The sequence below is a fragment of the Rutidosis leptorrhynchoides genome, chromosome 11 (genome assembly GCF_046630445.1).
Source record: "Rutidosis leptorrhynchoides isolate AG116_Rl617_1_P2 chromosome 11, CSIRO_AGI_Rlap_v1, whole genome shotgun sequence".
Classification (NCBI taxonomy): Eukaryota; Viridiplantae; Streptophyta; class Magnoliopsida; order Asterales; family Asteraceae; genus Rutidosis; species Rutidosis leptorrhynchoides.
In genome coordinates, this window is record NC_092343.1 from 48,198,700 (window position 1) to 48,270,788 (window position 72,089).

The 72,089-nt window shown below is 33.5% G+C and overlaps 2 protein-coding genes across 2 annotated transcripts; one reads left to right on the forward strand and one right to left on the reverse strand.

Moving 5' to 3' along the window:
* Positions 1–26,572: 26,572 nt before the first annotated feature.
* LOC139877145 (E3 ubiquitin-protein ligase CHIP-like) lies at positions 26,573–31,800 on the forward strand. Its single transcript, XM_071864562.1, has 8 exons — positions 26,573–26,841; positions 26,948–27,015; positions 27,220–27,283; positions 28,754–28,825; positions 29,507–29,640; positions 30,542–30,695; positions 30,782–30,892; positions 31,355–31,800. Exons 1-8 carry the CDS (start codon positions 26,731–26,733, stop codon positions 31,478–31,480), a joined length of 840 nt encoding a protein of 279 aa, XP_071720663.1. The 5' UTR covers positions 26,573–26,730; the 3' UTR covers positions 31,481–31,800.
* Positions 31,801–35,085: 3,285 nt separating this feature from the next.
* LOC139877207 (U-box domain-containing protein 9-like) lies at positions 35,086–37,286 on the reverse strand. Its single transcript, XM_071864618.1, has 2 exons — positions 36,822–37,286; positions 35,086–36,394 (listed from the first exon to the last, which is right to left on the reverse strand). Exons 1-2 carry the CDS (start codon positions 37,089–37,091, stop codon positions 35,312–35,314), a joined length of 1,353 nt encoding a protein of 450 aa, XP_071720719.1. The 5' UTR covers positions 37,092–37,286; the 3' UTR covers positions 35,086–35,311.
* Between the last annotated feature and the right edge of the window lie 34,803 nt (positions 37,287–72,089).

Sequence of the window (72,089 nt, forward strand, 5' to 3'; positions counted from 1 at the left end):
TTCCGGGTTGTCACAAGGATCCTTTCACTATATATATATATATATATATATAGGCAGGATCTGAAATGTCCCGTTCTTATTGATTAAAAACGTTCCATATTAATTGATTTCGTTGCGAGGTTTTGACCTCTATATGAGACGTTTTTCAAAGACTGCATTCATTTTTAAAACAAACCATAACCTTTATTTCATAGATAAAGGTTTTAAAAAGCTTTACGTAGATTATCAAATAATGATAATCTAAAATATCCTGTTTACACACGACCATTACATAATGGTTTACAATACAAATATGTTACAACAAAATAAGTTTCTTGAATGCAGTTTTTACACAATATCATACAAGCATGGACTCCAAATCTTGTCCTTATTTAAGTATGCGACAGCGGAAGCTCTTAATAATCACCTGAGAATAAACATGCTTAAAACGTCAACAAAAATGTTGGTGAGTTATAGGTTTAACCTATATATATAAAATCGTAACAATAGACCACAAGATTTCATATTTCAATACACATCCCATACATAGAGATAAAAATCATTCATATGGTGAACACCTGGTAACCGACATTAACAAGATGCATATATAAGAATATCCCCATCATTCCGGGACACCCTTCGGATATGATATAAATTTCGAAGTACTAAAGCATCTGGTACTTTGGATGGGGTTTGTTAAGCCCAATAGATCTATCTTTAGGATTCGCGTCAATTAGGGTGTCTGTTCCCTAATTCTTAGATTACCAGACTTAATAAAAAGGGGCATATTCGATTTCGATAATTCAACCATAGAATGTAGTTTCACGTACTTGTGTCTATTTTGTAAATCATTTATAAAACCTGCATGTATTCTCATCCCAAAAATATTAGATTTTAAAAGTGGGACTATAACTCACTTTCACAGATTTTTACTTCGTCGGGAAGTAAGACTTGGCCACTGGTTGATTCACGAACCTATAACAATATATACATGTATATCAAAGTATGTTCAAAATATATTTACAACACTTTTAATATATTTTGATGTTTTAAGTTTATTAAGTCAGCTGTCCTCGTTAGTAACCTACAACTAGTTGTCCACAGTTAGATGTACAGAAATAAATCGATAAATATTATCTTGAATCAATCCACGACCCAGTGTATACGTATCTCAGTATTGATCACAACTCAAACTATATATATTTTGGAATCAACCTCAACCCTGTATAGCTAACTCCAACATTCACATATAGAGTGTCTATGGTTGTTCCGAAATATATATAGATGTGTCGACATGATAGTTCGAAACATTGTATACGTGTCTATGGTATCTCAAGATTACATAATATACAATACAAGTTGATTAAGTTATGGTTGGAATAGATTTGTTAACAATTTTCACGTAGCTAAAATGAGAAAAATTATCCAATCTTGTTTTACCCATAACTTCTTCATTTTAAATCCGTTTTGAGTGAATCAAATTGCTATGGTTTCATATTGAACTCTATTTTATGAATCTAAACAGAAAAAGTATAGGTTTATAGTCGGAAAAATAAGTTACAAGTCATTTTTGTAAAGGTAGTCATTTCAGTCGAAATAACGACGTCTAGATGACCATTTTAGAAAACATACTTCCACTTTGAGTTTAATCATAATTTTTGGATATAGTTTCATGTTCATAATAAAAATCATTTTCTCAGAATAACAACTTTTAAATCAAAGTTTATCATAGTTTTTAATTAACTAACCCAAAACAGCCCGCGGTGTTACTACGACGGCGTAAATCCGGTTTTACGGTGTTTTTCGTGTTTCCAGGTTTTAAATCATTAAGTTAGGATATCATATAGATATAGAACATGTGTTTAGTTGATTTTAAAAGTCAAGTTAGAAGGATTAACTTTTGTTTGCGAACAAGTTTAGAATTAACTAAACTATGTTCTAGTGATTACAAGTTTAAACCTTCGAATAAGATAGCTTTATATGTATGAATCGAATGATGTTATGAACATCATTACTACCTTAAGTTCCTTGGATAAACCTACTGGAAAAGAGAAAAATGGATCTAGCTTCAATGGATCCTTGGATGGCTCGAAGTTCTTGAAGTAGAATCATGACACGAAAACAAGTTCAAGTAAGATCATCACTTGAAATAAGATTGTTATAGTTATAGAAATTGAACCAAAGTTTGAATATGATTATTACCTTGTATTAGAATGATAACCTACTGTAAGAAACAAAGATTTCTTGAGGTTGGATGATCACCTTACAAGATTGGAAGTGAGCTAGCAAACTTGAAAGTATTCTTGATTTTATGAAACTAGAACTTTTGGAATTTATGAAGAACACTTAGAACTTGAAGATAGAACTTGAGAGAGATCAATTAGATGAAGAAAATTGAAGAATGAAAGTGTTTGTAGGTGTTTTTGGTCGTTGGTGTATGGATTAGATATAAAGGATATGTAATTTTGTTTTCATGTAAATAAGTCATGAATGATTACTCATATTTTTGTAATTTTATGAGATATTTCATGCTAGTTGCCAAATGATGGTTCCCACATGTGTTAGGTGACTCACATGGGCTGCTAAGAGCTGATCATTGGAGTGTATATACCAATAGTACATACATTTAAAAGCTGTGTATTGTACGAGTACGAATACGGGTGCATACGAGTAGAATTGTTGATGAAACTGAATGAGGATGTAATTGTAAGCATTTTTGTTAAGTAGAAGTATTTTGATAAGTGTATTGAAGTCTTTCAAAAGTGTATAAATACATATTAAAACACTACATGTATATACACTTTAACTGAGTCGTTAAGTCATCGTTAGTCGTTACATGTAAGTGTTGTTTTGAAACCTTTAGGTTAACGATCTTGTTAAATGTTGTTAACCCAATGTTTATAATATCAAATGAGATTTTAAATTATTATATTATCATGATATTATCATGTATGAATATCTCTTAATATGATATATATATATACATTAAATGTCTTTACAACGATAATCGTTACATATATGTCTCGTTTAAAAATCATTAAGTTAGTAGTCTTGTTTTTACATATGTAGTTCATTGTTAATATACTTAATGATATGTTTACTTATCATAGTATCATGTTAACTATATATATATCCATATATATGTCATCATATAGTTTTTACAAGTTTTAACGTTCGTGAATCACCGGTCAACTTGGGTGGTCAATTGTCTATATGAAACATATTTCAATTAATCAAGTCTTAACAAGTTTGATTGCTTAACATGTTGGAAACATTTAATCATGTAAATATCAATCTCAATTAATATATATAAACATGGAAAAGTTCGGGTCACTACAGTACCTACCCGTTAAATAAATTTCGTCCCGAAATTTTAAGCTGTTGAAGGTGTTGACGAATCTTCTGGAAATAGATGCGGGTATTTCTTCTTCATCTGATCTTCACGCTCCCAGGTGAACTCGGGTCCTCTACGAGCATTCCATCGAACCTTAACAATTGGTATCTTGTTTTGCTTAAGTCTTTTAACCTCACGATCCATTATTTCGACGGGTTCTTCGATGAATTGAAGTTTTTCGTTGATTTGGATTTCATCTAACAGAATAGTGAGATCTTCTTTAGCAAAACATTTCTTCAAATTCGAGACGTGGAAAGTGTTATGTACAGCTGCGAGTTGTTGAGGTAACTCTAGTCGGTAAGCTACTGGTCCGACACGATCAATAATCTTGAATGGTCCAATATACCTTGGATTTAATTTCCCTCGCTTACCAAATCGAACAACGCCTTTCCAAGGTGCAACTTTAAGCATGACCATCTCTCCAATTTCAAATTCTATATCTTTTCTTTTAATGTCAGCGTAGCTCTTTTGTCGACTTTGGGCGGTTTTCAACCGTTGTTGAATTTGGATGATCTTCTCGGTAGTTTCTTGTATAATCTCCGGACCCGTAATCTGTCAATCCCCCACTTCACTCCAACAAATCGGAGACCTGCACTTTCTATCATAAAGTGCTTCAAACGGCGCCATCTCAATGCTTGAATGGTAGCTGTTGTTGTAGGAAAATTCTGCTAACGGTAGATGTCGATCCCAACTGTTTTCGAAATCAATAACACATGCTCGTAGCATGTCTTCAAGTGTTTGTATCGTCCTTTCGCTCTGCCCATCAGTTTGTGGATGATAGGCAGTACTCATGTCTAGACGAGTTCCTAATGCTTGCTGTAATGTCTGCCAGAATCTTGAAATAAATCTGCCATCCCTATCAGAGATAATAGAGATTGGTATTCCATGTCTGGAGACGACTTCCTTCAAATACAGTCGTGCTAACTTCTCCATCTTGTCATCTTCTCTTATTGGCAGGAAGTGTGCTGATTTGGTGAGACGATCAACTATTACCCAAATAGTATCAAAACCACTTGCAGTCCTTGGCAATTTAGTGATGAAATCCATGGTAATGTTTTCCCATTTCCATTCCGGGATTTCGGGTTGTTGAAGTAGACCTGATGGTTTCTGATGCTCAGCTTTGACCTTAGAACACGTCAAACATTCTCCTACGTATTTAGCAACATCGGCTTTCATACCCGGCCACCAAAAATGTTTCTTGAGATCCTTGTACATCTTCCCCGTTCCAGGATGTATTGAGTATCTGGTTTTATGAGCTTCTCTAAGTACCATTTCTCTCATATCTCCAAATTTTGGTACCCAAATCCTTTCAGCCCTATACCGGGTTCCGTCTTCCCGAATATTAAGATGCTTCTCCGATCCTTTGGGTATTTCATCCTTTAAATTTCCCTCTTTTAAAACTCCTTGTTGCGCCTCCTTTATTTGAGTAGTAATGTTATTATGAATCATTATATTCATAGATTTTACTTGAATGGGTTCTCTGTCCTTCCTGCTCAAGGCATCGGCTACCATATTTGCCTTCCCCGGGTGATAACGAATCTCAAAGTCGTAATCATTCAATAATTCAATCCACCTACGCTGCCTCATATTCAGTTGTTTCTGATTAAATATGTGTTGAAGACTTTTGTGGTCGGTATATATAATACTTTTGACCCCATATAAGTAGTGCCTCCAAGTCTTTAATGCAAAAACAACCGCGCCTAATTCCAAATCATGCGTCGTATAATTTTGTTCGTGAATCTTCAATTGTCTAGACGCATAAGCAATCACCTTCGTTCGTTGCATTAATACACAACCGAGACCTTGCTTTGATGCATCACAATAAATCACAAAATCATCATTCCCTTCAGGCAATGACAATATAGGTGCCGTAGTTAGCTTTTTCTTCAATAACTGAAACGCTTTCTCTTGTTCATCATTCCATTCAAATTTCTTCCCTTTATGCGTTAATGCAGTCAAGGGTTTTGCTATTCTGGAAAAGTCTTGGATGAACCTTCTGTAGTAACCAGCTAGTCCTAAAAACTGGCGTATGTGTTTTGGAGTTTTTGGGGTTTCCCACTTTTCAACAGTTTCTATCTTTGCCGGATCCACCTTAATACCTTCTTTGTTCACTATGTGACCGAGGAATTGAACTTCTTCCAACCAAAATGCACACTTTGAAAACTTAGCGTACAATTCTTCCTTCCTCAATACTTCTAACACCTTTCTCAAATGTTCACCGTGTTCTTGGTCATTCTTTGAGTAAATAAGTATGTCATCAATGAAAACAATGACAAACTTGTCAAGGTATGGTCCACACACTCGGTTCATAAGGTCCATGAACACAGCTGGTGCATTAGTTAAACCAAACGGCATGACCATAAACTCGTAATGACCGTAACGTGTTCTGAAAGCAGTCTTTGGAATATCATCTTCTTTCACCCGCATTTGATGATACCCGGAACGTAAGTCAATCTTTGAATAAACAGACGAGCCTTGTAGTTGATCAAATAAGTCATCGATTCTCGGTAGTGGGTAGCGGTTCTTGATGGTAAGTTTGTTCAACTCTCGGTAGTCGATACACAACCTGAATGTACCATCTTTCTTCTTGACAAACAAAACAGGAGCTCCCCACGGTGATGTGCTTGGTCGAATGAAACCACGCTCTAAAAGTTCTTGTAATTGGATTTGTAGTTCTTTCATCTCGCTGGGTGCGAGTCTGTAAGGAGCACGAGCTATTGGTGCAGCTCCTGGTACAAGATCTATTTTAAATTCAACGGATCGATGTGGGGGTAATCCCGGTAATTCTTTCGGAAATACATCAGGAAATTCTTTTGCGACGGGAACATCATTGATGCTCTTTTCTTCAGTTTGTACTTTCTCGACGTGTGCTAGAACAGCATAGCAACCTTTTCTTATTAGTTTTTGTGCCTTCAAATTACTAATAAGATGTAGCTTCGTGTTGCCCTTTTCTCCGTACACCATTAAGGGTTTTCCTTTTTCTCGTATAATGCGAATTGCATTTTTGTAACAAACGATCTCCGCTTTCACTTCTTTCAACCAGTCCATACCAATTATCACATCAAAACTCCCTAACTCTACTGGTATCAAATCAATCTTAAATGTTTCGCTAACCAGTTTAATTTCTTGATTCCGACATATATTATCTGCTGAAATTAATTTACCATTTGCTAATTCGAGTAAAAATTTACTATCCAAAGGCGTCAATGGACAACTTAATTTAGCACAAAAATCTCTACTCATATAGCTTCTATCCGCACCCGAATCAAATAAAACGTAAGCAGATTTATTGTCAATAAGAAACGTACCCGTAACAAGCTCCGGGTCTTCCTGTGCCTCTGCCGCATTAATATTGAAAACTCTTCCACGGCCTTGTCCATTCGTGTTCTCCTGGTTCGGGCAATTTCTAATAATGTGGCCCGGTTTTCCACATTTATAACAAACTACATTGGCATAACTTGCTCCGACACTACTTGCTCCGCCATTACTCATTCCGACACCATTTGTTCCTTTCGTTCTATTAACCCCTGGTCCGTAGACCTCACACTTCACCGCGCTATGACCATTTCTTTTACACTTGTTGCAAAATTTGGTGCAGAACCCCGAGTGATTCTTTTCACACCTTTGGCATAGCTGCTTCTGATTGTTGTTGTTGTTGCGGTTATTATTGTTGTTGGGATGATTGTTGTAGTTGCTGTTGTTGTTGTTGTTGTTGTTGTTATTGTTGGGCCGTTTGTTGTAGTTGCGATTGATGTTGCGATTGTTGGGATAATTGTTGCGATTATTGTTGTAATTGCTGTTGTTGTTGTATTGGTGATTCTTATCACCGTTTTCCTCCCACTTTCTTTTGACTTGCTTCACATTGGCCTCTTCAGCAGTCTGTTCTTTAATTCTTTCTTCAATCTGGTTCACGAGTTTGTGAGCCATTCTACATGCCTGTTGTATGGAGGCGGGCTCGTGTGAACTTATATCTTCTTGGATTCTTTCCGGTAATCCTTTCACAAACGCGTCGATCTTCTCTTCCTCATCTTCGAATGCTCCCGAACACAATAGGCACAATTCTGTGAATCGTCTTTCGTACGTGGTAATATCAAATCCTTGGGTTCGTAACCCTCTAAGTTCTGTCTTGAGCTTATTGACCTCGGTTCTGGGACGGTACTTCTCGTTCATCAAGTGCTTGAATGCTGACCACGGTAGTGCGTACGCATCGTCTTGTCCCACTTGCTCTAGATAGGTATTCCACCATGTTAACGCAGAACCTGTGAAGGTATGCGTAGCGTACTTTACTTTGTCCTCTTCAGTACACTTACTTATGGCAAACACCGATTCGACCTTCTCGGTCCACCGTTTCAATCCGATCGGTCCTTCGGTTCCATCAAATTCCAAAGGTTTGCAGGTAGTGAATTCTTTGTAGGTGCATCCTACACGATTTCCTGTACTGCTAGATCCAAGGTTATTATTGGTATGTAGCGCAGCCTGTACTGCGGCTATGTTTGAAGCTAGAAAAGTACGGAATTCCTCTTCATTCATATTCACGGTGTGTCGAGTAGTCGGTGCCATTTCCTTCAAAATAGTTAAATGGAACAAGTTAATCATACAGAATATTAAGAGTAGTTAATAGTATTCCGTAGCATAATATGAACTCATTTATAAAAGCTTTTTCTTCATATTAGCGTTTTATAAGTTTAAATTCGGGTAGTACCTACCCGTTAAGTTCATACTTAGTAGCTAATATACAATTCAACTACTACAATTCTATATGAAAAACTGATTATAATAATATTTCGCGTTCAAACTTTTACACAATATTTTACAAACTTACAATATCGCTTATTTTACATATAGCATGAAATATAGCACACAATAAATTTGATACAAGATGGTTGTGAAGATAATTCTAGCTAGTACACAAGTCGTTCAGCAAAGGCAATAAAGACACGTAATTCATACGTCCAGAAACAAGTCATGCATTCTGGTTTTACTAGGATTACTTCCCATCCTTGGTCTTGTGGAACATAACCGTTATGGCCGTCGATAAGACAGCGTGTTGTAACGTCGTCAAAGGGACGAGGGTTACGTAATGTCCAACAGTCCCGTAACAATCTAAAAACCTCATTTCTTACCCCAATTACCGACTCCGTCACTTGTGGGAACGTTTTGTTTAATAGTTGTAGCCCGATGTTCTTGTTCTCACTTTGGTGAGAAGCGAACATTACTAATCCGTAAGCATAACATGCTTCTTTATGTTTCATGTTAGCCGCTTTTTCTAAATCACGAAGTCCAATATTCGGATATATTGAGTCAAAATAATTTCTTAACCCATTGCGTAAAATAGCATTTGGGTTCCCTGCAATATATGCGTCAAAGTAAACACATCGTAACTTATGGATTTCCCAATGTGATATCCCCCATCTTTCGAACGAAAGCCTTTTATAAACCAAGGCATTCTTGGAACGTTCTTCGAATGTCTTACAAACTGATCTCGCCTTAAGTAGTTGTGCCGAAGAATTCTGACCGACTCTAGACAAGATTTCATCAATCATGTCTCCGGGTAGGTCTCTTAAAATATTGGGTTGTCTATCCATTTTGTGTTTTTATACTGTAAAATAGACAAGAGTTAGATTCAAAAAAAAAAAAAAAATACTTATTAATACAAGCAATTTTTACATATATCATAAAGCATAAGCACACTATATTACATATATTACACCACACGAATACAACTATCTTATTCCGACTCGCTTGTTTCTTCTTCTTCGGTTTTGGTTCGTTTTGCCAAGTTTCTAGGGATATATGATGTTCCCCTAATACGAGCCGTAATTTTCCACATTGGTTTAGAAAAACCTGGTGGTTTAGAGGTTCCCGGGTCATTGTTACAACTTAAGGACTTCGGGGGTTGACGATACATATAAAGTTCATCGGGGTTGGAATTAGATTTCTCTATTTTCATGCCCTTTCCCTTATTATTTTCTTTTGCCTTTTTAAATTCAGTTGGGGTAATTTCTATAACATCATCGGAATTCTCGTCGGAATCCGATTCATCGGAGAATTGGTAATCCTCCCAATATTTTGCTTCCTTGGCGGAAACACCATTGACCATAATTAACCTTGGTCGGTTGGTTGAGGATTTTCTTTTACTTAACCGTTTTAATATTTCCCCCACCGGTTCTATTTCTTCATCCGGTTCCGATTCTTCTTCCGGTTCCGATTCTTCTTCCGGTTCCGACTCTTCTTCCGGTTCCTCTTCGGGAACTTGTGAATCAGTCCACGAATCATTCCAATTTACATTTGACTCTTCATTATTATTAGGTGAGTCAATGGGACTTGTTCTAGAGGTAGACATCTATCACATAATATCAAACGCGTTAAGAGATTAATATATCACATAATATTCACATGTTAAAAATATATAGTTTCCAACAAAATTTGTTAAGCAATCATTTTTCAAGTAAACACGGTCGAAGTCCAGACTCACTAATGCATCCTAACAAACTCGATAAGACACACTAATGCAAAATTCTGGTTCTCTAAGACCAACGCTCGGATACCAACTGAAATGTCCCGTTCTTATTGATTAAAAACGTTCCATATTAATTGATTTCGTTGCGAGGTTTTGACCTCTATATGAGACGTTTTTCAAAGACTGCATTCATTTTTAAAACAAACCATAACCTTTATTTCATAGATAAAGGTTTTAAAAAGCTTTACGTAGATTATCAAATAATGATAATCTAAAATATCCTGTTTACACACGACCATTACATAATGGTTTACAATACAAATATGTTACAACAAAATAAGTTTCTTGAATGCAGTTTTTACACAATATCATACAAGCATGGACTCCAAATCTTGTCCTTATTTAAGTATGCGACAGCGGAAGCTCTTAATAATCACCTGAGAATAAACATGCTTAAAACGTCAACAAAAATGTTGGTGAGTTATAGGTTTAACCTATATATATAAAATCGTAACAATAGACCACAAGATTTCATATTTCAATACACATCCCATACATAGAGATAAAAATCATTCATATGGTGAACACCTGGTAACCGACATTAACAAGATGCATATATAAGAATATCCCCATCATTCCGGGACACCCTTCGGATATGATATAAATTTCGAAGTACTAAAGCATCTGGTACTTTGGATGGGGTTTGTTAAGCCCAATAGATCTATCTTTAGGATTCGCGTCAATTAGGGTGTCTGTTCCCTAATTCTTAGATTACCAGACTTAATAAAAAGGGGCATATTCGATTTCGATAATTCAACCATAGAATGTAGTTTCACGTACTTGTGTCTATTTTGTAAATCATTTATAAAACCTGCATGTATTCTCATCCCAAAAATATTAGATTTTAAAAGTGGGACTATAACTCACTTTCACAGATTTTTACTTCGTCGGGAAGTAAGACTTGGCCACTGGTTGATTCACGAACCTATAACAATATATACATGTATATCAAAGTATGTTCAAAATATATTTACAACACTTTTAATATATTTTGATGTTTTAAGTTTATTAAGTCAGCTGTCCTCGTTAGTAACCTACAACTAGTTGTCCACAGTTAGATGTACAGAAATAAATCGATAAATATTATCTTGAATCAATCCACGACCCAGTGTATACGTATCTCAGTATTGATCACAACTCAAACTATATATATTTTGGAATCAACCTCAACCCTGTATAGCTAACTCCAACATTCACATATAGAGTGTCTATGGTTGTTCCGAAATATATATAGATGTGTCGACATGATAGGTCGAAACATTGTATACGTGTCTATGGTATCTCAAGATTACATAATATACAATACAAGTTGATTAAGTTATGGTTGGAATAGATTTGTTACCAATTTTCACGTAGCTAAAATGAGAAAAATTATCCAATCTTGTTTTACCCATAACTTCTTCATTTTAAATCCGTTTTGAGTGAATCAAATTGCTATGGTTTCATATTGAACTCTATTTTATGAATCTAAACATAAAAAGTATAGGTTTATAGTCGGAAAAATAAGTTACAAGTCGTTTTTGTAAAGGTAGTCATTTCAGTCGAAAGAACGACGTCTAGATGACCATTTTAGAAAACATACTTCCACTTTGAGTTTAACCATAATTTTTGGATATAGTTTCATGTTCATAATAAAAATCATTTTCTCAGAATAACAACTTTTAAATCAAAGTTTATCATAGTTTTTAATTAACTAACCCAAAACAGCCCGCGGTGTTACTACGACGGCGTAAATCCGGTTTTACGGCGTTTTTCGTGTTTCCAGGTTTTAAATTATTAATTTAGGATATCATATAGATATAGAACATGTGTTTAGTTGATTTTAAAAGTCAAGTTAGAAGGATTAACTTTTGTTTGCGAACAAGTTTAGAATTAACTAAACTATGTTCTAGTGATTACAAGTTTAAACCTTCGAATAAGATAGCTTTATATGTATGAATCGAATGATGTTATGAACATCATTACTACCTTAAGTTCCTTGGATAAACCTACTGGAAAAGAGAAAAATGGATCTAGCTTCAATGGATCCTTGGATGGCTCGAAGTTCTTGAAGTAGAATCATGACACGAAAACAAGTTCAAGTAAGATCATCACTTGAAATAAGATTGTTATAGTTATAGAAATTGAACCAAAGTTTGAATATGATTATTACCTTGTATTAGAATGATAACCTACTGTAAGAAACAAAGATTTCTTGAGGTTGGATGATCACCTTACAAGATTGGAAGTGAGCTAGCAAACTTGAAAGTATTCTTGATTTTATGAAACTAGAACTTTTGGAATTTATGAAGAACACTTAGAACTTGAAGATAGAACTTGAGAGAGATCAATTAGATGAAGAAAATTGAAGAATGAAAGTGTTTGTAGGTGTTTTTGGTCGTTGGTGTATGGATTAGATATAAAGGATATGTAATTTTGTTTTCATGTAAATAAGTCATGAATGATTACTCATATTTTTGTAATTTTATGAGATATTTCATGCTAGTTGCCAAATGATGGTTCCCACATGTGTTAGGTGACTCACATGGGCTGCTAAGAGCTGATCATTGGAGTGTATATACCAATAGTACATACATTTAAAAGCTGTGTATTGTACGAGTACGAATACGGGTGCATACGAGTAGAATTGTTGATGAAACTGAATGAGGATGTAATTGTAAGCATTTTTGTTAAGTAGAAGTATTTTGATAAGTGTATTGAAGTCTTTAAAAAGTGTATAAATACATATTAAAACACTACATGTATATACATTTTAACTGAGTCGTTAAGTCATCGTTAGTCGTTACATGTAAGTGTTGTTTTGAAACCTTTAGGTTAACGATCTTGTTAAATGTTGTTAACCCAATGTTTATAATATCAAATGAGATTTTAAATTATTATATTATCATGATATTATCAGGTATGAATATCTCTTATGTAACATCCCGCATTTTTCCGTTAAATTATTTTAACGCCCGTCTTTTTCTTTTTAAATAATACACTTCGTATCTAGATTCGTATCCTTTGTTATGTAATGTTTTAAATATTCTCGTTATCGGATTTCAATATCTCCCGTACTCCCGTGTAACTTAAAATAAATCGTTTGGTTATATCCCGCACCCGATTTGAACTCGAAGGACTAAAGTCGCCAAAGGGTCAAACTAGTGACTAGGTCAACTAGTCAACCCTTCTCCTCCATCCATTCATTTCACCTCCTTCTTCCTTTTTGATACTTTCAAACTCTCTCAACATTCAAACCTTAAATCATCATCCAAATCCGTTCAAGCGAGCTTCAATCCAAACAAACTACATATTCTTGATCCTCTCATCATCCTCTTCGATTTGATGCTAACCACTTCGATTTTGGGTAACATTTCTTAAACACTAGATTTCTTTAAATTCGTGTTCTTGACTTAAAAGTATGTTAATTGGTGTCTATGGCTCATTGTGATGTCGTGTATGTAATTTGTATGCTCGATTTGTTGTTTTTGGGAGTAACTAGTTCATTATGAAAATTGCTTGCTAAATCCTTGATTTTAGATGATCAAATGTTGTTAGATTGTTAAAGTGCATGTTTTAAAAGTGTTACTAGTATCTTTAGCTTCGTTTTGATGTATAGGTTGATTAAGGAAACATCAAACTCTTGACTATTGATTTTTGTGAATTTTCGTTAGAGTTTGATAGACTTTAAATGAACTTTTGATGATTTGAATGCCATGAAATGTTGTTAGTAAGTGTTTAGTTGTATTACATGTTTCATTACCTTCAAAACGGCATATCATATGTATAAATTGGATTCCCGAAACTTGAATTGCAATTGATGAACTTGAAACCTTGTTTTGGAACGTTTAACGAACTTTCGACGAGATTTTTGTTGTCTAAAATGATAAATTTGATTTAGGAAATGTATCTAGTTGTGTTCCTTGTCGAAAGAGCTTTCCGGTGATATAAAATACATGTCTTGATTGTTTGCGGATCATAAACTAGGATTGATTGAAGTTTGGCTCGTGCCTTGTGTTTTCTGCAAACAGGACCTGTAAGCCTTTTGGGACGCCGTCCCAACCACCTAGACGCCGTCCCACCCTTCATATTGGGACGCCATCCTGACAATTGGGACGCCGTCCCACTCTTCATATCAGGACCCCGTCCTGATTTTCGGGACACCGTCCTGATACACTAAAATGGGCTGTTTGCTTTGATCTTTTGACGTAAAATGTTTGCTATGCTACGGACCTCCGATTAACATGAAACTTGGCCAACATGCTCATATATGATTATATAACTTAGAAAAATTGTCGGATACCCAACCCGACCCCGTTGACTTTTCCGTTGACTTTGACCCGACCAAGTTTGACTTTTTGTCAAACTTAACCAAATACTTATGCAACCTTTCTAACATGATTATTTACTTGTAACTTGCATGAAACTTGACTAGTTGATTCACATGTTAATATAATCGAGTCGTAACGAGCCATAGGACTAATTGAACATCTTTGACCGTTTGTGCTTACCGATATTGATATAACCTATATGTTTAGGTCAAGACTAGCTTTGTCTTTGCACGCGTTTACTTGTTGAAGTACTTTATTAACTCTCGCGCTCAAGGTGAGATCATAGTCCCACCTTTTCAACAACTTTTATACTTTTAAATCGTGGGCTGAGAAAACATATACTTTGTTACATCTTGTACTACTTACTTTTATGTTTTGAACACAAGTGTGAAAACAAACATTCCACGTGCGAGTTAGAACAAAAATGCCTCAATTCGATTATCATTAGTTACACTTGCAGGGTGTAAGCGAGAACTTATATTGTGTGGCCATACGGGTTTAACAAACCCTCATTCGGACGGTTCGCTACCGTTATGCGGATGAAATATATTTTTGTGTTTTAGTGTGGGTTCTAGCACTGTGTGATGGGGTAACGTTGGTTAAGTTTTGATAATTGAGTGCTCGCGTATAACAACACTTTTGGAATGCAAATGATTTGGATAATCTACGTTATGGAAATACAAAATCTTGTGGTTCAAAAACAACGTTTAATACTGTAAAGACCCGTCCAAGTCCTCCTGGACGAAGTCATCAACATTTGGTTCCATTGCGATGATCGACTCCAAGTAATGTCCTTCACATGAGCAGACGCACAGCGGAAGTCTTAATTCATACCTGAGAATAACATGCTTTAAAACGTCAACATAAAGTTGGTGAGATATATAGGTTTGATGCTAGCAACGATATAACGATGGACCACAAGATTTCATATATAAACATTTTAATAAAAATATTCTAAGTGGTTGAGCACTTGGTAACCATACTTAACAATTAATCACGTCGCATATTCCCTTTAATATGAAATCTTACTACACTGTACCAAGTGTAGTCACGAAACGAAGTACTGTGCAACCGTTGAATACTGGTCGTCCAGTCCGGTTGGGGTTGTCAGGCCCGATAGATCTATCAACAGGATTCGCGTTTACAATACCGCTGTAAATATTAGTTACCAAGCTACAGGGAAGTATGCCAGTGGTACAACTCAACGTAGAATATATTTTTCAGTTACTTGTGTCCATAATGTAAAACATAAAATACATGTATTCTCATCCCGAAATATTTAGAGTTTAAAAGTGGGACTATATACTCACCATACTGTATTTTGTAGTAAAAATACATATAACACCATTGGTAACATATAAGGTTGGCCTTCGATTCACAAACCTATATCATTTGTATATTTATTAATACACATAATCGTAATCAAACAAATTTATTTACTATATCCAAATTTTATATTTTTGTGTATATATATTCAGGATAATTGATATCTATATAGTTATAATAATATATCCATAGTTATTTATATATGTTCTTATTATCTTAAAGATAATTTCTTTAAAGAAAACTTTTATTGTCGTAAACATAATACTTCTAATAATAATGGTATGAATATTACTAATAATATTACTGATAATTTTAATGATAATATTGATAAAATTGATAATAATACGTAATATTTAAAAAAAATCTATTTTGTTAATTATAAATTTAGTTATAACCATATCAAAAATCATATTATTAATAATATTGATTTTAATTCTAATATTAAGGAAAGATACTAATTTTGTATTATTTTCATATTGATAATAACAATAATTATATTAATCTTAGTAATATTATTAATACATCTACTAATAACATTGATCATTCTAACCTTTTAGTAATAATAATTTTAATACAACTAAATCTAAACATGATAATAATAATAATAACATATAATAAATAATAACAATATTATTAAAGGAAACTACCTCATAAAAACAAAATCAGGCCATAAACATATAATTTGACTCCGCCATAGCTCGAACCCGAGTCCCCTAGCTTAATCCCAACACCTCAACCATTCGTCTATCAATCTATATCTGATTTACATTCGTTTTTAATTTATAAAACCCGTTCTCCCTTTAACTATCTCATCTTCTTCCCCTTGAACATTCAGTCGACCCAGAGTTTGAAATCAAACATAACATCGTGTCCTTAATAGGCTTTAAGATTCATAAACTCAACAGATCGATTCGTTGGATTCTAAACTCTATCAACAGAATCGAAAATTAATTTAAAACGCTGTAACAATAATTTTTTTTTTTAATCGTTTACAAACTCAAATCCAAATCTTAAGTTCTAATTTGTTTTAAATAAAATTTATAACACGAAAGAAGTGGAAACCGACTCATTGAAGCTATCTGGATCGTTAATTATACTTAAAACATAACAGGGATTTCGAATTTGAGAAATGTTCATAAGTTGGGCTTCGTATATCACGAACTTTGACTCAAAATTTCTAACTCGATATTAACAATTGAAACTTGAAATTTGGCAAACAGTTGGAACGAATTAATCCTAACAACATGGCAATTATACTTTTTGCAAATCCATTAAGAATTGTGGTTTGAGCAAAAGAAGTTCACAACAGAGACCGACGGTTTTGCTGGGTTCCCTTTGTTTCTGTTTTTGATTTTCTGTTTACAATCTATAATTTATAGCCGAAGATCGAATATTGAAGCAGTGCATTCGATTGTTGTGTTGTGGAATTTCATCGACAATAAACTCACGGGAGAACAGAAACATAGAAAAAAGACAAGGATAAAAAAAAAACAGATGTGATATATATATATATCTGCGTATGAATCTGATTTTATATAAATAAATCATTAATATCTATATCCATATGTATATTTGTATTTATCTGAGTTTATATTATTTGTTTATAACTATAACTATATAATATCTAATCTTATTAATTATTACATATAACAATAATAATAACTCTATTAATATTAATAATAATAATTGATAATAATAATGATAATAATTATAAATAATAGTAATAATAATAATAATAATAATAATAAATCACAATAATAATATTATTAATAAGGATGATAAGAGTAATATTATTATAATAATAATACTAATCATATTAATGATAATAATAATATTAATAATTGTATTTGTATATGTATTACCTTTTATATCTATATGTTTATTATATTAAAGACACTAATGTTGTTATTAATATTAAAATTAATAATATTATTACTTTAGTAACTATATTTTAATCAATTTAACATCTTAATGTAATATATTATTTTACATATTTAGTTCCACTGATTAATATATATTTTATTATTCCACATTATTATTTATACACATATATTTATATTTATATGTATATATTTATTAATAACAATTATTCGTGAATCGTTGGAACATAGTCAAAAAGGGTAACTAATTAACCGAATAAAGATTTCAAACTTTCTAGACTCAACATTAAAGATTTTGCTTATCGTGTCGGAAACATATAAAGGTTAAGGTTTAAATTTGGTCGGAAATTTCCGGGTCGTTACAAATACTTACTAAACCTATGATTTCACCAACGTTTTCGTTGACAGATTCTTCTATGTTTTCTCAGGTTTTGAATGCTTAGTGATACATGCTTCCGCACTCTTTTGATACTTGCTTGGATGTCGAGTATACATGCATTTTGGAGCATCTTTTGAACTTATTTAAACTGGGTCGCATAGTTTTCATTTGTACTTAACGTTGTAACTTAACTTGTGGTCAATTATCTTTGTAAACTTTGAAATAATCTTTACACTTGAATGGATGCGACATATTTTGGGTCAAACGTCTATTTTAAAGACTTATGACCAGGTAATGGGACCTACGTAGTCGACGCCGTCACTTGACGATTTGTCGGGGTCGCTACAAGTGGTATCAGAGCCTTGGTTGTAGGGATTTAGAGTTCATTTGTGTCCACCCCGAGTCATAGGGTACATAGGTGAATCTAGACTACAACTGGCATATAGACTGAAGTAGGAATTACTTGACTATTTGTGCATCTATACTCGAACTCTTCTATCATATCTAACTCGTATTCGATCTTGATCTTACGTTGATAAATTTTGTTGACGCGCCACCTTGACTTTATGAGGTAATGTTAAATGCACATGAGAATCAGGGTAATATAATTTCCGGGATTATATTACGGTGATTCATATGGACATTCTGACATTATGACATAAAGAATTTAAGGCGAGTCAAGGAAAATTTTCTCTACATCATCATTCCCTATCATGATTAGTATTATTGAGAATACTAATCAACGATATTCTTGTGTCTTGAAGGAACAATGCCTCCCCGTCGCGGGCCACGTAATGAAACTTCCGAACAAGCTTTTCAACGCATGATAGCCACCGCCATAGGTGCGGCTATGGCTAGTATCTCCTCCGACATCAATAACAACCACAACCACAACAACCATGGAGTCGGTAATTCAAACGAGGGTTGCTCCTACAAAACTTTCATGGGGTGCAAACCTCACACCTTCGATGGGACCGGAGGACCGGTTGTGCTCACCCGATGGTTTGAGCAAACAGAAGCCGTTTTTAGCATAAGCGGTTGTCGGGACCAAGACAAAGTCAAATATTCCACCCACACTTTCACCGGTATCGCCCTCACATGGTGGAATACGTATGTGCTGTCGGTGGGTATCGATGAAGCTCACACTCTCTCATGGGCCGACTTAAAGAAAAAGATGATCACCGAATACTTCCCGCGCGAAGAGACCCGTAAGCTCGAACACGAACTAAGAACTTTAAAAGCGGTCGGGAATGACCTAAAGGCATATAATCAACGATTTTCTGAGCTATCCTTAATGTGCCCAAACCTCGTGACCCCCGAACCTCTAAGGGTTGAACTTTACATGGATGGTCTTCCCAAGAGCATCAAACAAGGAGTAATGTCATCCAAACCCAGTAATCACCAAGAGGCCCTGAATATGGCCCGTCAATTGATCGAAACGGTAGACGAGATTGAAGTGCCGGCACCTAAAGCCGAGGATGAGTCGGGTGACAACAAAAGAAAATGGGAAGCCCCCCAATCGAGCAACTACAACAACAACTTTGCCAAGGAACCTCTCACCCCCGTCGGCAAGAAAAGTTATGCCGGGACACGACCTTTTTGCAACAAATGCCACAAGCATCATTTTGGTGAATGTGGCAAGCTAATTTGCCATCGGTGCCAAGGTAGTGGTCATATTGCCAAGTATTGTGGAAGTACCACCCCCGTCACTCAAAAGGGGCCCGACGCACCAAAGCCGAGTATTTGCTACAAATGTGGCCAATCGGGTCATTTTAAGAATGAATGCCCAAAGAATAAAGCAAAAACCAACGCGCGCCGTTGAACTTACAACATCGACACCTAGGATGCCCGAGACGATGATGGACTAGTCACGGGTACGTTTCTTCACAACAAACCGTATATTTCATACTTATTCGATTCGAGTACCGTTAGACGTTTTATAACCAAGGATTTGACTCGTGCTCTTTATATTCCACCTCTTTCCCCCAGATACTACTTAGACGATTTAAGTGACCGACGGAAAATATGGTGTGCCTATAAATTTTATCGGAGGATATGCGTTAAGAAATGGGACTCGACACCTATAGAACTAAGGAACTCAAAACCTATTCATTAAGGAGAAATTGTTGCCCTACATTTATGTATAGATTATTGTGAACTAAGTAACTTTCGGTTGGAAACCAATACTCTCTTCCTCGTATCCATTACCTCATGATTATTTGCGTGGATCCCGTGTATTCCAAATCGACCTCCGTTCTGGTTATCATCAATTGGGGGTTAAGGGAGACGATGTCTCCTAAGCCATTTTCCGAGCTCGCAACGTTAGTTGTAAATCCCTCTTAGTACCGTTTGATTTATTTAGGACTCCGTCCGTATTCATGAACCTCCTAAACCACGTATGCAACTTATCTAGACAAATCTGTTATCATATTTATAGATGACATCTTAACTTATTCAAGTAAAGAAGGCAAACGAACAACATCATCATCTTACGCTCGAACTTTGAGAAAAGGGCAACTCTATACCAAATTCTCCGAGTGAGAATTTCTGTTAAACGAAGTCAAATTTTCTAGACCATGATGTTAATGGTCAAGGCATTACAATCAATCTCGAAATCAAGCCACACGTAATCATGAAACTCTCTCAACTCAGACTTGTATTCGTAAAATCTTAGATCTCGCATGTTATCACCGAAGATTCATTTCTGACTTTTCTCGTGTTACCCGACTTTTAAACTCGTTAACTCACTAAGGGAAAACTTTAAACCTCTCCGTGTTCGAACCTTGAGCGTGATTCTTCACACCAACATTTCTAGTTAAAATCGTATAGCAACAGATGGAACTCAAACATGGAAATATTTCTACATGAACGCCGAAAGGCATACTCTCTCGACTCAAAATTAACGTAACTAAAATTCGTTATTTTGCATGAAGAATTCGAATACTAAACTGTAGATCCGATCAACTTTCTCGTCATCACGTACCACACACATACCTCTGTTATTTCACCGTTACTGTCTGATATTACTGGAATTTAAGATAACACACAATCCAACGATACTTCACTCTTCTTTGACTTAACGTCCTTGTGTTTCTGATAATCGGCCAACTATTATTCAACCCCGAACTATACAATTACGTGTACTATCTTGTTTCTCTTCCAGACTTTAATTTTCGACAACTAGAGGCACGTTATGGCAACCTCGAGATGTAAGCTCATCCTATTCTCAGTCCTCATTTCACTCCTATCTTTATCGCTCGCATTTCCGTTTAAGGAAACTCCTTGTAACATTTCTCCATGGATAGAGAAACTCCTCACATTACATTAGTATTCGCCACGAGGGTGAATAGTCTTAACGAACATTTTTTTTTTTTTGAACCCTAACTAACTTGTTCAAACATATCTTAAGAGATTCTATTCCAACACGGTGTATCCTTGTCGATTATCCCGTATCGAAATACTCGTTTCACTTCTAGTTTTACAAGAAACCCTGGAGACCCGCTTAGACATGAGTACCACGTACCACCCACAAACCGATGAACCGAGCAAACGAACGATTTACGTCTTGGAAAGACATGTCACAAACTCATATTGTCACCTTTAGTAGATCACTCGTACAACAGTAGTTACCACTCGTGTGTTCACCCGCACTTTCCGAAATCCTATATGACCGCTAATGTCGTACCCCTGTTCATTTAACCAACGCATGTGGCAAACAAAACACAGAATCTGAACTCAATCAAGAAACAACAATTGAGATCATTCAAGTCCGAGAAGGGCTCGAGACAACCCATAGTCACCAAAAGAGTTATACCAAACTTAGATGAAAACCTCACAAAATCCCTGTAACAGTGTAATATTGAGAACCCGCACCTTGGAAAGGTGTAATCCGTTTCGGGAATCAGGGAAAGTTAAACTCGCGACACGTTAACCCTTTTGAAACCTTGGGGCGTATTGGAACCGCTTCCTACCGTTTGGAACTTCTGACTCAATTAAGTTTCCGCTTACCCTGTGTACCATGTAACAAACTTAGAAACGTGTCCTGCGGAACAGGAACGTGCAATCCTGCTAGATACATCAACTATCGATGACAAACTTCTCTTCATAGGAAAACCAGTTGAAACCAGGTATCGTAAAAACCGAACCTTAATACAACGAAATACCCTAACTATCCAAATTCATGAGAACACTCAAGGACGTGCCTTCACTTATTCATAACATTGACAACGTAAAGTCTCGAGTAAGAGATATCGACTACTACTTCCAACTAAATTTCGGGACGAAATTTCTTTTGAGGTGTGGATAATGTAACATCCCGCATTTTTCCGTTAAATTATTTTAACGCCCGTCTTTTTCTTTTTAAATAATACCCTTCGTATCTAGATTCGTATCCTTTGTTATGTAATGTTTTAAATATTCTCGTTATCGGATTTCAATATCTCCCGTACTCCCGTGTAACTTAAAATAAATAGTTTGGTTATATCCCGCACCCAATTTGAACTCGAAGGACTAAAGTCGCCAAAGGGTCAAACTAGTGACTAGGTCAACTAGTCAACCCTTCTCCTCCATCCATTCATTTCACCTCCTTCTTCCTTTTTGATACTTTCAAACTCTCTCAACATTCAAACCTTAAATCATCATCCAAATCCGTTCAAGCGAGCTTCAATCCAAACAAACTACATATTCTTGATCCTCTCATCATCCTCTTCGATTTGATGCTAACCACTTCGATTTTGGGTAACATTTCTTAAACACTAGATTTCTTTAAATTCGTGTTCTTGACTTAAAAGTATGTTAATTGGTGTCTATGGCTCATTGTGATGTCGTGTATGTAATTTGTATGCTCGATTTGTTGTTTTTGGGAGTAACTAGTTCATTATGAAAATTGCTTGCTAAATCCTTGATTTTAGATGATCAAATGTTGTTAGATTGTTAAAGTGCATGTTTTAAAAGTGTTACTAGTATCTTTAGCTTCGTTTTGATGTATAGGTTGATTAAGGAAACATCAAACTCTTGACTATTGATTTTTGTGAATTTTCGTTAGAGTTTGATAGACTTTAAATGAACTTTTGATGATTTGAATGCCATGAAATGTTGTTAGTAAGTGTTTAGTTGTATTTCATGTTTCATTACCTTCAAAACGGCATATCATATGTATAAATTGGATTCCCGAAACTTGAATTGCAATTGATGAACTTGAAACCTTGTTTTGGAACGTTTAACGAACTTTCGACGAGATTTTTGTTGTCTAAAATGATAAATTTGATTTAGGAAATGTATCTAGTTGTGTTCCTTGTCGAAAGAGCTTTCCGGTGATATAAAATACATGTCTTGATTGTTTGCGGATCATAAACTAGGATTGATTGAAGTTTGGCTCGTGCCTTGTGTTTTCTGCAAACAGGACCTGTAAGCCTTTTGGGACGCCGTCCCAACCACCTAGACGCCGTCCCACCCTTCATATTGGGACGCCGTCCTGACAATTGGGACGCCGTCCCACTCTTCATATCAGGACCCCGTCCTGATTTTCGGGACACCGTCCTGATACACTAAAATGGGCTGTTTGCTTTGATCTTTTGACGTAAAATGTTTGCTATGCTACGGACCTCCGATTAACATGAAACTTGGCCAACATGCTCATATATGATTATATAACTTAGAAAAATTGTCGGATACCCAACCCGACCCCGTTGACTTTTCCGTTGACTTTGACCCGACCAAGTTTGACTTTTTGTCAAACTTAACCAAATACTTATGCAACCTTTCTAACATGATTATTTACTTGTAACTTGCATGAAACTTGACTAGTTGATTCACATGTTAATATAATCGAGTCGTAACGAGCCATAGGACTAATTGAACATCTTTGACCGTTTGTGCTTACCGATATTGATATAACCTATATGTTTAGGTCAAGACTAGCTTTGTCTTTGCACGCGTTTACTTGTTGAAGTACTTTATTAACTCTCGCGCTCAAGGTGAGATCATAGTCCCACCTTTTCAACAACTTTTATACTTTTAAATCGTGGGCTGAGAAAACATATACTTTGTTACATCTTGTACTACTTACTTTTATGTTTTGAACACAAGTGTGAAAACAAACATTCCACGTGCGAGTTAGAACAAAAATGCCTCAATTCGATTATCATTAGTTACACTTGCAGGGTGTAAGCGAGAAGTTATATTGTGTGGCCATACGGGTTTAACAAACCCTCATTCGGACGGTTCGCTACCGTTATGCGGATGAAATATATTTTTGTGTTTTAGTGTGGGTTCTAGCACTGTGTGATGGGGTAACGTTGGTTAAGTTTTGATAATTGAGTGCTCGCGTATAACAACACTTTTGGAATGCAAATGATTTGGATAATCTACGTTATGGAAATACAAAATCTTGTGGTTCAAAAACAACGTTTAATACTTACTAAACCTATGATTTCACCAACGTTTTCGTTGACAGATTCTTCTATGTTTTCTCAGGTTTTGAATGCTTAGTGATACATGCTTCCGCACTCTTTTGATACTTGCTTGGATGTCGAGTATACATGCATTTTGGAGCATCTTTTGAACTTATTTAAACTGGGTCGCATAGTTTTCATTTGTACTTAACGTTGTAACTTAACTTGTGGTCAATTATCTTTGTAAACTTTGAAATAATCTTTACACTTGAATGGATGCGACATATTTTGGGTCAAACGTCTGTTTTAAAGACTTATGACCAGGTAATGGGACCTACGTAGTCGACGCCGTCACTTGACGATTTGTCGGGGTCGCTACATCTTAATATGATATATATACATTAAATGTCTTTACAACGATAATCGTTACATATATGTCTCATTTAAAAATCATTAAGTTAGTAGTCTTGTTTTTACATATGTAGTTCATTGTTAATATACTTAATGATATGTTTACTTATCATAGTATCATGTTAACTATATATATATCCATATATATGTCATCATATAGTTTTTACAAGTTTTAACGTTCGTGAATCACCGGTCAACTTGGGTGGTCAATTGTCTATATGAAACATATTTCAATTAATCAAGTCTTAACAAGTTTGATTGCTTAACATGTTGGAAACATTTAATCATGTAAATATCAATCTCAATTAATATATATAAACATGGAAAAGTTCGGGTCACTACAGAATCAATGGGGAAATAACCAATTGGGGGGAAGCGGGGGGAAGCAAAAAAAAAAAAAAATTCGTTTTTTTGGAATTTTTTTTTCCGGCATCAAGATCACACGAAAATATGAACATTTAGAAGAGACACTTCGTGATGAATGCCATTATTTAGGCGGGAAAACGATCGACAAAAATAACATTAAAGATAATATTGTTCGTGAAGAATATGGACGTCTTTTTTCATGTTTTGTGAAGTAAAATTTAGCCCGATTTAGAGTTTAGGGTTTAGGGTTTAGGGTTTGATGTTTTGGGTTTATTCCATAAACCCAAAACACCAAACCCTAAACCCTAAACTCTAAACCGTTCGTGTTAAAAACTCAATCTAAATCCTAAATCTAAACCCTAAATCTAAACCCTAAGCCCTAAATTTCTAAATCCTAATATCTAAACTCTATAAACCCTAATATCTAAACCCCAATAGCTAAAACCTCAACATATGCTCGAAAAACACGATAATTGTTATATATTACTTTTTCAAGCGTTTTTCCGCCAAAATAAAAACATTTATCACAAAGTGTCTCTACTAAATGTTCATATTTTCATCTCATCTATAATGTTCGTGAACAAAGTTTTTTCAAAAAACGAAAAGAAAAAAAAAAGTTTTTGCTTCCCCCCGCTTCCCCCCGAATGATTACTTCCCTCTTGATCCTACCCCTATATATATATATATATATATATATATATATATATATATATATATATATATATATATATATATATATAATGGTAGGATCAAGGAGGAAGTATGTTCACATGTACATATTTGTTTTCGAACATGTGAACAATATGCAATTTGACTTAATGAACATATGTTGTTAATGATATGTGCATTAATTAATATTTGCATGTAATTTGTTGCATTTAAATGCATAAAAACTATTAAATTAAATAGTTCTCGCAGTTCTCACCTTTTTAGTAGTTTTCGTTTGAATCTGCGCATATATATATATATATATATATATATATATATATATATATATATATATATATATACACACACACACATATATATACATACATACATACATATATGTGTGTCTGTGTGTGTGTGTGATTTCAAAATTAGAATATGATTAGATTAGACTGTTTTTATCCCGGCTTTAGATCTCGTGTGTTAACCTAGTTGGATCGCCTGACGAAATTTGATGGAAGTTAACCCGACGTTAAAATCTCATGCCTTTTTCCGTTTGTCAAATTTCTAACGAAAACAACTCCAAGCATTTGGTTTGTTTTGACCAATCAAAAACTACCAAGGATAAAATCATATAATTAATTTATTTATTTTCTATTCAACTATTAATCAAATTTTACCTGATCACTCTATCAATATTTAACACATAAATTTAACTTTTTGAGTTAATGAAAGTCAAATACAATCACATTAAAAAACTATCTTCTTTTTTTTTTTTTTTTTACGAATAGTCTTAGATTACAATTAACATAGGTTAATAAAAGTCAAATACAATCATATTCAAAAACCATCTTTTTTTATTTATTTGGTCTTAGATTACAATTAGCATAGATAGATATGTACTCCGTATCAAATACGAATAGGAGTAACCAAATACCCATTTAATATTTACAACTTCATAACCCCCCGTAATTCTATTTTGTGGTCACACACAATCGTTGACGGACGATACTCATATTCGCCGTCGATTTAGAACCATCTTTTTCTCGTCCGATCTCAATTTCCCCGTCTCCATATTCCGACTCAACAAAAAACAATCGCGAAACATTCAAACGAATCAGAGTAATGGCGAAAGGCGTGATATCAGCAATTGATCAAGCAGAACAACTCAAGCAAGATGGAAACTCTTATTTTAAAAAGAATAGATTAGGTGCTGCAATTGATGCTTACACCGAGGTATTATTAACTCTTACAAATCTGTTATATGCATAATTAGTTTCTCATGCTCATAAAGTGTTTGATGATATGTCAATTTGTAACTATCTGTTATTTAATTTTACAGGCGATTACTTTGTGCCCTAATATTCCAGTTTATTGGACTAATCGTGCTTTATGTCATCGCAAACGCAAGTACGTATGTTGTATATGTGTACTTATTTTTATGGTTTGTTATTATTTATTTATTGTAATTGTATTTGTATTTGTATAGTTTATCAAAGCAAAACTTAAATTTATGTTTATTACAGTAGTAAATATTTAAAGTTTGTCTAGGGTTGTTGTTAAATCCATTATTAGAAGATGAATGCTTTATCTTTATTTTTGAATTGTTTATAGTGATTGGGCTAGAGTTGAGCAGGACTGTTTGAAGGCTATTCAACTGGATTATAAATCTGTCAAGGTTTCGTTTCTGATTCTTTGTTTGCTTTATTTTAATCGGTAGCTGTGAAAATATGAATTGTTTGTTAGCTACATTATACGCGAGACGTGTGGTTTATATGTATGTGACGTTTAAACAAATCAAAAGATTGCTCAAAGATCGGCGTTTTATGATTCTAGTTGAGCATTAATAAAAGATTGAGCAACGTTAGATATGAACGGTAAGTTTAGGGATGTTGAATGTTGCCTGTGAAAACATGATACAACAAGGAAAAAAGAGCATAATGTGAATGCGCTACTATCATTGTTCATTGTCCATTTGGAGTGGTTGATATGACATTTACAATATGCTTTGACATTCTAGGTTAAAATGTAACAATAAGGGGAACAACAGTTCATTGATTAATATGATAATGGGTGGTTTAACTCATTCCGTAAGAGTTCATGTGAACGTTTCATTCATCAACGTCGCGTTACCAAGACATGTTGTTTTTTGGAGGTTTTGATAGTTAGTCATTTGTTAGCCATGAAAATCATCTAGCCACTAATTTATTAAGTTTTGCATCAAATGAAGTAATAGAGGTTTATGCAGATGATCACACTATTTGTCTAGTTTAATGGCACATATTGATTGTTGGGGAATAGACGAATAGTGAGATGAATTTGAGAAGTACCAATCAATCATTCAAGTAGTATAACTTTAGGCTTCATAAATCATACAATCATTATGGCGTAGGGGCGAATGTACTTGATACTCCGTGGGGTCACGGGACACCACAAGTTCCAAATTTTTTAGTAGAAAATACCTATTAAATTGTATATGACACCACTAAATTTAACTGCAGGACCCCATATGTTTTTCGATTTACAGTTTTCCTTTGAATTGTATAGGACACCACTAAATGTAACTATTATTCTAGTTCTTTTTTTTTTTTTTTTTTTTTTTTTTTTTTTTTTTTTTTTTTAAGTAAACAACCATTAAAATAACACTTAAATATAATTAGTACTGAAAAAAAATTCGGGACCCCATTGATTTCGGATTCTAGGATCGCCACTGTTATGTTGGAGAAGATATTTAACATAAAGTAGGCGTGACTATTTGTTGCATGTATTTCTACCTGCGTACAACAATTCTTTTCTCAAATTAAAGTATTTCATGGTGCTTTGTTGGATTATACAAATATCATAGAATCATATATCTACAAGAGAAGAATCATAGTATATATGCAACGGAGAGAGACAAACCTTAAAATTTGAGATGATTTTCTGTGTAAATCTTATAGGCAATATAATACTTTTTGAGGGTTTCTACGCTTAGATACACGCTTCCTCTGTTAACCAGATATATGATGTTCTTATAGCTGTAGTACAATAATTGTAAATACAATATCAAGTAGGCTACTTTATATGATGCGCCACGTGGCATGACTGTCTTTCATATCTGTTTGATCTAAGGATTGCTAACATGGTTAAAACACTTGTGAAAATGCAGGGTCATTACATGTTTGGTCTTGCACTATTACGAAAAGAAAAGTATGCTCAAGGAATAAAAGAATTGCAGAGGGTAAACTAACAGTTTCTTGTGGTCTTTTACAATTGTTGTAGACTATGGATATTATGAACTCATTCGTACACAAAACTATGAACTTTATTTTTGTACCAATATAAACTTAAGAATAAAAATTCACTCTTTATAAGTTTATTATACAGTTAATCACTTACTCATATGCATTAAAGGATCCCTTTGTCAAAGTTTACAAGTTAATGGATTTTTTCATTTTGTTGAATTTTGTTCAATGATTGATTATACATGTGCAATTGTTTTTCTTTTTCTTTTTCTGTTTATTTTTATTTTTTTTGAAAGGTCGGACCTTAAAGTGTAGCTACTGGGGATTGAACATGGGTCAAGTTGGTTAGGGTTTAATTAAAAAGTACACGTGTGAAAATCATCTGAACTGTTTTGATTTGTAATGAAACGTCCTACCGATTCTCTAATGAAAGTTTGATTCTGTTTATAATATTATACATTAGTTTTTATAATCAGACTTGGCGCACCATTTATTTGTTAACTATTAAAAGTTAATTGGGTCAACTCTACTTGTGGGTCCTCCAGATTGTTTCGGCCTGCACTTAATGACTACCTGTTTGATATAAACCCCTTTGAACGCACTTGAATGTTGGATTATTTACTATCACCAATAGTCTAATAATAATACTATTTGGAAATATGTCTCTTCGCGTGCAGGCTTTGGATCTTGGAAGAGGGGCCCACCCAAACAGTTATATGGTGGAGGAGATATGGCAGGAGCTTGCAACAGCGAAATATGGCGAGTGGGACCGCGATTCTACCAAGAGAAATTGGGACTTGCGAAATCTTGAGTATGTTTCTTTTTAACCTTTTCCTCTGTTCAGATTTTAATAAGTACTTAGTATATAAAATATGATCAAGAACGTTATACTAAATTGATGACAATCTAAATTTGTTGAATAAATAGATTCAGGAGGTTTTATGCTTTGAAAGTTAAATAGCCTGTGTCCTAGTTTGACGTGGTGTAGGGATGGCATCGGGCCGGGTTTGGGTAATTCCGGACCCGATTTAGAAAACCTGGACCCGTACCCTCTCGGGTTCCCATGTAGTTACTAAATAGCGGGTAAATGGGGTTTCCCACGGGTATTCGGGTCCCCATTTACTTACGAGCTATCGGGTAAACGCGTTTTCTCACGGGTGTTCGGGTCATTTTTATGCTATACGGACCGGGTAATCGGGTATACGGGCCGAGTACATGGATTTGGGTCTTTTTTCGAGTATACGGGCCGGGTAATCGGGTTTGTGTCTAAAACCATCCCTGGACCCGGACCCGCGAAAAAATTAAAAACCATCCCCATACCCGACCCTAAACCCATTTAATTTGCCCGAACCCGGCCCAAAAATATCGGGTTTCGGGTTTCCCCATCGGGTACGGGTTTTTTTGCCATCCCTACCTGGCTGGTAGTGGTAAAGAATAAGCCTAATCGACTAAAATTACCAAATCTATCTAGTTGAACTCGGAATTACTCGGTTTTTCAACTCAGCGAGTTCTAGGTCAAACTCGGTCAAAACTCGGGATCACTCTGAAAATCGGTCAAAATCGGTCAAAGTCAAACTTGGTTAAATTCCGAGTACTCCCTGAGTTGCCAAATACTTTCTAAAAAGTCCCAACCGAGTATTTCCCAAGTACTAATTTATGCAACCTTTGACTATATATATAAACATGTTTTTTTTTGTTATTATGTGACACAGAGAATCTTGTCAGATAGCTCTGAAAGAAAAACATTTGTGTGATGCAAGTATAACTGAAGACGATCGTAACGAAATTACGAGTTCGACTTCTGAACAATTAGCAGCTTTAAAATTGGTATTCTCCAAAGCTGCAGAAGACGACACACCAACGGAGGTTAGTTAAGTTTCGTTAACTCTCGTTAAATCAAACTGCACATCGTTTGTTTCTTAGAAACCTAATCTGTAACGTAATACATACAGGTACCTGACTATCTTTGTTGCAAAATCACACTCGATATATTTCGAGATCCCGTCATTACTCCAAGTGGTTTAACTTATGAAAGGGCAATCATTCTTAATCATCTAGACAAGGTATTTCTTTTTTTTCACATATTTCTTTCATACTTTATATTGAAATATTGAATATTGATAAATATTCAAAATTTGAGTTTGAAATTTGTTGATAGGAGTGGGTAATGTTAAAAATATGTTAGTAATTCAATCCATATAAAAAGTCAAAATCTTTGAGAAGCAAAAGGGTGATTTTTTTTTTTTGGACCCATTAAGTTGTGCACGGGTTGATTCGGGTTATGTTATATTCCAAATGGGTCAAACGGGTATCTGTTGCCCAAGGTGTTTTTATATTAATACCACAAACACCATTTATATAAGAAATTTTAGAAGTTATTGGAATGTTTTCTGGTCAAGTCAATCCAACCCATTTTTACCCGTTACCTAACCAAACCTACCCGTCCATTTTACCACCTTTAGAGAGTATCATTTTCTTGAAACAACTTGTCTTATGTTTATATATCCTACAAAACGATGAGGCAGGTGGGAAAGTTTGATCCAACTACTCGGGAAACCCTTTTACCGTCACAACTAATCCCAAATTTGGCGATTAAGGACGCAGTTGAAGCATTTTTGGAAAAGCATGGTTGGGCATATAAGACGGAATGAAACAGTGATTTGAGTCTACATACATATTGACATTCTGATGGTAAATAGAGATTATTTTCCTAGAGATTATTGTTTTTGCATCCTAAAAATTTGGTGGTGCGTACAGTTCCATTATGGATCTTAAAACCCTGGTCTTTTTGGTATGCTAGAATTGAAATTGAGTTGCATTTCCTTTTCTGCATGTACAGTTTATTGGCAAAACTTGATACTCAAATGGGATTTGTCATTTATTTCCATATTTTTTAACTGTAATTTTTGACACCAAGATGGCCTATAGTGGTCTCTCAAGTTTAAACCTTACTATCAATATATCTTAGATTATGGTCACGGGATAATTAAGTTAGATCGTGTACATCTGACTTAATACTCGCTTCGCTTGGTAGATGGATAGACTGAACAATGGGTGTGAGACTGGGATTTGTCATATTAGTAGCCTTAGATTTTACATAATGGCAACTTTCTTTTTTGGACATTTTCCAAAAAGAGTGAATTAGTGAATGATTTTGTAAAACAATCAAATATTACTTTTTGAATAAAAAGATGCTGATTTTTGAAGAACGTTTGTCACGTTTGATAATTTTTGGGATATGAACAAGACTTATTTCTAGTGGCATGGCTTGTAGATGATTTGAAATTGTTTTTTTTTTTTTTTTTTTTTTTGTTCCATTCTTGGTAAAATGGTAAACTAGAAGGCTTCAACATTAATTTACGTTTAGTTAACCGCTGCTTGTTTCTTCAAGTTGAGGTTGGTGTTGGTACCTCTCTTGTGAATTAATTGTATTTCTCCTGCGTACATCAGAGTAAAAGAACTCGCTTTTCCGGACATCAACCCAACTATATATGTTATAGGCTTCTAAAGGGATGACAATGGATGTTCCATCCTTGGACATCAACCCGATCCGATCCATTTATGATGGATATGGATAATGTAAATGGACGATTAACGGATATGGATATGGATGATCTAAATATTTCGTGGATCAGATATGGATGACAATTTACCATTCACGGATATATCCATTATCACCCGAAATACATTATATATACATATGTACGTACTTAAATATATGCATATACATCTACATATCGATATACATATACATATAACCTATAAATTCTTAAATTATTAACAAAATAAGGGTTGAGAGAGTCACAATTGTTACTAACAATATCCAAAGTTACGTATTTTGATTAGTTTAAACGTATATTTACTTATATTATAACGTATTTTGCTCAATTAAATTCACAATCGACGACAAATTACAATCAAAACGCGCAACAAATCAAAAACATAAAGATTCAATATTTACATTTGTTATAATCTATATTAAATTGATAAAATCGTCGTTAGATTAACATTTCATTTGATATCAAATGGATATCCATTAATCCGCTTAATCCATCGGATATAGATATGAACGGATGAACTGGAATTAAACGGATATGGATATAAATATGGATGAACAAAAATTAAATAGATATAGATGTAATATTACATCTTTTATCCATATTCAATCCATTGTCATCTTTACTTCTACTTATAGTATAACCAAATAAACTATTGTACGGAGATTTTACATTACATATTCATCATCGGATCCGGTGCGGATGATTTAAAGTCAATAAATCTTTGACTTTGTGACTTTAAAATAATTTGTGCTTTTATACTTCATCAAGAAGATTCAACCCAAACAAAAAATATCAAACTTTCTGACACTTTCTCAACAATTTATTGGTTACATTATTAATTTATTAATTTTTATACAATGTTAATGAATAAACTATATAGCATGCGTGATAACGTAAACTAATTTGCCATGCTAACATGAGATATCTAAAATCATCCATCACTTCTAGACATTAAAATCTGACCATCTTAAATATAGAAATATTTACAACTAATTATTCTTGCACCACAAACATGCTTACTACTTTGTTTACTTGCTGTTAGAATGCAGCAGTTACAAGAAGGCAACAATAGTCAAATTACCTTTTTAGGTAATTTGACTTTTGGAATCAGAAGTAGTCAACTTCATCCTTTCGTGAATTAGAAGATCACAAGACTGCATAAGTTCAAACAAGTAAACGGAGTGCAGTCTGCCAACAACAGTTATTTCCTTATTTGTAATGGTAGTTTCAAAAGATAAATGGAGTCTAACCAAAACTAGAAATAGTTGTTAGTAGTATCTTGAGTGTATAAGAACACTCATCTCGTGTAACTAAGAACCAATTCAATTTGTATCAAAATCAATTTTTATTTCAATACAAAGATCAGTTCTTAAATCTATCAAATTATCACTCGCCGCACTAAATATAATCATAACTTCCACCACCACCATAAACCACCACAAAATTTAAGTTAAAAGAAGTGATATGTTGGTGACATAACATAAAGGGTGATGTAGATACTAACTGTTTTCTCAATAAAGACACTCACAAGAAGTATAGGTGTCATTTTTGGATGGTTAAATGGACCACTATATACATGTTACATGTATCACACAAGAGACACATTGCCCCATTCATTATAAGCACATTCTTCCTATTTTGGCTCGATAACTTCCAACCCCACCAAAATAAAATCAACAATTATTGTCATTTTTCCAAAAGTTCAACAATTATTGTCATTTTTCCAAAAGTTCAAGAGGCCGAAATAGCTAAATTTTTTTTATTTTTTTTTTTTTTTTTTTTTTTTTTTTTTTTTTTTTTTTTGAAAGGCAATGTTAGTGGTTAGAGTTAATTCACGAAAATCCCCCCCCCCCGAGACTCGAACCCTGGTCTCCTCGAACACCATGTTAACATGGTGACCAATGAGGCAAAGCCCCATTGGCCGAAATAGCTAAATTTGACGTGTTCATTAAGGACAGAGTTCTTTTTTCGGTTTAATGTTTCTTAATTTATTGTAATTTGGTGTTAGTACTTCATTGTATCGTCTAATTTGGTTTTGTTTGGTTTCGGTTTAGGTTAGGTTCGATATAGATAGTTTGTCTGGTAGTCGCTTCTAGGTACGAGCCTCACCGGGACATTCTTTTATACTTCTTGTTGAATTCGTTTTCTTTTCGAAAACATTTTCCGTTTTATAAAAGTTCTTGTTATTTTCGCCAAAAAAAGACGGTAAGTCTTAAGTACAAATCTTATGCATTCAATGTTCAACAAATAATATCAATGCCACATCATCATTTCCTTTAATGACTGATAAAGACTCGACCACTACCATCACACATATTTCTTAAAAAATAGCTTGAACTCACTATAGTTGAATGTTAACAAGAGTACAAACAATTACATTACCCTCTAAGACCAGTAATTCCCAACTTCTTTCAAGTAAAAAAAATTGCACTATTTTTTAGACAATTTATAAAATATGTAATGTATTCACAAATCACAAACCCCCATATACAATATCAGATGTATGTGTTTTACTAAAAAAAAAAAAAAAAAATTAAACATTTATTTATCTGATTCAAAAAAATCATTTGCTTTTGCATTTATAGACAAATTAAAGAAATAATGTGATTCCAAGAGTGGAAATCAAGTTATTTGCTGCAAGAGCCATGTGCAAGATCAAATAGACAGCAAATATGCATATAATTCAAAAGCATCAACTCTACATTATCCTCCAAAGTAGACTTAATTTTATCTTGTAAGAATATAATATGCAGTAACCAGCTATTCACAGTAACTTATGAAACAAGAACAAGAATTTACAAAATTTTAGGTCAAACTTAGCAACAAAGCTGACTTCTTGGTTAAGCCTTGTACCAAGTATGAGCTTAAACTTATGAACCCTAATATGAACCATTTAAAGATTTCATTTCAAACCGAAGGACCTTAAGCTGTATGGGTGCGATTGAACGGTCTATTAATCCGATCAAGAATTCCATTAGCTTTTCGTTTCGCTCTTGAAGTACCGTTTTTTGCAAGCTCTGATAAAGTCCCAAAAGTATTCTCTTCTTCTTTCATCTCCTTCCATTTTGTTCGATCATTAAAACATATGGTGTAAAGAATCGCAACACAATTTTCCTTATTTCGTGCACAAGTTGTCTCCTTTATCAAAGATAACAAACAAGAAACCGCACCAAGATCACCCATGTCCTCAATAGCCCTTTGATTACTCGAAAGCATAGCAAGAATGGCTAATAACTCGTCTACTTGAACCCTATCGTTAATCTTGTTTAATAGTACACTTACTGCGCCTTCTCGAACTGCTCTACTTTTGTTTTCATGAACTATACATAAATTAAAGATAGCAGAAGCCGCATCTTTTAATGCCAACTCGTGCCCTTCGTTTAAAAGATCAATAAGTGGCTTTAAAGCTCCCGCTTTACCTATAAGAGACTTATTTGAATCGAGTGCCGATAAGGTGAAAAGGGTTGCAGCCGCATTGCTTTTAGTTTCAATGGTCCCTGATCTTAACGCGTGTAATAAAACGGGGACCACCATTGGTGTTTCAGCAACAAGTTTCTTATTACTATCAAGAATCGATAGATTCAATAGGGTTGTGATTAAATCCTCTTGAAGATCAGGGTCAATTTCGCCTTTGATACCGTACAATAGGGCTAACAATTTAGGTATAGAGTCATTATATTCACCAAAAAAGGCTCGAAAAGATGGTACTTTTTTAGTCAATGAGCGTAACGTGGCTGCAGCTTCTTTTTGTTCGAACAAATTCGATGAAGCTAACTTCTTAAGTAACGATAAGAAACGATTATGGTCTGCTTCTGTTAACACGTCCTCATTCGAATACTGAAGAGAACTTGGTAACCGGACCCCGCGATTTTTGCACCATTGTGTGATCATATCTCGAACCAAATGGTTCGGAGTTAAAACCGTGTGTGAAAGAACTTGTTGTGTTTTTGGACATGTTCTGTTCCCTGCTTTTAACCATTTTTGTATTGAACATCTATCATATGTCTGCAAATTTTAATAGTACTAATCAACATTATGCAACCAAATCTAATACCAAAATCCCCAAATTTGATTACTTGATCATTATACAGAAAACCTAAATCTATTATCGAGTACTATTTATACAAAAATCAAACCCATCAATAAAATTTAATATTTAAGTCATGCAGTTGATTAAAACGCCAAATTTGATTACTTGATCATCATATACAAAACCTGAATCTATCAAACTGTTCACACAAGAATCAAACCCATCAATAAAAATCAAAACTTTAAGCCATGCAGGTGATTAAAACCCTTCCCTGAATCAACCCCATCAATAAAGTTCCAATTTTTCATAATCAATTCAAAGCACACACACTTGATCAAGAATCAAGAGCAACAAATACCAAATACCCACAAATTAAAACAAATATTTGAGCAAAAAAAGTACCTTTCCAGTAGAAACAATAACAGGGTCTCTCATGATTTCATTAGAAAGAGGACAACTAAACTCTGGTGGAAACGACACCGTATCATCAAGATTCATACAATAAACTGATGTTTGTTTTCTTGCATCCTTTAAATCTTTCAATGTTTGTGTAGCTTTATCAATAAACCCAAATCCATTTTCTTCATCTTCAATAATTGCTTTAACAAGTTTTTGTAATTCTTTCTTCAAGTTTTGTGTTGGATCCTTTTCAAACACCCCACTTTTTGCCATTACATATAACACCTTTTAATGTGTAAATTCTTGAAAAAGAATTTTTATTTTATTGAAGATGATGGTTTTTGTGGGCTTCAATAAAAAGATGAAACACAAGAGTGTGACTGAGTTTCTTCACTTGTAAAGTTCCATTAAGTATATATCTATAATACTATATCTATCTTTTTTTAAGACATTGAGATAGTGACGATGTAATGGTTGTGTGTGTGGAGGTTTTAGAGAAGAAGAGAATGATGATGTTGTGTAAGTGTAGGAAAATAAAATATGCAAATTATATAGTGTTTGTTTCTAGTCCATTAGTTTTTTGTATAATGTGTGAACATAACAATATATTTTATTTAGTATTCCGTATTACTGTATTTTCATAATTACGATTTGACTAGTTAAATGCCATTTTGACTTTTCATTGGTTATATTATGAAGTAAAAATAAAAACTATGTCAAATGTCACCTAATGTTTAGGACTGCTTCTTGCCAATCTACTTGAAGTGAAAATGGTAATCCTTTAAGTTAAACTACTATTATTGTCCAAAATTCACTACAATATTGTGTGTAATGTAAAAGGTTTTGCGGATTCAAAATATATTTGATGGGGGTATATCGTTAATAATTTGAAAATAATAATATACTTCTTCATATTAGTTTTTTTTTAAAGAAATTCTTCGTATTAGTTTAAGAAAACGATTTTTTTGAAAGATAAACTCATTCGCTTAGCACACGAATATATACAATAATCTACGAATATATCCGCAAGACTAATAATTCTCAACATCATGGATAAAACGCTCATCAGAAACTTTAACATATATGTACATTAAAAAAGATTTGGACGGCTAACCTCGATTGCTCTACATTGAATAGTCCCTACTTGTAGTCAAGTTAAAAGGTTCAAAAAAGTGTGACTTGTGAAATTTGAATTTGAGTTCAGAAACTCTTTTTTTAATATATAAAACTCATCCTATCTTAAGATTAAAAAATTAGAAAATATATTATCTATATATTTAGTAGACAAAACACTGTAGCACTATTTATCAATAGTAATCAGGGGTATTTTCGTCATTTCACCTTTTTTTTGGTCTTCAACGATAAAAAAGCAACTTTCGTAAAAAGTAACCAGGGGTATTTTCGTCATTTTACCTTTATTTATTTATTTATTTATTTATTTATTTGGTCTCCAACGATAAAAGAAGCAACTTTCGTAAAAGAACCAACCCTTCAATGTTACCAAAAGATGTTGAAAAAAATTCTTTTTTACAAAAAAATCAACTAACTTTTTCTTCTTCTTTCTTTTCTTTCTCAACGATAAAAGTGGCAACTTTCATAAAAGGAACAACCCTTCAATGCTACCAAAGGATATCGAAAAATATATATTTTTTTTTTACAAAATAGATTAACTAACTTTCTAAAAAAAAAAACACAACAACGCTAAAAGAAACAACTTTCACAAAAGGAACAACCCTTCAATGTTAGATGTCGCAATTTAAAAAAAAAAAAAAATAGATTAAGACTGTTTTTTTTAACCCGCATTTAAAACGGAACCTCCGACGCAAAGCGAGGCTCCACAACTAGTTAACAACATTATACACGTACGGAGTAATATTTTTATTGTTTTGTTTTACCGGCGGCAGTGGGGGTTAATATTGACCGCAAAAATCAAAACAAGAGAAAACAAAAAGTGGTGATATATTATTATCGTGGGAACAATCACGGAGTCCATGAACCAAAACAGCTAGCCAGGGACTACGTGGACCAGACCACAAATTGACCACCGTCACCCACCAAATCAAAAAAATCCATCATGTGCCTTTTACCCGTTTCAAATTTGGGTGCCACTTTTTTCATTAAAATAGTTATTAGTACGGTGGTATATTTCTATTTCGTATTTTAGCATTTATTTATTTTTCTCTGAATAAAACAATTTAAAGTTTGATACACGTAACATTCTATTTCATATCGGATTGTGTAAGAAAGTTTGAATATCTTATAAGGTAATATATCTTCCTTACCATACACAACGCGTTTTAAAACTACAAGCAGTGCAGATCACGTCAAATTCACTATAATAATAGGTACATATCCATCATGAATGTTGTATTGTTGTATTTGATACAGGAATTTTTTTTAATTAAATTAATATACAATAATGATATCATCATTATCAAAATTTAAGAGTAAAATGATTACATCATCATCATTTTAAGGCTTTATATAAATATACAGAATAGATAGATATTATTTTTTATGAGTATTTTAATTAACTAAAAAGATGACAACTGTGATTTAATGACATAAACGTTAAATACGGTATAAAATAGTGCTTTGTTTTTCCAAATTATGTTAACAAGTGTTCTTATTTTAAGGTCTTTTTTTTACACAAAAAAAAAAAGAAGAAGAAAAAACTTTTATATATAACATAACTCCTTCACCAAAAGTGAAAGTGACCTTCCAAATACAAGATACAAACATCAACCCATGATTGTCTCGCAACTAGAAGGCATATCACAACCAAACTAATCTAAGTGCATAATAAAAGCTATCTAGGAGCGAGCCGGAATAAAAATGGTCATACCAACTAAACGTAAACCAAACTTACACATGATTAAGCACCAGGATTCAACAAGAACACAAAAAACTAAAGCAACCCGACAAAACATCACCAAATCAAAAGAGTCAATGCCAAATCAACGTCCGCTGCGTCTAAAATTTTGTTAGGGCCGATGTCAAACCAAACTAATCTTATGTTAAGTTTTTAACTTTTATAATTAAGTGTTATTAATTGCATTTAATAGTCATTGATTACGTATACGAAATACTTAAAAAGATAAGGGTGAAATATAACGAATTTGATAGGGCCTAGTGAAAAGGCAAAATGAATAATAAGATGCATCTGTGAATAACGCAAGAATTGACTTTTCTTTGTAATGGTTATTTAAATGTATAATATATTTATGAGCAAATGTCGAGAAGGGTGGCATAAGTGTTCAAAATTATCAATCAAGGTATTATGACTTTCCATGATGCTCAAAAAGATCATTTTTTTTAAAGGTAAGTAACAATTTATTAATCAAACCAATGAGTACAAGGAAATAGATCCAAAAAAGATGGATCTAATATATACAACCTATAGCTACACATTGGGAATACACGAATTAACTACACAAAAAGATAATACACGAAAAGATGATTACAAAATGTTGAGATATGCGACCGGATTGGATAACCACGTTTGCCAATCTAGCTTCTTGCCTCTCACTGTATTTGAAATCCAATCAAACGATATGGTTTGTATTTCATTAAAAGCCACCGGGACATTCGAGCATTTGCTCAAAAAGATCATATATTTTAATACATTCTGAAAAAGTGTAAAGTTTGAGTAATATTATGAACTTATTAACAATACTTGGTCATTTTTTGTTAATTGTGTCAAAATTTGTGATACTGTTGGTCCTTGAAATAAAAGAAACTAGAATAAAAATATAAAAATAATAAAAATATAATCATTTCAGTATCCTTTTTTATTTTAATTTTTTAACTTATTTTTAATTTAATTATTGTTTTATTATTTTATTATTTTTCTTTTATTTTCTTTTATTTTTTTATTATTTTTTAATATTTATAATTTAGTTTTTAAGTAATCTTAGACCTACACTAATATTTGTGACTGCTAGCGTGAAACAAATATCATCATTCACATAATTTAATGTGTTATTAGTACGAAGTAATTAGTATTACATAGAATTATTATTTAATGAGTTTACTTTGAATATGTATTCACAGACAAATTTTTGATTTTCTTCGTGAAGATTTTTTTTAAAAAAATGTATAAGTTTATTACATATGCACATCACAATATGAATAAACGTGCTATCTCACTTCCAAATACTAAGTTTTTTATATTAACTTTATATATACATTCATCATTTATTTATGAGTTTTTATAATGTTAGCTCCTATAACTATCTTTAATGACATAAGACATGTTTCATTTAATTGTACATTGATAATGACCACTCTAAAATAAGTACTCCACTACATTTCACGTATAATCATTAATGCTTAAATAATTTTTTAAGTATAATTCTTACGGCTATCATTAAAATTATATGTAAGTGTTACGTTTGCTTGAGTGAACTAAAAACCATACGCTCATAAAGTAAGTTTGATAAAATAAAATAAAAAGTGTGGAGATTTTAGAACTTTCATAGATTACTGAATTAAACTAAATAAAATAAATTGAATTGGGTATGCGTGTCAAGTTATCCATAACTTTTTTTAATTGATTTGTAATAAAGAAAAAAGTAAATTGTGATGACGCTTGGCTAATAAAGTTGTAATTGCTGAACACTCTCTCCAACTACGCAGCTTCTTCCACCGTACTCCATCATTCGGCCACCACAAACCACCATCTTCTCCGTTTCAACCACCGCTACGACCACCCAACCCTCCATCTCCCAATGTCGAAGCCAAATGGCTCGTCGTTTACAATCTCGAGTGATAGTCGTGTTACTTCGTTTTTGATTTTAAATTTTCCGGATTCTTGGTCCCGTGATGATTGTCGGAGAGTCTTCGAGAATTATGGTACTCTCATAGACGTGTACTTTGCTCGGAAGAGATTGTCGAGTGGCCAAAGATTCGGGTACGTCTGATTCGCTGATATATCGGATATCGATTCCATCATAAAAACTTTAAACAATATTCATGTCAACGGGAGGTGGATTCGAGCTTACAAGGCCTTGGAGAGAAATGTAACTAGTCTTGTAATGAACATGGGTCGTGCTACCAACCTGAATGTCGATGATTATGAAGCATTTCCACATGCTCCGTGGAGTCGTGTTTCGCCACATCCGTCAAAACATCCAAGCTGGGAAGGTAAAACCTTTGCAGCTTCTCTTGCTGGGTCTAATCAACAACCCACTGCGTCTCAACATTCTTTGAACCGTATCGAGATAAAAGTCGGGGGCAAATGGATCGAATTTGATCTCCCTGAATCGGTGAGCAATCACAACCTGGTTTTCAGTTTTAACAAGGATCGTATTTCGTGGTCTTTGGTCGAAGTAAATAAGTCTAGTTTCGAAGAAGTTGACGACAGGGTTCATTCGGAACAGGCCAAACATTCTAATTTGGGTGATTACGAACCGTCAGTTGTGACGACCCAGAAATTTCTGACCAAATTTAAACTTAATTTTTAAATGATTTTGACACGATAAGCAAAGTCTGTAAAGTTGAGTCTCAAAAATGTTGAACTGTTTACATAGATTCATTTATACCTTTGACTATTACCGACGATTCACGAACAATTATAAATGTGTGTGTATATATATATATATATATATATATATATATATATATATATATATATATATATATATATATATATATATATATATATATATATGTATAAATATAAATATATGTGTATATATAATAAGGTGAAATAATAAAATGCTAATTATTCAGTAGAATTGGATATGTAAAATAATATAATATAATTAGATTATTATTAAAATAAATCTGTAGATATGATTTTTATACATAAATATTATTATATGTATATTATAATATATAAAATTTTATAAATAATAAAGATTCAATAGAAGTTATTATATTATATTGTAATATCAAAATAAAGTAGAAATGTTATATTAATAATGTGAGCATTACTTTATTAATAATAACATTAATATTTGTGTTAATGATAATATATTATATCTAATATAAATTATATGTATATATAATTTGATATATATAAGTGATAATATTATTATTAACACTATTATAATATTAATATCATTTATATTACAAAAAAAATAAAAAAATTTAATTATCATTATTGTAGTATTAATATTATCATATTATTAAATTATCATTTATTATTATTAGTCTTTATCAATAACATTATTATTAATAATATAATTATTAGTATTATTAATAGTATTAATATAATCATACTAGTTATTTTTCAAAAATTAAGAATTAGATATACATACTGATATTTAAATAAAATATAAGAATACAGATATATATAAATACATATATATATATATATATATATATATATAAACACACATACACACACACACACACACACACACACACACATATATATATATATATATATATATATATATATATATATATATATATATATATATATATATATATATATATATATATATATATAATACATACACATATAAACATAAATACATGTACAGATATATATACGATTATATACATATATAAAAATGGAAAATATGTATTCAGTTTCCTATCTTAATCAAACTGTTTTACAAATTGTTTTATTACTGCAAACTGGTACGAATTGATTCCAATTAGATATATTAACAAACAAAAACAGGTTAAAGGTCGAAATCTTTTCTCTAAATATTCTTCTGACAGAAATTTTCTTGTCGAGCAAATCAAGCTACAAAACAAATGCAATTGAGTCACATTAGCTGTAATTATGTCTTTTAACCTCTATATAATTCTCTAGTAATGCAATTCGATGTGAAAACAGAAAAAAAAATCGTACGAGTTATTATATATCACGATCGAATCCTTTATTCCTGTCTCTAACCTGGATTACATGACAAGAATCGATTCATAACAAATACAAAATCGGTTAGGAGTCCATATCTACTTTTAATTATTTTGTTTTATCCTTCTGGCTCGAATATTTCCATCGACATCTTTCAATTGCTATGAACCAATCAACCAGCTCATTCTCTTTAAATATTGATAAATGATGAATTATTAATCCACTTTCTGTTAGCTATCCATATCTATCACTATCTATCCTTGTTATATCCCTAAATATATATATACCTGCAAATACAAACGAGGAGAACACGATTCAGCAACAACCTTGCCACCAGTTCACTCTCACTCTCTATCTATTTTTCTATGAAGATATATACATATACATACTAGATATATACATACCTTCTTATTTTTCTCTTGATGAACCGACACCGTGATCACCAACACAAACCCATCGAACCATCACCACCAATTATATTTTTTTTCTCCTCTTTCTTTGCTCGTCAACTACTGCTACAGCATTGTTGCTGTTACTACGGCAGTAAAAGCTATTAATCGATGCCATATCCTTGTTTCCTGCTGTACAGCTATTTCATTTGCTAGCTTCTGTTTCGATTTCTATTTTCACGAAGAAATATATAAAAATGAAGTAAAGAATAAAGTGTTTGTTGTTTCTACAACCAGGCGAACCCCTCCACATCCATTTAAACGATTTCTAATTCATAAAAGTGGAGACACAAGGTTAAAGGGTACTGTTGTAGGGTCTGAAATGTCCCGTTCATATTGATTATAAACGTTCCATATTAATTGATTTCGTTGCGAGGTTTTGACCTCTATATGAGACGTTTTTCAAAGACTGCATTCATTTTTAAAACAACCATAACCTTTATTTTATCAATAAAGGTTTCAAAAGCATTACGTAGATTATTAAATAATGATAATCTAAAATATACTGTTTACACACGACCATTACATAATGGTTTACAATAGAAATATATTACATCGACATATGTTTCTTGAATGCAGTTTTTACATAATATCATACAAACATGGACTCCAAATCTTGTCCTTATTTTAGTATGCAACAGCGGAAGCTCTTAATATTCACCTGAGAATAAACATGCTTTAAACGTCAACAAAATGTTGGTGAGTTATAGGTTTAACCTATATATATCAAATCGTAACAATAGACCACAAGATTTCATATTTCAATATACATCCCATACATAGAGATAAAAATCATTCATATGGTGAACACCTGGTAACCGACATTAACAAGATGCATATATAAGAATATCCCCATCATTCCTGGACACCCTTCGGATATGATATAAATTTCGAAGTACTAAAGCATCCGGTACTTTGGATGGGGTTTGTTATGTAGTGACCCGAACTTTTCCATGTTTATATATATTAATTGAGATTGATATTTACATGATTAAATGTTTCCAACATGTTAAGCAATCAAACTTGTTAAGACTTGATTAATTGAAATATGTTTCATATAGACAATTGACCACCCAAGTTGACCGGTGATTCACGAACGTTAAAACTTGTAAAAACTATACGATGACATATATATGGTTATATATATAGTTAACATGTTTTTATTATAAGTATGTATCTCATTAGGTATTTTAACAATGAGTTATATACATAAAAATGAGACTATTAATTTAAGAAACTCGAAAATGATATATATAAAAATAAATAATTATTATGTTAAATGATAAGTAAATATATTATTAAGTGTATTAACAATGAAATACATATGTAAAAATAAGACTACTAACTTAATGATTTCAAAACGAGACATATATGTAACGATTATCGTTGTAACGACATTTAACTGTATATACATCATACTGAGATATATTATATATCATAATATCATGATAATATAACAATTTAACATCTCATTTGTTATAATAAACAATGGGTTAACAACATTCAACAAGATCGTTAACCTAAAGGTTTCAAAACAACATTTACATGTAACGACTAACGATGACTTAACGACTCAGTTAAAATGTATATACATGTAGTGTTTTAATATGTATTTATACACTTTTGAAAGACTTCAATACACTTATCAAAATACTTCTACTTAACAAAAATGCTTACAATTACAACCTCGTTCAGTTTCATCAACAATTCTACTCGTATGCACCCGTATTCGTACTCGTACAATACACAGCTTTTAGATGTATGTACTATTGGTATATACACTCCAATGATCAGCTCTTAGCAGCCCATGTGAGTCACCTAACACATGTGGGAACCATCATTTGACAACTAGCATGAAATATCTCATAAAATTACAAAAATATGAGTAATCATTCATGACTTATTTACATGAAAACAAAATTACATATCCATTATATCTAATCCATACACCAACGACCAAAAATACCTACAAACACTTTCATTCTTCAATTTTCTTCATCTAATTGATCTCTCTCAAGTTCTATCTTAAAGTTCTAAGTGTTCTTCATAAATTCCAAAAGTTCTAGTTTCATAAAATCAAGAATACTTCCAAGATTGCAAGTTTACTTCCAAGTTTTCTAAATCCATTCCAAGTAATCATCCAAGATCAAGAAACCTTTATTAATTACAGTAGGTTATCTTTCTAATACAAGGTATGATGATGTAGCGTGAGGGTACGAAATAGTATTATTTTTAATACAAAATACTACAAAATATGACACAAGTTTTATTAATTTACGGATGGGATATACCTAAACCTTGCTACAACACTATAGGCAGTGTACCTAATCGTAGAGTAGTGTAGTTTTTAGTAAGTCCGGTTCGTTCCACAGGGAGCTGGTGAAGTTAACGCTATATTATTAAGTTTATTTGTAAAAATATATATATAAATAAGTAGTAGTATTATTATAAAATGGGGGTTTTACCGTTTAATGACCGGTTTGTCGATTTTAAGCGTAAAAATAAATGACAAAAATTAAAGTGCGTAAAATAAATTGCGATAAATAAAATGACAGAAAATAAAATTGCGAGTAATAAAATGACAGTAAATAAAGATACGATGAGAAATATAATAAAAGAATTATGCTTATTTAAACTTCCGTAATCATGATGTTTGACGTGTTGATTTTAATTTATTACCATGGGTTAATTGTCCTTTGTCCTGGTTTATTTGATACATCTATCTGGTTTTTGTCCATAATACTCCATCGGTCATAAATATAAAGTGCGAGTATCCTCGTCAAATTACCCTTATACCCGAAGTCAAATATTCCAACTGATTAAGGATTTAAACTGTGACGCAGTTATCACTTCTGTCAACAATTACACCAGTTATCACTGTATGTAATCCACCCCTGTTTTAATTAGTTTATGAATATTAATTCATCCACTTGATCAGAATGAATAATCAATTACCCAACCCAATTGATTAATTAAATGATTATAACAGATTCCATATGAACATCACTAAATAGGACAACCATAATCATTATTAATTATTAGGTTAATTAATTTGAAGATAGGTTCGACAGACTCCAATGAGTTGTCACTCAATTAGACAATACCCCCCATCTATTAATAGTCAATAGTTCAATTTCCACAAGTGTCGGTCTTTTGCCCAAACCTTAATTATGGTACAAAGCCCAATAACCCCGTCTTAATATTTTAGCCCAACATCACGATTACTTCGGCTCAAATAAGCATAATAATAACTTAGCTACGAGACATTAATGTAAAAAGGTTGAACATAACTTACAATGATTAAAAATAGCGTAGCGTTACACGGACAGAATTTCGACTTACACACTCAAATGATCTCTATCATAAATCTTATTATTATCATAATTTAAACTTAAAATTAAGATTATTGTTATATCTTATTACATTAACATTATGATAGAGATATAGAATATAGATATTGATAATTGATTGAAGAAAAAAAAGATCGGAGAAAAAATTCTCCTCTCTTCATCGTTACATATCGTTTGTTTTATAGGCAAATTAGAATTCAATTTTTCATTTACGACCCCTAAACTATGCTCAATTAACAACTTTTTATTATTTAATATTATTCTTATTATGAATTATTTAAATATTATATTTTATTCTTGTGCATAGTTGACTTGTAATTTTTACACCGTTGCGTCGAGCGTTGAGAGTTGGTTCATGTCCTGGTTTCGGATTTTCGAACGTCCTTTCGTACAATTTTATATCTTGTACTTTGCGTTTTGTAACTTGTACTCTTGTCATTTTTAGACGTTCTTCATCAATAAATTGAACCTTTTGAATTGTATCTTGTACATTTGAGCTTTTTGGACGTTTTGGTCTTTCAAATCTTCGTTTTTGTCTTTAAATCTTCATTTTCGAGCGATTTGCGTCTTTCGTCTTCGCACTTATTTATTTAACTATTACAACTAAAAATAAGGAAATTACATTTAAAAACTTTACATATTGGAACGATATTGCTACAAAATATATGTTCATTTGGAGCACTATCAAATATCCCCACACTTGAGCGTTGCTTGTCCTCAAGCAATACAGAACTTGAAATAAAAACATACATGAATCACTTTTTTATTCATCACATTTTGTACATCAGTGATTTTGATATAGCGGTATAAACAATGACAGTAATGATGGTTAAAGGTGGGTGTGTCATCCACAGTTGCCTTGGGTTTAGGTCAACGACACTTGCAATCAAATAGCCGATTTACTTTCGGTTTCCAAAGCAAAGTGCACATTTGAAAGGCGGTTTACAGTCCCACATGACTATAAAAATTTAGATCCTTTAGGAAATAGGATCTTTATGAAAACATTTGATCTTTTGAAAATTCAAGCTAGATTTTACCCTAGACAAGTTTTCTGATTTGATCCATCATTGGTGTTGCAAAATATATTTGTGGATCATTATTTTGGCTAAAACTTTTAGGCTCGTGTATTCCACTGCTATCCCGGTATCGGAAAGCACACATCCAGTTTACTTGTTCCGTATATTACCTTTCGGTAAACTACCGTCCGGTTGTAAAGGAAAGCGATGAACAATAAACTGTTAAGGCAATGTCCCGTGACATGCAGATGATTATGGTCTTATTAACGTGTCGGATGCTAGAACTATCCTTGGTAGGAGCGATAGTAAAGATCATCCTATAATTTTTCAGTCTGGCACAAGGTTCTGTCTCCGACCATGCTATGCAACCACCGTTCTTACGGTTGACACCCGATTTGGTTCAGGTGACCTAATGAATTCCAGGTGAATTTCTTAGGATTTTACGTTCAATGGTAATGAACGCATTGAAAATGGTTTTTCAGAAAACAAATCGGTTTGTATTTTTGATCAAAATATTTTCTCGTTCAAGCTCGAGTTTAGACATCATCGAATTCCATGAGTTTGAATTCTCAATCTTTAAGGTCAATCTCAAGGATTGAGTAATATCAGGCTTAAAAGCTGATTTTTGATCTTTAAGGAGATTATCCTTTCTGGGGATCTGATTCATTAGTCTTATCAAGCTAATTTGCACGGTGCCCTCCCCATTTTACAAGACAGACCCTCTCATGGTTAGGATAAGTCTGACCACTTGGCGACCCTGTTTGATGCTGAGGTCCGTGGATTTCCTGCTGATTTTAGTGATGACTTTTCTAGGTTTTTCGTCAACCTACAGCTGGTCTGGACGACAACTTCATGACCTAAATCAAGAAGCGCGTGTCTTTTTCGGAAGACTTTACTTCCTTTTAATGATGGAATTGATTCATCGTGTAGATCCATCTTTCTTTCAAATGTATTACAGTAAACCGGGTAAAACTGATTAGTATCGTCCAAAGCAAAAGTACCTGCAATAATCTTGTACAAAAATATGTGATATTTGTTTTAAATTGAATAACTTGGTACATTCTTCCCACACTTAGTTTCTTTCTTTGCCTTTTTATTTTCTTTTATTTCATTTTAAATGAATTCAAGCGTTTTAGGGTGTTTCTCAATTTATGTCCTTTCCGAGGTAACGATAATTTCGGTATTATCACCTAGTTTTCACCGTTCATAAATATGTATAAACATGATTTTGACTTCATTTAATTGAAAATTTTTCAAATTTTCACAAAATTTGGCAAATAAACCAAGTATAAACCTGAGAGAATTTATAACCCTTCCCCACACTTAAGATCATGCAATGCCCTCATTTGCATGAAATCAGACTATAATTTAAATTCATGAGGGTGATTAGCGTAGAAAAGTGATTAAAAATACCGAGTTTGTAATTACAAAGCTCCTCGAATGATAGATGGCGCCTCATCGTTCATTCCTTCATTTGTTATATCATATTTGTTGTTTTGCGTCTTGTCGTCAAAATTAGTACCTTTTGCTTAACTTTAATGACAGTCTTTGAAAGTGCATTGTTTTACTCTATTTTGTACATAAGATAAAATACAAACATATATATATATATGTATATATATTTTTGAAGTTTGGTTTATAACCCCACTTTTCAAAAATTTATAAAGTATAATATTTTTGGCATACTTTAAATCAATAAAATTAAAAATAATGATAACAAAATTTGTCGCCTCGCCCTCGGGTAAAGTAATTTCGGCTCTATGACCTAGTCTTCAACTTACGACGAATTTTATAAATCATTTTTTTTTTTTTTTTTCAACTTAATGAAATAAAGTAAATTTTGTTTTTAAATATCACACAAAACTTAAAAGCATATTAATTTCATATAAAACCTAAAAAAACAAAAATTCAGAATGGGGGGAGAAAACTAGTTCTTTAGTGTCTGCTAGCGGAAAAGACCAATCGGATTCCATTCTCGGAACTACACGAGAACAGAACAACTAACTCTAGATAACATTTTCTTAGAACATTTGAATCTCCCCACACTTAGGTAGCTGTGGTGTCGAAATTGTGATTAACTTCATCGTCAATTTCTTTTGGTCCATAATCAACTTGCCTATCTGTGACTTTTTCTTTAAGCCAGTGCCCGGCTTCTTCCGTAATATCCCAAAATTCAACTAGTTTCGCCTTTTCTTTAGGCGACAGATTGGATACTAACCGGTTACATAACTTAAAGTTCCCCTTACTTCTAGCATCGATAGCCCGTTTAAAAAGTTTCTTCATTGAACTGTTAATAACGGGGTCATTTAATTTCGTATCAACAACGGGGTTCTTTATTATCAAGTCATCATTAGGTTTTACTTCATTTTCCCCACACTTAGGCGTTTTATTATTATTAAGCACTACCGTTGGAGTTGGTAAAACAACATGGTTATTACCAATCGTTTTTATTGGTTCAACGGTTTTGGTTGGTGGAGGTTTAGATTTTCGAATCATAAAGGTGATCGATTTGTCACCACTTTTAAGTGTCATTCTTCCATTTCCTACATCAAATAACGCCCCGGTGGACGCAAAGAATGGTCGACCTAAAATTAGAGGAACGTTTGGGTCCTCTTCTATGTCAATGACAATGAATTCGACTAGAAAGGTTAAATTGCCTACTTGAACGGGTAGGTTGTCAGCAATTCCAACTGGGTGCTTAATGGTTTGATCAAAGAGTCGAACACTCATATCCGTTGGAGTTAACTTACCTACACCTAATCTCTTATATAAGGAAAGAGGCATAACACTTACACTTGCACCTAAATCTGCTAGTGCATCATACATGACACAATCACTAAGTAGACAAGGAACAATAAATTCACCCGGATCACCTACCCTAGGTGGAGGTTTTGGTGGAACTGTCTTCACCGGGTTTATATTTACGGCTTTTATTTCTTGCACTTTCTTATTCTTTTTCTTCTTCTTCTTTCCAGAGGTATCACAATCTTTATTACCTATCACTTGCTCATACTCAACTCCTTTTCTTGGAAACGGGATGGGTGGTTTGTATGGTGCCACCACTGGCTTTACATACTCGGGTGGTGGTGGTGTAACTTCTTCATTGTTACTCTCATCTAAAACCTTCCCATCTTCTGGTGCTGGTTTTTCAGAATTCGTTGAAACCATATTAACATTCTCATTCCGAGGATTTACTTCAGTATTACTCGGTAGCTTTCCTTGTTCCCTCTCACTCATCATGCTAGCAAGAGTACCTACGTGTTTTTCTAGATTCAAAATGGAAGCTTGTTGAGTTCTTAATGACTGATCAAATCTCTCGTTCGTTTGGGTTTGAGTTTCAATAAATTGTGTTTGAGATTCAACTAGCTTGAATACCACGTCTTCCATATTTGACTTTTTCTCTTCGATTTGTTGTTGTGGTTTATATAAGCCAGGTCTTTGTTGATTGAAAGTGTTGTTTTGAGTTGGTTGGTTATTCGGACCTTGTTGGTTATACCAGTTATTTTCGGGTCCTTTTGGATTGTAAAGAATGTTTTGATTTCGATTGAAGTTTAGCTTTGGCGGTTGATAATTATTTTGATAATTATTTCCAGGCCTTTGGTTCATATAGAAAACATTCTCTCGTTGTTCCATCGTTGGTTCAATGTGACAATCTTTCAATAAGTGTGGTCCACCGCATTGCTCACAACTGATTCGTATTGCGTGAATATCTTTATTCATCTTTTCCATTCGTCTTTCGAAAGCATCTATTTTTGCGGAAACGGAATCAAAGTCATGGCTAGAATCGGCTCTAGCCGCTTTAGATGATCGAAAGATATCTTTTTCTTGGTGCCACTCATGCGAGTGGGAGGCTGTGTTATCAATAATTTTGTAAGCTTCAGTTGCGGTTTTCTTCATAATGGAACCACCAGCTGTTATGTCGATGTCTTTTCTTGTAGCGATGTCTACGCCTTTATAGAAGATTTGCACTATTTGAAAAGTATCTAATCCGTGTTGAGGACATCCTCTCAACATCCTTCCGAATCTTGTCCACGCCTCATATAATGTTTCATTTGGCTTTTGCGCGAACGTAACAATTTCTCCTTGAAGTCTCACGGCTTTAGATGCCGGAAAGAATTGTTTAAGAAATTTTTCAACTAAAACATCCCATGTATCAATCGCCCCTTCAGGTAACGATTCTAACCAATCTTTGGCTTCTCCCTTTAAAGTCCAGGGAAACAACATGAGATAGATCTGCTCATCTTCCACTTCTCGGATTTTGAATAGTGTACAAATTCTTTTAAACGTACGAAGGTGTTCGTTAGGATCTTCATTTGGTGCACCACTGAATTGGCATTGGTTAGTTACCATGTGTAGAATTTGTCCTTTGATTTCATAATCTGACGCATTAACTTCTGGCTTAATAATGGCGTGACCTTGGCCCGTGCGTGCGGCTCTCATTCGATCTTCCATACTTAGAGGTTCCGTTACTTCCATAATTGAATTTGTTGAATACGAATCACTAGAGGACTCTGATTTAACGGTTTGTGGTTCAGGAGGAATAATTAGTGGTTCAGGATCTTGGAATTGTCCTTGAATATGCTCCGGGTTCTTAATTGTGAAGTCGGGTTCAAAAGATGGATTATCGGAAATTTGAGTTGGAGTTCTTGTTCGACTAGATGACGATTCTAAAGAAAAATCAACGGCGACAATATTTGCTAGATGTCTTGATCGAGTTACAGGTGGTGAACGTATGAAAGGTGGTGAACGTTTTGCTCGGTGCATTCACAGAATATCCTATTAGTTATAAAAATAAGAAAAACTTATATAAGTTGTCCAATTAATAGACTTTTCTGATTTTGCCCACGTTTCGAATAGCCAAAAGATGCAGCAGAGGGGCAGGATTCGTTTGGTCTCAATATAATTGAGGACTGTTTGGCTCCAATAACCCGGTCCACGTACAAATCCAACTATTACTACGAACCAGAAAATTTTGATGTCTATCAATTTAACCACTTAAAATAAATTTTCGTAATTTTAAGAAATTTAGATAAGAAGTAGAATAAAAATCTTATCCTAAAACTAGAATGGCGAGAAATAAGAAAGAAATAGATTGCGCGTCGAAAAATGTCGAAAAATAAAAGGTCGAAAAATAGGCGTCGAAAAATAAAAATAAGAAAGTAGTGCGAAATACGGCGTCGTAAAATTCTAAAGCACCTAAAACTTAGTCTAAGGAACAAGCACTTAAGGGATTTTACGGCAAAGCCTAAAAATTCTAGAAGTAAAAATAACTATGGCAAAACTAAACTTAATACTAAAAGTTGCGACTATAGTCTAAAAATCTAAAGGTAATAAAACTAAAAAAAACATTTTTTTTTATAGACAAAATCTTAAAAAATATATTTTTTTTTTAATAATTTTTTTTTTTACGTTTTTTTTTTTTTTTTTTTTTTTTTTTTAAACGAATTTTTTTTTTCTAAAAAAAACGATTTTTTTTTTTTTTTTTTTTTTTTTTTTTTTAAAAACAATTTTTTATTTTTTTTTTTTTTAAAAAAAACGATTTTTTTTTTTTTTTTTTTTTTTTAATTCATTTACTATTCATGAATAGTAAATGAAAATAAATTAATTAATTTACTATTCACATGAAAGCGACATGATAGCAATTATTAATTATAAGTTACATAATATACCCCTGAAGTATTTAATAAATACGACTTTTTTTTTTAAATTTTACGTAAACTTTTATTCTTAAATATTTTTATATTATTATATTCTATTTCAATATTTTTATATTATTATATTCTATTTCAATATTATTATATTATTATATTTTATTTCAATATTATTATAATTAAAAATATAGCGTTTTAGCGTTCCCCGGCAGCGGCGCCAAAAACTTGATGATGTAGCGTGAGGGTACGAAATAGTATTATTTTTAATACAAAATACTACAAAATATGACACAAGTTTTATTAATTTACGGATGGGATATACCTAAACCTTGCTACAACACTATAGGCAGTGTACCTAATCGTAGAGTAGTGTAGTTTTTAGTAAGTCCGGTTCGTTCCACAGGGAGCTGGTGAAGTTAACGCTATATTATTAAGTTTATTTGTAAAAATATATATATAAATAAGTAGTAGTATTATTATAAAATGGGGGTTTTACCGTTTAATGACCGGTTTGTCGATTTTAAGCGTAAAAATAAATGACAAAAATTAAAGTGCGTAAAATAAATTGCGATAAATAAAATGACAGAAAATAAAATTGCGAGTAATAAAATGACAGTAAATAAAGATACGATGAGAAATATAATAAAAGAATTATGCTTATTTAAACTTCCGTAATCATGATGTTTGACGTGTTGATTTTAATTTATTACCATGGGTTAATTGTCCTTTGTCCTGGTTTATTTGATACATCTATCTGGTTTTTGTCCATAATACTCCATCGGTCATAAATATAAAGTGCGAGTATCCTCGTCAAATTACCCTTATACCCGAAGTCAAATATTCCAACTGATTAAGGATTTAAACTGTGACGCAGTTATCACTTCTGTCAACAATTACACCAGTTATCACTGTATGTAATCCACCCCTGTTTTAATTAGTTTATGAATATTAATTCATCCACTTGATCAGAATGAATAATCAATTACCCAACCCAATTGATTAATTAAATGATTATAACAGATTCCATATGAACATCACTAAATAGGACAACCATAATCATTATTAATTATTAGGTTAATTAATTTGAAGATAGGTTCGACAGACTCCAATGAGTTGTCACTCAATTAGACAATACCCCCCATCTATTAATAGTCAATAGTTCAATTTCCACAAGTGTCGGTCTTTTGCCCAAACCTTAATTATGGTACAAAGCCCAATAACCCCGTCTTAATATTTTAGCCCAACATCACGATTACTTCGGCTCAAATAAGCATAATAATAACTTAGCTACGAGACATTAATGTAAAAAGGTTGAACATAACTTACAATGATTAAAAATAGCGTAGCGTTACACGGACAGAATTTCGACTTACACACTCAAATGATCTCTATCATAAATCTTATTATTATCATAATTTAAACTTAAAATTAAGATTATTGTTATATCTTATTACATTAACATTATGATAGAGATATAGAATATAGATATTGATAATTGATTGAAGAAAAAAAAGATCGGAGAAAAAATTCTCCTCTCTTCATCGTTACATATCGTTTGTTTTATAGGCAAATTAGAATTCAATTTTTCATTTACGACCCCTAAACTATGCTCAATTAACAACTTTTTATTATTTAATATTATTCTTATTATGAATTATTTAAATATTATATTTTATTCTTGTGCATAGTTGACTTGTAATTTTTACACCGTTGCGTCGAGCGTTGAGAGTTGGTTCATGTCCTGGTTTCGGATTTTCGAACGTCCTTTCGTACAATTTTATATCTTGTACTTTGCGTTTTGTAACTTGTACTCTTGTCATTTTTAGACGTTCTTCATCAATAAATTGAACCTTTTGAATTGTATCTTGTACATTTGAGCTTTTTGGACGTTTTGGTCTTTCAAATCTTCGTTTTTGTCTTTAAATCTTCATTTTCGAGCGATTTGCGTCTTTCGTCTTCGCACTTATTTATTTAACTATTACAACTAAAAATAAGGAAATTACATTTAAAAACTTTACATATTGGAACGATATTGCTACAAAATATATGTTCATTTGGAGCACTATCAAGGTAATAATCATATTCAAACTTTAATTCAATTTCTATAACTATAACAATCTTATTTCGAGTGGAAATCTTACTTGAAATTGTTTTCGTGTCATGATTCTGCTTCAAGAACTTTCAAGCCATCCAAGGATCCTTTGAAGCTAGATCTATTTTTCTCATTTCCAGTAGGTTTATCCAAGGAACTTGAGGTAGTAATGATGTTCATAACATCATTCGATTCATACATATAAAGCTATCTTATTCGAAGGTTTAAACTTGTAATCACTAGAACATAGTTTAGTTAATTCTAAACTTGTTCGCAAATAAAAGTTAATCCTTCTAACTTGACTTTTAAAATCAACTAAACACATGTTCTATATCTATATGATATGCTAACTTAATGATTTAAAACCTGGAAACACGAAAAACACCCTAAAACCGGATTTACGCCGTCGTAGTAACACCGCGGGCTGTTTTGGGTTAGTTAATTAAAAACTATGGTAAACTTTGATTTAAAAGTTGTTATTCTGAGAAAATGATTTTTATTATGAACATGAAACTATATCCAAAAATTATGGTTAAACTCAAAGTGGAAGTATGTTTTCTAAAATGGTCATCTAGACGTCGTTCTTTCGACTGAAATGACTACCTTTACAAAAACGACTTGTAACTTATTTTTCCAACTATAAACCTATATTTTTTCTGTTTAGATTCATAAAATAGAGTTCAATATGAAACCATAGCAATTTGATTCACTCAAAACGGATTTAAAATGAAGAAGTTATGGGTAAAACAAGATTGGATAATTTTTCTTATTTTAGCTACGTGAAAATTGGTAACAAATCTATTCCAACCATAACTTAATCAACTTGTATTGTATATTATGTAATCTTGAGATACCATAGACACGTATACAATGTTTCGACCTATCATGTCGACACATCTATATATATTTCGGAACAACCATAGACACTCTATATGTGAATGTTGGAGTTAGCTATACAGGGTTGAGGTTGATTCCAAAATATATATAGTTTGAGTTGTGATCAATACTGAGATACGTATACACTGGGTCGTGGATTGATTCAAGATAATATTTATCGATTTATTTCTGTACATCTAACTGTGGACAACTAGTTGTAGGTTACTAACGAGGACAGCTGACTTAATAAACTTAAAACATCAAAATATATTAAAAGTGTTGTAAATATATTTTGAACATACTTTGATATATATGTATATATTGTTATAGGTTCGTGAATCAACCAGTGGCCAAGTCTTACTTCCCAACGAAGTAAAAATCTGTGAAAGTGAGTTATAGTCCCACTTTTAAAATCTAATATTTTTGGGATGAGAATACATGCAGGTTTTATAAATGATTTACAAAATAGACACAAGTACGTGAAACTACATTCTATGGTTGAATTATCGAAATCGAATATGCCCCTTTTTATTAAGTCTGGTAATCTAAGAATTAGGGAACAGATACCCTAATTGACGCGAATCCTAAAGATAGATCTATTGGGCCTAACAAACCCCATCCAAAGTACCGGATGCTTTAGTACTTCGAAATTTATATCATATCCGAAGGGTGTCCCGGAATGATGGGGATATTCTTATATATGCATCTTGTTATTGTCGGTTACCAGGTGTTCACCATATGAATGATTTTTATCTCTATGTATGGGATGTGTATTGAAATATGAAATCTTGTGGTCTATTGTTACGATTTGATATATATAGGTTAAACCTATAACTCACCAACATTTTTGTTGACGTTTAAAGCATGTTTATTCTCAGGTGAATACTAAGAGCTTCCGCTGTTGCATACTAAAATAAGGACAAGATTTGGAGTCCATGTTTGTATGATATTGTGTAAAAACTGCATTCAAGAAACTGATTTCGATGTAACATATTTGTATTGTAAACCATTATGTAATGGTCGTGTGTAAACAGGATAATTTAGATTATCATTATTTGATAATCTACGTAAAGCTTTTTAAACCTTTATTTATGAAATAAAGGTTATGGTTTGTTTTAAAAATGAATGCAGTCTTTGAAAAACGTCTCATATAGAGGTCAAAACCTCGCAACGAAATCAATTAATATGGAATGTTTTTAATCAATAAGAACGGGACATTTCAGTTGGTATCCGAGCGTTGGTCTTAGAGAACCAGAATTTTGCATTAGTGTGTCTTATCGAGTTTGTTAGGATGCATTAGTGAGTCTGGACTTCGACCGTGTTTACTTGAAAAATGATTGCTTAAGAAATTTTGTTGGAAACTATATATTTTTAACATGTGAATATTATGTGATATATTAATCTCTTAACGCGTTTGATATTATGTGATAGATGTCTACCTCTAGAACAAGTCCCATTGACTCACCTAATAATAATGAAGAGTCAAATGTAAATTGGAATGATTCGTGGACTGATTCACAAGTTCCCGAAGAGGAACCGGAAGAAGAGTCGGAACCGGAAGAAGAATCGGAAACGGAAGAAGAATCGGAACCGGATGAAGAAGTAGAACCGGTGGGGGAAATAATAAAACGGTTAAGTAAAAGAAAATCCTCAACCAACCGACCAAGGTTAATTATGGTCAATGGTGTTTCCGCCAAGGAAGCAAAATATTGGGAGGATTACCAATTCTCCGATGAATCGGATTCCGACGAGAATTCCGATGATGTTATAGAAATTACCCCAACTGAATTTAAAAAGGCAAAAGAAAATAATAAGAGAAAGGGCATAAAAATAGAGAAATCTAATTCCAACCCCGATGAACTTTATATGTATCGTCAACCCCCGAAGTCCTTAAGTTGTAACAATGACCCGGGAACCTCTAAACCACCAGGTTTTTCTAAACCAATGTGGACAACGACGGCTTGTATTAGGGGAACATCATATATCCCTAGAAACTTGGCAAAACGAACCAAAACTGAAGAAGAAGAAACGAGCGAGTCGGAATAAGATAGTTGTATTCGTGTGGTGTAATATATGTAATATAGTATTCTTATGCTTTATGATATATGTAAAAATTGCTTGTATTAATAAGTATTTTTTTATGAATCTAACTCTTGTCTATTTTACAGTTTAAAAACACAAAATGGATAGATAACCCAATATTTTAAGAGACCTACCCGGAGACATGATTGATGAAATCTTGTCTAGAGTCGGCCAGAATTCCTCAGCACAACTATTTAAGGCGAGATCAGTTTGTAAGACATTCGAAGAACGTTCCAAGAATGTCTTGGTTTATAAGAGACTTTCGTTTGAAAGATGGGGGATATCACATTGGGAAACCCGTAAGTTACGATGTGTTTACTTTGACGCATATATTGCGGGGAACCCAAATGCTATTTTACGCAACGGGTTAAGAAATTATTTTGACTCAATATATCCGAATATTGGACTTCGTGATTTAGAAAAAGCGGCTAACATGCAACATAAAGAAGCATGTTATGCTTACGGATTAGTAATGTTCGCTTCTCACCAAAGTGAGAACAAGAACATCGGGCTACAACTATTAAACAAAACGTTTCCACAAGTGACGGAGTCGGTAATTGGGGTAAGAAATGAGGTTTTTAGATTATTACGGGACTGTTGGACATTACGTAACCCTCGTCCCTTTGACGACGTTACAACACGCTGTCTTATCAACGGCCATAACGGTTATGTTCCACAAGACTAAGGATGGGAAGTAGTCCTAGTAAAACCAGAATGCATGACTTGTTTCTGGACGTATGAATTACGTGTCTTTATTGCCTTTGCTGAACGACTTGTGTACTAGCTAGAATTATCTTCACAACTATCTTGTATCAAAGTTATTGTGTGCTATATTTCATGCTTTATGTAAAATAAGCGGTATTGTAAGTTTGTAAAATATTGTATAAAAGTTTGAACGCGAAATATTATTATAATTAGTTTTTCATATAGAATTGTAGTAGTTGAATTGTATATTAGCTACTAAGTATGAACTTAACGGGTAGGTACTACCCGAATTTAAACTTATAAAACGCTAATATGAAGAAAAAGCTTTTATAAATGAGTTCATATTATGCTACGAAATACTATTAACTACTCTTAATATTCTGTATGATTAACTTGTTCCATTTGACTATTTTGAAGGAAATGGCACCGACTACTCGACACACCGTGAATATGAATGAAGAGGAATTCCGTACTTTTCTAGCTTCAAACATAGCCGCAGTACAGGCTGCGCTACATACCAATAATAACCTTGGATCTAGCAGTACAGGAAATCGTGTAGGATGCACCTACAAAGAATTCACTGCCTGCAAACCTTTGGAATTTGATGGAACCGAAGGACCGATCGAATTGAAACGGTGGACCGAGAAGGTCGAATCGGTGTTTGCCATAAGTAAGTGTACTGAAGAGGACAAAGTGAAGTACGCTACGCATACCTTCATAGGTTCTGCGTTAACATGGTGGAATACCTATCTAGAGCAAGTGGGACAAGACGATGCGTACACACTACCGTGGTCAGCATTCAAGCACTTGATGAACGAGAAGTACCGTCCCAGAACCGAGGTCAATAAGCTCAAGACAGAACTTAGAGGGTTACGAACCCAAGGATTTGATATTACCACGTACGAAAGACGATTCACAGAATTGTGCCTATTGTGTCCGGGAGCATTCGAAGATGAGGAAGAGAAGATCGACGCGTTTGTGAAAGGATTACCGGAAAGAATCCAAGAAGATATAAGTTCACACGAGCCCGCTTCTATACAACAGGCATGTAGAATGGCTCACAAACTAGTGAACCAGATTGAAGAAAGAATTAAAGAACAGACTGCTGAAGAGGCCAATGTGAAGCAAGTCAAAAGAAAGTGGGAGGAAAACGGTGATAAGAATCACCAATACAACAACAACAGCAATTACAACAATAATCGCAACAATTATCCCAACAATCGCAACATCAATCGCAACTACAACAAACGGCCCAACAACAACAACAACAACAACAACAGCAACTACAACAATCATCCCAACAACAATAATAACCGCAACAACAACAACAATCAGAAGCAGCTATGCCAAAGGTGTGAAAAGTATCACTCGGGGTTCTGCACCAAATTTTGCAACAAGTGTAAAAGAAATGGTCATAGCGCTGCGAAGTGTGAGGTCTACGGACCAGGGGTTAATAGAACGAAAGGAACAAATGGTGTCGGAACGAGTAATGGCGGAGCAAGTAGTGTCGGAGCAAGTTATGCCAATGTAGTTTGTTATAAATGTGGAAAACCGGGCCACATTATTAGAAATTGCCCGAACCAGGAGAACACGAATGGACAAGGCCGCGGAAGAGTTTTCAATATTAATGCAGCAGAGGCACAGGAAGACCCGGAGCTTGTTACGGGTACGTTTCTTATTGACAATAAATCTGCTTACGTTTTATTTGATTCGGGTGCGGATAGAAGCTATATGAGTAGAGATTTTTGTGCTAAATTAAGTTGTCCATTGACGCCTTTGGATAGTAAATTTTTACTCGAATTAGCAAATGGTAAATTAATTTCAGCAGATAATATATGTCGGAATCGAGAAATTAAACTGGTTAGCGAAACATTTAAGATTGATTTGATACCAGTAGAGTTAGGGAGTTTTGATGTGATAATCGGTATGGACTGGTTGAAAGAAGTGAAAGCAGAGATCGTTTGTTACAAAAATGCAATTCGCATTATACGAGAAAAAGGAAAACCCTTAATGGTGTACGGAGAAAAGGGCAACACGAAGCTACATCTTATTAGTAATTTGAAGGCACAAAAACTAATAAGAAAAGGTTGCTATGCTGTTCTAGCACACGTCGAGAAAGTACAAACTGAAGAAAAGAGCATCAGTGATGTTCCCATTGCAAAAGAATTTCCCAATGTATTTCCGAAAGAATTACCGGGATTACCCCCACATCGATCCGTTGAATTTCAAATAGATCTTGTACCAGGAGCTGCACCAATAGCTCGTGCTCCTTACAGACTCGCACCCAGCGAGATGAAAGAACTGCAAAGCCAATTACAAGAACTTTTAGAGCATGGTTTCATTCGACCAAGCACATCACCGTGGGGAGCTCCTGTTTTGTTTGTCAAGAAGAAAGATGGTACATTCAGGTTGTGTATCGACTACCGAGAGTTGAACAAACTTACCATCAAGAACCGCTACCCACTACCGAGAATTGACGACTTATTTGATCAACTACAAGGCTCGTCTGTTTATTCAAAGATTGACTTACGTTCCGGGTATCATCAAATGCGGGTGAAAGAAGATGATATTCCAAAGACTGATTTCAGAACACGTTACGGTCATTACGAGTTTATGGTCATGCCTTTTGGTTTAACCAATGCACCAGCTGTATTCATGGACCTTATGAACCGAGTGTGTGGACCATACCTTGACAAGTTTGTCATTGTTTTCATTGATGACATACTTATTTACTCAAAGAATGACCAAGAACACGATGAACATTTGAGAAAGGTGTTAGAAGTATTGAGGAAGGAAGAATTGTATGCTAAGTTTTCAAAGTGTGCATTTTGGTTGGAAGAAGTTCAATTCCTCGGTCACATAGTGAACAAAGAAGGTATTAAGGTGGATCCGGCAAAGATAGAAACTGTTGAAAAGTTGGAAACCCCGAAAACTCCGAAACACATACGCCAGTTTTTAGGACTAGCTGGTTACTACAGAAGGTTCATCCAAGACTTTTCCAGAATAGCAAAACCCTTGACTGCATTAACGCATAAAGGGAAGAAATTTGAATGGAAGGATGAACAAGAGAAAGCGTTTCAGTTATTGAAGAAAAAGCTAACTACGGCACCTATATTGTCATTGCCTGAAGGGAATGATGATTTTGTGATTTATTGTGACGCATCAAAGCAAGGTCTCGGTTGTGTATTAATGCAACGAACGAAGGTGATTGCTTATGCCTCTAAACAATTGAAGATTCACGAGCAAAATTATACGATGCATGATTTGGAATTAGGCGCGGTTGTTTTTGCATTAAAGACTTGGAGGCACTACTTATATGGGGTCAAAAGTATTATATATACCGACCACAAAAGTCTTCAACACATATTTAATCAGAAACAACTGAATATGAGGCAGCGTAGGTGGATTGAATTGTTGAATGATTACGACTTTGAGATTCGTTACCACCCGGGGAAGGCAAATGTGGTAGCCGATGCCTTGAGCAGGAAGGACAGAGAACCCATTCGAGTAAAATCTATGAATATAATGATTCATAATAACCTTACTACTCAAATAAAGGAGGCGCAACAAGGAGTTTTAAAAGAGGGAAATTTAAAGGATGAAATACCCAAAGGATCGGAGAAGCATCTTAATATTCAGGAAGACGGAACCCGGTATAGGGCTGAAAGGATTTGGGTACCAAAATTTGGAGATATGAGAGAAATGGTACTTAGAGAAGCTCATAAAACCAGATACTCAATACATCCTGGAACGGGGAAGATGTACAAGGATCTCAAGAAACATTTTTGGTGGCCGGGTATGAAAGCCGATGTTGCTAAATACGTAGGAGAATGTTTGACGTGTTCTAAGGTCAAAGCTGAGCATCAGAAACCATCAGGTCTACTTCAACAACCCGAAATCCCGGAATGGAAATGGGAAAACATTACCATGGATTTCATCACTAAATTGCCAAGGACTGCAAGTGGTTTTGATATTATTTAGGTAATAGTTGATCGTCTCACCAAATCAGCACACTTCCTGCCAATAAGAGAAGATGACAAGATGGAGAAGTTAGCACGACTGTATTTGAAGGAAGTCGTCTCCAGACATGGAATACCAATCTCTATTATCTCTGATAGGGATGGCAGATTGATGTCGTAGCGTGGGGGTACGTGATAGTATTATTTTTACTAGGAAATACTACAAAATATGACACAAGTTTTATTAATTTACGGATGGGATATACCAAAACCTTGCTACAACACTATAGGCAGTGTACCTAGTCGCGGAGTAGTATAGTTTTTAGTAAGTCCGGTTCGTTCCACAGGGAGACGGGCTTATGAAACACTTATTTTTATATAAATATTTTTGTACAACAATATAAAAATATATATATAATAATATATAAAAGTGGAGTTTTACCGTTTAATGACCGGTTTGTCGATTTTATATTTTAAGTCACAATTAAAATCTAATACAAAATTTAAATGACGATAATTAAAGTGCGTAAAATAAATAAAATAAAATAATTATTATGCTTATTTAAACTTCCATAATCATGATATTGGCGTATCGATTTTAATTTAGTTCAATGGGTTAATTGTCCTTTGGCCTGGAATTATTTGAAAGCTATCCGGCTTTTGACCAAAATAGTTCATCGGTTATAATTATAAAATGCTCGGCAAATTACTCTCATACCCGAAGTCAAATAATTCCAACTAATTGGGGATTCAAACTGTAACAAGGTCTTAATTCTTTGTTTAATGAATACACCAGGTTAACGACTGCGTGTATTCCAAGGTTTTACTACTTTGTTAACAATTACACCAATTACCCTTGAATGTAATTTCACCCCTGTTTTAATTATTCTAGTGGCTATTAATCCATTCCCGTGTCCGGTTAAATGAACGATTATTCGTACATATAAATACCCCGCCCATCGTGTCCGATCGAGTGTATATGGTAATTTATAGGGACGCCCAATTGTAAATCTTTATATTAACATTAACAAACTATCATTTAGTTAAACAAATATAAAGCCCATTAATAGCCCATAGTCTAATTTCCACAAGTGTCGTTCTTTTGTCCAAACCCCAATTATGGTACAAAGCCCAATTACCCAATTTTAGTAATTAGCCCAACATCATGATTACTTCGTTTTAAATAGGCATAATAATAACTTAGCTACTAGACATTAAAATAAAAAGGAAGTACATAACTTACAGTGGGATTAATCAAAGGAGTGTTACACGGACAGAATTTTAACTTAGAATTCCATAAAACTGATTTTTACATTACCCAATCTAATCTAATATACATCTAATCTATATAAATATATATATTATATATTTATTTATTATTATTACATTATTCTTACGGAGTATTATTATGTATTTGTGTGTGTAAAATTGGTGTCCTTCAAATCTGCCAAATATCGTGCCTTTTATAGAATGTGAGCAACTTTTTCCCTCCATGCAAGTTGCATGAGTTTTAGTGTATTTCTCATGCAACTTGCATGAGCTTGATTTCCAGCTCATGATCTTTTGTATTATTGCTCGTCGACATAGATTTAAATATAAATAAATATAAAATATAAATAATTTATATAATTATTTATATATTATATTATATTCTCGTGCATAGTAGACTAGATATTTTTGGTCCGTTGCGTCGGGCGTTTCTTCTTGGCTCGGGTCCCGGTTTCGGATTTCCGAACGTCCTCGCGTACTATTTTATATCGTGTACTTTGTGTTCCGCAACTTGTACTCTTGTCATTTTTAGACGTTCCTCATCAATAATTTGAACCTTTTTAATTGAATCTTGTACATTTGAGCTTTTTGGACCTTTCCATCTTCAAATCTTCGTTTTCGCCTTTTGTCTTTGCACTTATTTAATATAAACGAATATTACTTGAAAATGGAACAATTGCAACTAAAATCTTGTCTTTCTTGGGGGATAATGCTATGAAATATATGTTCCTTTTTAGCCTTATCAATATCCCCACACTTAAGCGTTGCTTGTCCTCAAGCAATACAGTCTTGAAATACATACAAATCACTTCTTTATTCTTCACACTTTGTACATCAGTGATTTTGATAGAGCGGTATAAACAATGATAGTAATGATAGAATCATGGTTAAAGGTGGGTGTGTCATCCACAGTTGCCTCGGGTTTAGGTCAACGACACTTGCAATCAAATAGCCGATTTACTTTCGGTTTCCAAAGCAAAGTGCACATTTGAAAGGCGGTTTACAGTCCCACATGACTATAAAAATGTAGATCCTTTAGGAAATTGGATCTTTATGAAAACATTTGATCTTTTAAAAATTCAAGCTAGATTTTACCCTAGACAAGTTTTCTGATTTGACCCACCATCGGTGTTGCAAAATATATTTGTGGATCAATATTTTGGCTAAAAACATTTAGGCTCGTGTAATCCACTGCTATCCCGGTATCGGAAAGCACACATCCAGTTTACCTGTTCCGTATATTACCTTTCGGTAAACTACCGTCCGGTTGTAAAGGAAAGCGATGAACAAGAAACTGTTAAGGCAATGTCCTGTGACATGCAGATGATTATGGTCTTTTTAAACGTGTCGGATGCTAGAACTATCCTTGGTAGGAGCAATAGTAAAGATCATCCTATAATTTTTCGGTCTGGCACAAGGTCCTGTCTCCGACCATGCTATGCAACCACCGTTCTTACGGTTGACACCCGATTTGGTTCAGGTGACCTAATGAATTCTAGGTGAATTCCTAGGATTTTACGTTCAATGGTAATGAACGCATTGAAAATGGGTTTTCAGAAAACAAATCGGTTTGTATTTTTGATCAAAATATTTTCTCGTTCAAGCTCGAGTTTAGATATCATCGAATTCCATGAGTTTGTAATTCTCAATCTTTAAGGTCAATCTCAAGGATTGAGTAATATCAGGCTTAAAAGCTGATTTTTAATCTTTTAAGGAGATTATCCTTTCTGGGGATCTGATTCATTAGTCTTATCAAGCTAATTTGCACGGTGCCTCCCCATTGTACGAGATAAATCCTTCTCATGGTTAGGATAAATCTGACCACTTGGCGACCCTGTTTGATGCTGAGGTCCGTGGATTTCCAGCCGATTTTAGTGATGACTTTTCTAGATTTTTCGTCAACCTACAGCTGGTCTGGACGACAACTTCATGACCTAAATCAAAAAGCGCGTGTCTTTTTCGGAAGACTTTACTTCCTTTTAATGATGGAATTGATTCATCGTGTAGATCCATCTTTCATTACAGTAAATCGGGTAAAACAGTTAATTTAGTCCAAAACAAAAAAAACCTGCAATAACTTTACAGAAACATATGATAGATAGTTTTTAATAACTTGGTATATTCTCCCCACACTTAGTTTCTTTCTTTGCCTTGTTATTTTCCTTTATTCCATTTTAAATGAATTCAAGCGTTTTGGGTTGTTTCTCAATTTATGTCCTTTTCTAGGTAACGATAATTTCGGTATTAACACCTAGTTTTCATCGTTCATAAATATGTATAAACATGATTTTAAATTTATTTAGTTGAAAATTTTTCAAATTTTCACAAAATTTGGCAAATAAACCAAGTGTAAACCCGAGAGAATTTATAACCCTTCCCCACACTTGAGATCATGCAATGCCCTCATTTGCATGAAATCAGACTCTAATTATAAATTCATGAGGGTGATTAGTGTAGAAAAGTGATTAAGAATACCTAGTTTGTACTTACAAAGCTCGTCGAATGATAGATGGCGCGCCTCATCGTTCCTTCCTTTTTGTTTTATCACACATGTTTTTCTTCAAAAATGGTTGCTTTTCTGAACTGTTTGCTAATTTTTTTGAAAATACATATTTTACCCTAACTTATCATGCATGGTTATTAACGAGTTATGCACTAACCCGAACCCCTATTTTAACGTTAAGTGGGGTTAGACTTCCCCACACTTAGCTGACGACATGTGAAGTCGGTAGAATAAGTTCCACGAATTAGAATAGTGAGCCAGTTATTTATATCTCGGGTGGTGTATAATATATCAATGGGTTTAAAGTTTAGACTCACCCGATCGTCACTACTTAATTCTTTTTTAAGTGTAGCTTTTAGTAAATGGATATGTCTCTTTTCTGGTTCTTGGTCAAATGGATCGATATACACCGACATACTTATATCTATAGGGTGGACAATTTCTAATATTTCCTTCCGTTCATTCTCGGAATCAAAGGTTTCACCTCTATTACCCAATTGGGTGAAATCCGAGGTGTCATTATCTATTACAGCTCGTGGTTCATCTTCAGTAGATGACTCGTCTATTGAGAATATTGGGTTAGGAGGTTGTGGAATGGTGAAGTTCGGTTTGGTCTCGGGGGTAAAATTTTCAACGTTATCGTATTCCCAAGAGTACCAATTTGTCACCCTTACTTCTTCTTTATCCATTGATGGATCGATGATTTCGTCGGTAGAGGCTAATGTGTCAATATGTTGTGAAATTGGTAAAGCTGAATAAAAAGTATCATCGGAATAGTTGGTGATTTCGGAGCTCTCGAATTCATCAAAATTCGATGATTTGAGATTTTCTTGAACAATACTCCTCAGATCAACAGGTGTGTAGTCTGATAGAGTTTCAGCTTGCCGGTTTACAAACTCGCTCATTTGTTCATTTTGAGCATCGAGTTCTTCGAGTTTGATTTTCATATGATCTAAAGAATTTTCGGACACGTAATTTTCCTCGTCTTCTGGTTGTTGAGTTTGGATATATTCTTGGGAATAATCCCAGTTTGAATTGCGTTCTTCATAATCGTTCCATGCAGGTTCTGTGGGTGCGTAATTTTCCATAGGAACGTAATAGTAACATTCCCATGTTGAGTGATAATCTCCACAGATTTCACAACCAGTTATTGTTTCATCATTCGTGATCCAAGATTGACCGAACGAATTGTCATCAACACTCGTTTGAGAGTATTGATTTAATTGATTTTGGATATCAAAAAGGGTTTCCATAGCCTTGTTTTCAAAATTTTCCATTTTATTGCGATGGCCAAATTTTAGCTACAATGTGGTGCATTTACTAATTATCCTATTAGTTATAAAAATAGAAAAACTTATAAAAGTTGTCCAATTAATAGACTTTTCTGCTTTTGCCCACGTTTCGAATAGCCAAAAGATGCAGCAGGGAGCCAGAACCCTTTAAATCGGAAGCTCACAACTCAGCCACTAACAAATCCAACTATTACTACGAAGCAGAAAATTGTCAACGTCCATTAATTTAACCACTTAAATAATTTTTCTTTCTGTTTGAGATATTAGATAAGAAATAGAGAAAATTCTAGGTCCTAAAAACTAGAGTGTCGAGAAAATAGAAAGAAATAGATTGCGCGTCGAAAAGTGTCAAAAAATAAAAAGGTAGAAAAATAGACGTCGAAAAATAAAAGTAAGAAAATAGCGCGTCGTAACTTAAAAAGGAATTAAAAACTAAGAATTAAAAGTTGCGTCTAAAAATATTAAAGCTTAAAAGAAAAACTATATCCCAAATGATAATAACTTAAAAAGGTACTAAAATATAAAAACGGCGTCGCAAAATTCTAAAGCATCTAAATCTTAGTCTAAAGAAAAAGCACTTAAGGGATTTTACGGCAATGCCTAAAAATTCTAGAAATAAAAATGAATACTAAGGCAAAAACTATACTTAATACTAAAAGTTGTAACTAGATTCTAAAAATCTAAAGGTAATAAAACTAAAAATAAAAAAATAAAAAAACATTTTTTTTTATAGACAAAATCTTAAAAAAATATTTTTTTTTTAATAATTTTTTTTTTTTACGTTTTTTTTTTTTACGTTTTTTTTTTTTTTTTTTTACGTTTTTTTTTTATATTTTTGCAAATATAAATTAAAAATATAGCGTTTTAGTGCTCCCCGGCAGCGGCGCCAAAAACTTGATGTCGTAGCGTGGGGGTACGTGATAGTATTATTTTTACTAGGAAATACTACAAAATATGACACAAGTTTTATTAATTTACGGATGGGATATACCAAAACCTTGCTACAACACTATAGGCAGTGTACCTAGTCGCGGAGTAGTATAGTTTTTAGTAAGTCCGGTTCGTTCCACAGGGAGACGGGCTTATGAAACACTTATTTTTATATAAATATTTTTGTACAACAATATAAAAATATATATATAATAATATATAAAAGTGGAGTTTTACCGTTTAATGACCGGTTTGTCGATTTTATATTTTAAGTCACAATTAAAATCTAATACAAAATTTAAATGACGATAATTAAAGTGCGTAAAATAAATAAAATAAAATAATTATTATGCTTATTTAAACTTCCATAATCATGATATTGGCGTATCGATTTTAATTTAGTTCAATGGGTTAATTGTCCTTTGGCCTGGAATTATTTGAAAGCTATCCGGCTTTTGACCAAAATAGTTCATCGGTTATAATTATAAAATGCTCGGCAAATTACTCTCATACCCGAAGTCAAATAATTCCAACTAATTGGGGATTCAAACTGTAACAAGGTCTTAATTCTTTGTTTAATGAATACACCAGGTTAACGACTGCGTGTATTCCAAGGTTTTACTACTTTGTTAACAATTACACCAATTACCCTTGAATGTAATTTCACCCCTGTTTTAATTATTCTAGTGGCTATTAATCCATTCCAGTGTCCGGTTAAATGAATGATTATTCGTACATATAAATACCCCGCCCATCGTGTCCGATCGAGTGTATATGGTAATTTATAGGGACGCCCAATTGTAAATCTTTATATTAACATTAACAAACTATCATTTAGTTAAACAAATATAAAGCCCATTAATAGCCCATAGTCTAATTTCCACAAGTGTCGTTCTTTTGTCCAAACCCCAATTATGGTACAAAGCCCAATTACCCAATTTTAGTAATTAGCCCAACATCATGATTACTTCGTTTTAAATAGGCATAATAATAACTTAGCTACTAGACATTAAAATAAAAAGGAAGTACATAACTTACAGTGGGATTAATCAAAGGAGTGTTACACGGACAGAATTTTAACTTAGAATTCCATAAAACTGATTTTTACATTACCCAATCTAATCTAATATACATCTAATCTATATAAATATATATATTATATATTTATTTATTATTATTACATTATTCTTACGGAGTATTATTATGTATTTGTGTGTGTAAAATTGGTGTCCTTCAACTCTGCCAAATATCGTGCCTTTTATAGAATGTGACCAACTTTTTCCCTCCATGCAAGTTGCATGAGTTTGATTTCCAGCTCATGATCTTTTGTATTATTGCTCGTCGACATAGATTTAAATATAAATAAATATAAAATATAAATAATTTATATAATTATTTATATATTATATTATATTCTCGTGCATAGTAGACTAGATATTTTTGGTCCGTTGCGTCGGGCGTTTCTTCTTGGCTCGGGTCCCGGTTTCGGATTTCCGAACGTCCTCGCGTACTATTTTATATCGTGTACTTTGTGTTCCGCAACTTGTACTCTTGTCATTTTTAGACGTTCCTCATCAATAATTTGAACCTTTTTAATTGAATCTTGTACATTTGAGCTTTTTGGACCTTTCCATCTTCAAATCTTCGTTTTCGCCTTTTGTCTTTGCACTTATTTAATATAAACGAATATTACTTGAAAATGGAACAATTGCAACTAAAATCTTGTCTTTCTTGGGGGATAATGCTATGAAATATATGTTCCTTTTTATCCTTATCACAGATTTATTTCAAGATTCTGGCAGACATTACAGCAAGCATTAGGAACTCGTCTAGACATGAGTACTGCCTATCATCCACAAACTGATGGGCAGAGCGAAAGGACGATACAAACGCTTGAAGACATGCTACGAGCATGTGTTATTGATTTCGGAAACAGTTGGGATCGACATCTACCGTTAGCAGAATTTTCCTACAACAACAGCTACCATTCAAGCATTGAGATGGCGCCGTTTGAAGCACTTTATGGTAGAAAGTGCAGGTCTCCGATTTGTTGGAGTGAAGTGGGGGATAGACAGATTACGGGTCCGGAGATTATACAAGAAACTACCGAGAAGATCATCCAAATTCAACAACGGTTGAAAACCGCCCAAAGTCGACAAAAGAGCTACGCTGACATTAAAAGAAAAGATATAGAATTTGAAATTGGAGAGATGGTCATGCTTAAAGTTGCACCTTGGAAAGGCGTTGTTCGATTTGATAAACGAGGGAAATTAAATCCAAGGT

Bases quoted from the DNA above. Each gene is read 5' to 3' on its own strand.
- LOC139877145 (XM_071864562.1), top strand. From the start codon at position 26,731: ATGGCGAAAGGCGTGATATCAGCAATTGATCAAGCAGAACAACTCAAG. The intron at 29,641-30,541 runs GTATGTTTCTTT...TATGTGACACAG, and splicing joins TGGGACTTGCGAAATCTTGA to AGAATCTTGTCAGATAGCTC. The intron at 30,893-31,354 runs GTATTTCTTTTT...ACGATGAGGCAG, and splicing joins TTCTTAATCATCTAGACAAG to GTGGGAAAGTTTGATCCAAC.
- LOC139877207 (XM_071864618.1), bottom strand. From the start codon at position 37,091: ATGGCAAAAAGTGGGGTGTTTGAAAAGGATCCAACACAAAACTTGAAG. The intron at 36,395-36,821 runs GTACTTTTTTTG...TAAAATTTGCAG, and splicing joins TTATTGTTTCTACTGGAAAG to ACATATGATAGATGTTCAAT.